Below are 70,589 nucleotides of genomic sequence, written 5' to 3' on the forward strand. Positions count from 1 at the left end.
TGGTCTGTGCTTGTGTTAAATGCACTGAGAGCTAATAAAAACTGTCTTGGATTAGAAATAGGACTCTTTATTCAGCATTCCAAATGGAAACACTGAGATGACTGAACAGTTCATTTAGCATTTTGATTTCATTCAGAAACATTGTTTCCATTGCATGCATTTATGAACTGGCAGAAACCTCCATCCCAGGATTGTACAACAGCATTTTCTTTGCTGTTTCGTCCATGCCAGCCAAAATGATCTCATAAATGCAAATATCCACAATATAGAGTGGAAGTGGAAGCTTCATCATTTGGGGTGTGCTTGGCTGCCTCATGACCTGCTCCCCACCATGCTGGGATCCCTGATGTATTCCATGCAGTTGGTAGAGAGCTAAGGCAATTTTCTTGAATTTAATCTAGAACTACAATTTAATTTTGCATAAATGCAGCTTTCTAGCACTATTTTTAAATCTTTTTTTTTTTTATTTTTATTGTAGCATTACTTCTGCTTGCAGCCACTGAACACCCCTGCACTGAAAGCCTTTGCCATGTTTTTGAAAATCACCCCATTCTCAGGGCTCAGTTAAATCTTCCCAACACAGCACTTTGCTCATTATCATCCTACTTCTTAAACATTCCCTCCCTCCCCGCCCTTTGTTATCTTCCCACGTGGAACACACCTGTAGGACTCCTAAGATAGAAAAGCAAAGTAAACAACCTCGGTGCTCCGTGACTGCGCTCCCAGGGTACAGCATGTGCAGCACTCCCAGAGCTGACAGCTGACAGCACTCATTTTGGACACTTTTGCTGATAAGGACGACTGAGTTTGGGCATTTCCTCAAAAACTCCACGTCCCATTAATAAGCACCTGAGAGGAATAACTGGTCTGGCAATAACCCTGACACCCCACTCCTCAACTTCTTGAAGTACAGACTGCAGAGAAGCGTGTAGTTATCCCATCAGGAGCACAGGAATGCTCTGCTTGGATACCTTTCTGGCTTAACAGAGTGAAGCTTTTCATCCTGAAGCAGCACCTGCCATCAGAAGGTGTTGGGAGGTTGCAACACATTTCAGGCATGTGGTTTAATCTATAAAGGTCTCACATATATATAAAATTAGTTCACGTTTTTAACCACTTCAGGGGCAGACATTTTGTGTTTCCATGACATAATTGCTATTAAAAGGTAGGAGTTGGAATGGTAACCCCTTCTTTTATGTCCTCTATATCTCCTTAGGCCTTCACATGAAAGGAACTTTGAGCCCAGAGTGATCAGAAAATTCCAAAAGCAAGATGTATGCAGAGCTTGAAAATGGCATTCAACAACACCAGTATGAAAAACCTACACGAAAAAAAAAACTTTTTCCATTACAATTCCTGTCTGTGGACATATTACTACACTGATGTGAAGTTTGTATCACTGGAGATAAGTCTATAGTACAAAAAATAAAATAAAATAATGGAACAACTCCTAAGAAACAGAGAAGGCAGTGGGTAACAATGAAGTATTTCATTGGGTGGCAAAGACATGAGGTCCACAAAATTTTACTCTTTGATCTTCCTGTGTATCCAATCCAGACTCTAGGTTATAAGGAACATAAATGGTGAAAGGATATGCCAAAGACAGTTAGGAGAAACATAAGGCAGAAATAGTTTATCCAAGGTCACTCATGAACTCAGTGGCAGTCAGGAATAACCTGGACATTTTTCACATCACAAGTTGTTGACACAACTACAACAAGCACTGAAGATAAAATTCTAAATATTAACCTGAATTCTGAAATTCTGGTCTTTGAAGATTTTTAAATTCCTGATGATATTGTTATTTTTGGAACCCTTCTGTGTACCATTGCTAAGGAATGAGAAGTATCTGGTAATATAAACCTCAGCTCTGATCAAAGGGCCAGATTACCATGTAAATTTGTGTGTCCCATTTACATCCTCTGTTATTCAAAGCACAGTACTGAGATGGGAGGGACCTGCTGTACTAAGATAAAGATGCTGAGAATTTAGAGACCCAGGAGCTGGTACAGTTCCATTTCCAGCACCTTTTCCATTAACTCTAATGGGTTGAAATCTGCTGCATTTTTACAATGGATTTTTATACAAATAAGGAATCCATGACTGACCAAGGGTGAGGGTGATGGGAGCAGCTTGCCCTGGGAGGTGTCTGGGGGGTCTCCAGCCATAGAAACAGTCAACTGGACACGACTCTGAGCAAACTTCTCTTCCTTGGTACCAGCTCTGAGCTGGGGAGTTGGACTAGATGACATCCAGATGTCCCTTCCAGCCACAAATACTCTGTGATTCTGTGATTCCTTCATTAAAAAAAAAAAATCCCAAACTTCTAACCAAGCCACTTCTGCTGATGTTACAGCAATTAAGTAATAAGAAGACTGGGAAACCACAAACACAAAGCAAATATGTAGGTCTTTTCACTACAAGTAGACTCATGATGTCATGAAAGTAAGAGATTTCTGTTGGTGTAGATTGTAGGGTTTCAGGTACCTATCCCTTCAAATAAGCCCTGCTTTTTCAGATTTCAGGTACTTATCCCTCAACCCAACCTGGCTCTTCCAAACACATTTTTCTTTGGACACATTTTTGTGATAAGGTCATTTTTTTCATTGTCCTTGTCCATCCTCAGTGTCCCTTCAAATGGGCTCTGTCTTTACTCAAGAGGGACGTTTTCCCAACATTTTTCCCAACATCCCAATTTTGTAAACCAATATATGTTTTACTACATCCCAAAAGTTACAAACACACACCTGCTCACAGCACAAAGCTTGTAGGGGCTCACTTCTTAACTGAGCTGACTTCCTCGACATTCCTTATACCTAATCTGTGCACACAGGGCTGCAAAGTCAGAAGACTTTTCCCTTCTTAATTAAAATAATCAGTGCAGTCCTTGACAAACCAATTCATCTAATAAACAAAGCGTTTCTTTTTTCAATGTTCAGTTTTCTAAGGACAAACCCTCAGTATGCAGAGTTTACCTTTGACTCCTGAAGCAGCAGGAGGAGTTGTAATACATACAGGCTCAAAGACAGGAACTGTTCCATATCTCATTTATCATCTCATTATCAATGACATTTACATTTTTCAGTAGAGGCTGTTAAAGCAGGACACAGATAATTAGGTGCTTTGGCTGTTTGTAGGACCTGCCCAGTTAATTTTTGTACAGTTTGTTTGAGCACATAAGTATGTGAGGCTCATGTGGGTATAAGAAATGAATGTTCCACTGAATGCTCAAGGAAGGAAAGAATTCTAGTTTGGGTGAGAGAAGGTGAAACCAGGACACAGCGACAGAATCCAGGGTGGAGAAACTAAATTGCTTCTGATGTGTCTGCTTGGGCTCTACCTGGGTCCTTGCAGGGCAGGGGGACACTGATCCAGCTCACTTGACTGTACTGCTGTAGAATTCCTGGGAGACTGGATGAAATGATGGTTAATCCTGACTAAAGGTGCCTAAAGATAAGTTTCTGACAAAAGGCACATATAGAATAGTTTATCAATCAGAACAAGTCCAAAGCTCTGTCTCTTTACACTGAGGCCCCCTTACATCATTTCATTTCTGTAGAAGCCTCTCTTGCAGCATGAATTAATTGCTCCTTTTTTCGCTGCGGTGACACATGAAAGGGAATCTTCCTGGATGATGCTGTTGTAGGTAATTCAGCACTCTTGGAAATGAGTGCTAACTGAAGTTTTACATCTCTCCCTCCAGGAGTTTTCTCTAGTGCTGGTTAGCTTACCTGTTGCTCTGCTTAAGGCTCAACTTGCTTACAAGTGACACCACAGAGCACTCACCAGGCAGCCATCAATAAGCCTGACATAAGACACAATCTTTTGAACATGCCAGCCTTAACTTCCATGGGGACTTTGCAAATTTTATAGGACGTGCATTGGAAAACCAGGAATAATGGTCCGTACTCACACTTGTAAAGACTTTGTCAAACTCAGAGTGAGCAGCACAACAGTAAGTAAAGCTATGATTATCTTTTACAAAGAGACAATGTAGAGTTAATGAAAACTCAAGCAGCTATCTCTCTGGAAACATGTTGCAAACACTTGTATTTCTTCTTTTCCCAGCTCTGCATTCTCTGAAGGACATTATAATTTATTGTCTCAAGCCATATTTGGTATTTAGTGCCTGAAGAAGCTTGTGAAAAAAATCTGTTTGTTACACGAAAAAGAAAACATGTTGTGGTTTCACCTCAATTTCTTTCCTTCTCCCCCACTTCTAAAGAGAAGAGACAATTTTAAGAAGCAAGAAAAGTAAACAAATAAGATAGAAAAAATATACAAACACAAATACAAACAAAAGCAACTCATAAGTTAGGAAAAAAATGGAACTTGTGCCTGGGGTAAAGCATGTAAAAAGTGGTGATTTATTCAAGGGTAGAATTTTGGCATTTTTCTTTAGCTTCAAGTAAATAAATAAGACAAAGAAAAGTCTTTTTCATTTGATTGTTGTGCAGTGCCCGGGGCTATGTACATTGGACACTGTTTGCAACTGTTTTCATTTAGGGATGAGTGAAGTGGTTCAATTAAAACATGAGCAGTTCTGAACCTTTGCTGAGAATAAAACAGGGTATTTCTGGGAAGGTTCAAGGAAGAGCAGTTAATTGTCATTATTCACCTCTTTGTACTCATGTGCTGTCACACTGTCTGGATTCAGAAGTGCCACCATATAAGCCAGTCCTATTATATTAACTCTGCTGATCAAACCAGTCTGAATTGGTTGGGCTAGCAGCACGGAAATTTGGGGGAACTAAACCAAATAAAACTCGAAATTTTGAGGTCCACCCATTACAAAATTCTCACACCCACTGCTGCGACCTTTACTTCTGTGGGAAAAATAGGAGCTGTTGCAACTTCTAAGGAGAGGGCCCTGGAGCATTAAAGCCTTAGGCTGGGTCTGCACCAGGGCCCCTGTGGAGGTGAGAGGTGTGAAGGGGTGCATGGGAAGTGCTTGGAGAAACCCAGAAGGTAGGAACAAAGCAGCAAATCAGCACTTGGCTGGTGAGAGCTGTTTTTCTCTGGAAGGACAGTTGTGTTATACTCCCTTTCACTGCACTGCTGCAGCACGAGGTCCCAGCGCTGGCACAGTTACTCTCAAATGCTTTGGCTCCGTGGCTGAGCAGGATTTCTTTCCCAGGAAAGGCCTCATATTGGAGGCATCAGCAAGAGCCACCTCACTGCTCTGAAGCCAAGTATTTCTGTGAGCTACAATCAGTGGGACGCTCTCCCCTGCTCCAGACCCAGCTCTGACAGCTGTTTCCCAAACATGTTCATCACATCCCTGTCCACTCACACGCAGCTGAAAAAAACCCCTCAAAGCTACAATGTCAAAACTTCAAAAATCACAGCCCTGCTAACAGACAGAAGTGACTGCAAGCCCTCCTGTGGATCCCAACCTCCCCAGCCCAACGAGTTCTTCTGGTTCCACTCAACATGACCTGAGAGATTGGCTGCTCACCGGCTGACACCCCGAGTGCTGTTATGGGTGTGAGACATCCCACCCACATCTGTCACAGATCATACAACCTGGCATATGTTCACTGCCAGTGTCCTCTGAGAGGGTCTGCTGAACCATTTTGCTTTGTTTGCCGCTGGTTTCTTCAGAAAAGGGTGGAAGCCACTGCTGCTGCTCCTGTTATACCTATTTCATACAGGAAGCATGCATTGGCCTGGGCTGTTTGCTCCTCCAGTCTTTGTTCCCAATCCAATTCTGCACTAAACTTTGCTTATTTGAAAGGTCAAGAGACTACTTCCCTTCCAACTGTACTGAAGAGAATTGTCTCAGAGCCTGCATCATGTGCATGTGAGGAGATCACCTCTGAAAGAGCTCTTGTCCTCAGCTGTTTGTGGTGCACCACTCAGAGGACACACAGTTCCATCCACGAGAGCTGGAGGTGAACTGTGATGGTAAAGGGATATAAAGATATCTGATAATCATGCTGGGGCAAGAAAGTAAAAACATTCATGGCAGTCCCACTTCATAATTCCCAAAATAAAATGCAGAAGGAAATGGAATCACCACCTCCTTGAGGGACTGGGTGTCATTCTTGCTATTTTCATTATTATGTTTTTATCATCCTAATTAGAAAAAAAGGATGACAACATATCTTCTTCCTACATAAGATGTCCAAACATGACTAAGAAGATGGACGCTGAAGAGCATAGCTGTGATTTTTAGAGGCTTGTAGTTAAACTCAGACCTTTTCAGCTCATTGCTGCAAAAGCTTGTGTATGTCCTGAACTCTAGTAGGAATAATCCCCCTGATTCCAGAAGCATGGCCCGAGTGAGAGGTGAGATGTACGTAAATATGCATTGGGCCTTAATTAGTGAATTTAGCCACTTATGCAGAACAATGATTTTTGTGTATCTTTGGATTTATCTGGCATGGAAAACATATTTGTCACTTTACACAATACTCAGGAAGTCACGCTTTTACTAAGATGCATTAATCCTTTGAAAGAGAACGTCAACACGTCCAAGAATCCAGGTATCTTTCTACAGCAGGCTATTGTACATCATCTGGATGCCAAAATACTTATAACTGTTGTAATCACTTCCTACAAGGGGAAGATTTAAGAGTGTGCCTTTATTTTCATGCAAGAGCAGCAGCAATAAGCAAGATTCATTTAGAAGTAGATTTTAATCTGGATTACAGTAAAATTTAACTATGAAACAGTAAAACATTTAAAACATCTGAGTGCACAGATTTGTTAGCTTTGTACTGTTCTTCTCTGTATCTTACAAAAGAACCCTGAGCAGTACTAGAAGCCCTTTATTCAACAGTTCCTGGTTTTACACATCAGAAGGGCCCAGCTGGGATGTTACGCCACATCATTCATCTGTGTATCTTCCACATGTGGATTCCCTCATTCCTTATAAATTCAAGAGCAAACTGTTCTCCTGCCAAACCTGTGCAGTAGCTGACTTCTGTCAGTGCTCTAAACCCACATTTTGTGGGTGCTCTAAATCCCATTTACTCTTTCTGTTGGAGAATTCTGGGTGATGGAACTGAAGGTAAAAGCAGGTACAGCATCATCATAGAAAGGTTATTCCTTCCATGTAAAGTTTGGCATTAGAAAGGACATGGAAACTGACTGCAATAACTAAAACTTCATACAATAGATGTTGGTGAACTCAGACTTGAATTCTAATTTTGATCCCTCATTTTTGCAGATGTACAGGTAACAGAAGTGGATTGCCATCCATAGTAAAGGATATTATTTTTAAAAGAAATGCGTACTGCAGGAGCTCACGGGAATATTTATAATTTGGAATTTGTGGTCTGTTTCAGTTCCTGAACACTAGATAATAATTGTTCCAGGCCCAGGGTTCTTCCACTTACTGTATTTAGAATTTAGCAGCCACTCCGCATTGAATCACATCTTTCTTCCCTCATGGTTCTCCTCCTTATAACCAGTTCTGAACCTGAAGTTTATCACAACATTTTTCCCAAGTTGTTCTACATATTGTGAATCCTCTCTGAAACTCCTTGTAGTTCCATTAAGAAACACTGATAATGTACCTTAGCCAGCTGACTGAATATTACACGCAGATTCCTGGCTCTGAAAGAGGCAACTACAATGTGAATTGAAAAATCCATTCATTCATTCAGTCCTTCCCAGCAGCATTCCTTGGCCTGGAGCCAGATACCATTTGACGTCACGGCTCTAACCAGGAACATAATGTGCTGGCACTGGGACAGAAGTTTTTTACTATGGAAAAAACCAGCAACAAGTAGAAACTTATCACAGGAGCTGGGAAGAGTTAAGAGAAAAGGGGCTGAGGGCAAATCAGCAGAAAATTAAATGGCCTACGTCAGGCCTAATATTTTGGCTTTGCTTTTCTGCACAGCCTCTTCTTGAGTTGCTACTCCAGAGTACCAATCTTACTAACACTAACAGCACACAGCCAAAAGATGTCCTTAAATACTTAGCACCTCCCATTCTGCTCTTCGCAGTACTTGCTGAAATATTACAAAAGATCCATTTTTTCTTATTTTTTTCTTTAAATTATTTGAAGTAAGATAATCCAAGGATATGTTTGTCTGCAGTAGATAGTTTTGTATGAAAAAAAGCCCCATTCTGTTTATTTGAGTTAAATATTAAACAGGTCTTTAAGTAGAGATTGAAAAACTATCCTGCAAGTCTCTTTGTGAGCCACAGTTCAAAGACCAGCAAGTTTCCAAAATACTACTAAGCACAGAAATAAGATAATAATAAACAAATATAGAAAAGACTAGGAAATATTTGAATAGCAACAACTGAAATGGGTGTTGATGATATGATTTTAAAACGCCAGAGTGACAACCACCAAACTGTAAAGGTTCCCCAGCGTGGCACCCCTGGATCTTGAGGGTCTGTGAGAGCTGTCAGAATCTTCCACAGAATTGCACAGGATGGATAATTAGCCGAGCAGGCCCAAAGGCTGATGAGCTGTAAAGTGGAACTGGGCCCTTCAGGAGAATTTCAAGAGCTCCAAAGCCTTAACTGCAAGATTCTTTAGAGAGCTTCAGTCACTGACACCCACAGTTGTACCATTCCAGCCACTGACTTGTAGAGGCTTATAGGAGAAATTTCCTGAACTGTCTATAAATCTTATGATAGTCCAACATGGAATTAAGTTTGGAAAAAAAAATTATATGCCAGTAATTTAAAATTTAATCCTCAGGCAAATCTTCTGAGGATGTCCATCTCCTTCCTGTTCGTTGGAGTTCTTGGGCTCTTCCCAGGAAAGGCTGAGTTTCAATTACACTGGAATTTGAGGCTGCTCAGCAAACACCACCAGACTCTGTATTTCAGTGCCTCTTCAAGGGCTGTTCCTGTTCAATTCTAACAGGAAGGACATCTTGGGAAATGAACTGTGCACTTCCTCCTGTGGTTTGAAGCTGAATAGGATCATGGACAGTACATGGCAAGTACATTCCAGAAACCAATTACACCAATTTCTTTCGGTCTGGGTCATGACCATCAGACTCACAGCATTAGTAACTGGAGTGTCCAAATCCCTGTTCAGCTCCGTATACCCAGTCCTTAGGGATATATGAAGTGGAAAAACTTCACAAACATTGTGTTTTGTCGAAATCTGGAACTACTTAGGCTGAAATGAGACAAATCTGGACAATAGCATATCCACTCTGCATGGAAAAAATGCCCTGCCTGAAGTCCAGATATCTCTTCCATGGAGAGCTTCAACTGGGCTGCCAGGGTCTAATCAATCTCTCATATCCTCCTCCCTCAGTGTCCCTGTAACCTGCTAAAATTAACAATATAGGCATATTAATTATGCCAACTGATACAACTGAATACTGCTGAAATACCATCCTGTCTTGGGACAGTGTCTACAGTGAGCTATAAGCTACACCTGCCCACACCTATACATGGATTCACTGAAGTGAATTTTCAGCCAGTCCCATTATCACTGAGAAATACATTCAGCAGTGTTAATTTGAGTTCAGACCCCACACACCTAGCTGGGCACTCCTGCTGCACCTAAATAACAGTCAGACCATGTTAGAGGCACTCTCATGCTGTAGATTTGCACCTTCTCTGAGCACAGGCAAACAGAAAATACACCCTGTGGAGCAACCAGCAGGTGAGCTCTTCCAGCGCTCAGCTGTTCAGTGCCTCGCTCCTCTGGTGTTCTCCCCCGTTACCACAGAGCTCAGCACATCTCCTCATGTAAAAAAAAAAAAAATACTTCCTATCAAATTTACATTATTTCATAATGACAAAATTAAAGGTAGTTGGGAAACACAATTTCCTCATCTCGTAACAGTGAAACCATAATTGTAACATTATTTTTCCATCCCCTTTGTAAGTTGTTCTTATTGACTGCTCTTAGTTTGAGCAATAAAGAATGTTTTCTAAGTAGCCACAGATTTATCTCTTCATTTGTAATAGATACTCTGCTAGCTTCACATCTCATTGAGCCACTTCTGTTTGACCAAAGCTTCATTACTGAGCATTTACCACAGTGTGGCCAACAGCAACTGCCCTCACACTGACATATCCATCCTCCTCCATCCTTTTGCATTGATAACAACTGCTTCACAAGAGGGGGGGGAAAAAAATTAATAATTCACTAAACTTAGTCAGTTCAACATTTCCCACAATTCTCTGGACTTTTAAGCTCTAATGCAAAATTTTGATCTCACCTCAGCTGGATTTTGCCTGCCAGCAGTTTGGATTTTCTCTAATCCCGAAAAAAACTGCTCTATTGCAAAAACAATTGGTTGGGTGTTGCTTGTGAAATCATTAATTTGACAAGTTCCATGATATTTTGAATAACATATTTAATGGATTTCCTCTTGTTCATTATTTACTTGGGATCAATGGCTTATGTGCAGAATGTGCAAACCTAAACACAAACAAGCCTCGGCCATCTTATTGTCCAAACACACATTTTCTGGTTTTGGGTGTGCACAGCCCCACCTATTCCAAGCAAGGAGACAGTGCCAGAATTCCAAGCCATTAGGTGGGTCACGCATCCCATGGCACTGTTCATCTGGGGAACACATGCAAGACAAGCAGGATATGCACAGACCCCAAAGAGGAAGAGTGAAACCAAGACGCACAGTAAGATTACAAAAAGGCTAAAAGTCATTGTGTTGAACTGCTGTTTAAACTACTTATGGCCAGGTAGGAATATATATCTGAGAAAAATCCTGAAGTATCAACATTTACTGTGTTCCAGTCTGGAACACAATGCAGACCTTCCAAATCCTTTCCCAGAGAACAGGAGAACAAAACTCTCTTACAGGCAGACAAATTTCAAACAGCCATTTATTTAGGACACTTCTCTGAGACTTCTCAGTTTTCCAAAATGGGAGAGACTCTCGCATCCTCTTACTTTAACTAGAAATTTGCAGCACTTCAAACTATGCTCTGGCAGCAGAGATTTTTCACCTCATAAAACAAGATGTTCTAATATTTGAAAATCCTTTGCTTGAGCAAAAATGAAGTCCTTTGTTCCATCTTAAAGTTCCTTGTAAAAACAAAAAAAAACCCACCAAAAAAACCCAACCGAAAAAAAAGCTAAAATGACCCTGAAACCAACTGTAAAATAGTTACCCTAAAATTCTCTTTAAAAAGTCAATATTTGATCCGATTTTGATGCTCTGAAAGTCAGGCACAGTCAAACAAAAACATTTCAAAAGGAACTTTGTTTGTTTGCCCCACTTCTGGAGTTCTTGACAGTCCTATTGGAACAAATTAATTACTGTTGTAAGAAAATAACTGTCAAAGTCTCCTAACCTCAGTTTCATTTCCATCAAAATCAGCAGCCAACTGCTGCAAATGAGAGTACAATATGGGGGCAGAGAATCAGAAAATCTGAATTTATTATCAAGAAGAGAGGTGAAAATTCATATTCCTGGTGCACAATCAACATGAGAGCTAAGTGGGCAGGCAGCTGTCCTTCCTTAATCCCCTGGCAGCACAAGGGGCAGCATCCTTGGAATACAGCTCAAGGCATTCAGCTCTAAATCCCCACCTTTTCCTATTTCATGTACAGGCAGTTAGAGCTGAGCATGTATTTGGAATGTGAGATGTACCTGCAATTAGGAAAACTGCATGCTCTTCAATTCCATCATGTAACAGCACAGACTGACAGAAACAAAAAGGAACTACTTGCCTTTAAGTGATAAAAATCCCCTCCGTAGTAAAAACAAACCCGAAGAGTATTTATAATACATTTATAAACAATAACGTGAGCAAAGGCCTTCATAGTGTTTATACTGAATGCCTTTATCTTAGAAGCAACTCCTCATTTTACTGAGAAATTACCAGAGCTTCTGCTTCAAGAGTTGTTCTTGATATTCATAAATTTTCTTTTATGCTGGAAGAAATTAATATATTTCACAGAATCACAGAATATGCCGATTTTGAAGGGACCCACAAGGATCACTGAGCCCAACTTTCAGCCCTGCACAGGACCATTCCCAAGAAAATCTGTAAGATTTTTATACACACACCCACATATAAAACAAAACTGACAGCCAGATCTTCACCAAATTTAACCTGCTCCACTGAAATTCTGTAAATTGACCCAAACATAGTTCTTAGACAACAATTTCTGCACTGATTTTCAACTTGTCAATAAACTAATTCTTTGCACGCCTGGCCACAGGTGCTATGTCAATCAAACCCTCGTGACCCCCAAGTGACAAAGGACATTTTCAGTTTTGGTTTTGGTCACCAAGTGGCCAGCTACCTCCCAGCTGTGGCATTTGGTTCCTCCTGTGGGCAGCTTGTTTGCTTAATTCAATGAACACGAGCCCAAAGTACACACCCGGTGGACCTAATGAAGAATTGTTTCCTTCCTCACCCTTTCAGTCACTTCCTTTGGGAAAACAGAATCCTGGTAACTAAAAAGAGCCAGACGGCAGATCTCCAAAAGGTAATAGACAATATTTTAAAGTCTGTTGAAATGTTTTACCCCTTAGTTCACAGCCATACTCAGAATTTCAGTACACAACACAAAGACTTTCCCCACAGTTATGCTGTGATTTTAAAAAGCCTGAACAGGACCCTGAATCTTTACACTTCAAACAAATTTCTGATGTGTCCACATCACACAGAGGACGCATCTATTTGTGAGACCCTGCACTTGTGACAGAGCCCTGGCACCCAAGCAGGAATGGTGCTGAGTCCTGGCACACCCATCTTTTAAATGTCTTAGTTAACAGCTTTTGAAAATGTTCTCCCAAGGTGGAGATGCGCCCACCTTCCTGCATGCTGAGCTGTAATTGCATGTGCAATTGGAGAGCTTCTCCTCCACCTGTGCCTGTTAAAAATGCTTTAAAGTATCACGAGATACTTTCACTTGACGAAGATGGAAAGTGAAACAACAAGCAACGCAGAATGTGTACTTCTAGATTAAATGTGCCTGTCTGTCCTGATGCAAGTTTTACTTCTGCTCCAGTGCACATTTAAAAGAAGCCATCAAGATAATTCAGACCTGTCTGATAGAAATTATCCTGCTGGGAACAGATCCCCCATGGATAAAGGTGGTTTGTGGTTTTTTTTAAGGACCTTGGATGCATATTAGTTTAGATTGTCACACAGACCTGCTCTCTGAGAGGTCGCTGTGACCCATTCATATTGATCTACAGGCAGATAGGAGCGAAATGTTGACATTTTGTAAGTGTTTCATGTTTTCACAGACAATATTTTTCATAGGAACCAGAATAAATTGGAGGCACAGAGCAGATAACTAATCTCTCAACCATCAGACAAATCTGCATGACAACAATATCAATGTACCTCTTCTCAGATGACAAGACGGGGGAAAGTTCACAAAATATTCCTGAAACCCCAAGGATTTAGTTGTGTCTGGACCAGCGTAACAGTGCACATCGTGAGGGTTTTGATTTGGTTTTATCTTTCAGGGAATTTTTATTTTAGTATTTTAAAATACCAACAGACAAAGATCCGAAAATTCAGTTTCTGTTTTATACATATCAGGAGGCATTTTTTTTTCAGGCTCTGTAGAATCAGATAACTGGCATGGAGTAATGAGACAGCTGTTCTGTAACTCATACTGACTATTGTTTCACCTACCTGGCAGGGCAGAGAGAACACTGGCCCCTGGACACAGGCCAGCAGCTCTCCACCACCACAGTTATGGATTGTGCAATTTCATTGTCATTTGAGAAAACACTGGATACTTCCAAGAGGACTTCAGAAGAGTCAATGTAGGTTAAACGATTCCCTCCCCAATCCCACCACCCTATCCATTCTCCACCCCGACGCCTCCTCCTGCACACGTACAAATTCTCCCTTCTGTTTATTTTTGGTTTTATACACTCTCGGCAAAAATTGACTTTGGCTGCTCTTCCTGAACCCTGAAGTGTTTGAGCAGATAAGATTCAGATAAAACGTTAGAAGAAAGTTTCATAGGTCCCTCTTTTCCTGGCAGGTGGTCACCAAGGCCAGCCATGCGCTGAGGTTTCTTTCTCCTGCAGCAGGATTTTTCTGACTTATCACCTTCCCAAACTAGGCCAGATTTGAATTTTTACCATATCTGACTTGGAAAAAATGTTTATATACAGTGCTGGGTAAATACAACGTGTAAATCTCCCTACTGTCACCCCAAATGTGGTGGTAGTTTCTCACGCAGTTTTATTGAGCCCTTGTTTGACTAAGGAAAAAGGAGTTGATCTGAGCTCCTCTTCCTTTATGGGAAATAAATAAAGAGTGATAAAACTCTCACACTGTAAAAGTACTGAGACGTTCCTCTGGAAATAACTCTTCTTTAGAGGACAATATGATAATAGTCATACTTGTTTCAAGGAAATACTGGTTAAAATGGATGAACTCTTATTTTCCTATCACTATGCTTTCCACTTAGAGGCTTACCTGAAACTAGAAGTTTTTCATTCTACTCACAGATAAAAAGAAATCCAGGCCATTCTTTCCACATCAGGCATTTGCTGTCACTACAGTGATCTTACTTATGATTGGCATGGATTTTGCCCCAAACATTAGGCTCTGCATTGAGCTGTGCTCAGTACAGTTTATTGTTCTTGTCAGGGCCATTACCAAGTTTGTGTGTCCCCAGGAGATGGCATATGGAAGCAGCTCCAAGCATAGTAGCAGTAATAACAATAATAATAATAATAATAATAATAATAATAATAATAATAATGATATTAATGTAGAACACAATTTACAGTGGATCACTGAAACTGTAGATTTAGCTGTGGTGTCTCAGGATGAAGTCTTTAGGGGCAATACCGGCTTATGGTACTGATATTTGTCTTCTGTTCTCTTCCTGCCCCAGCATTAACATGTTCTACTGTTCTAGAAAAATTGTTTATGTGCCACGTGGGTCACTACACCGGAGATCTGATCTCCCTTAAAACTGATCCAGAAGAAAACCCAGTTTTTTGCGGGGAGTGTTTTTTTGTTGTCAAAAACAACAGCTCTGTTTCCAAGTGCAGCTGCATAAATAGTCAGGCTGGTACAACTGCAGGGGTGGGATACCACAGAAACCAGCAGCAGGTGGCAAGGGAGGTCAGTATTGCTGCCACACACTCTGCCTTGGGATACACAGCCTCGAGTCTAGTCAGCAGTTCATAGGTATAATTCACTTTGCCCCAAGCTAAGTGTACTGGCAGCAAGGAATTCAGGACACACTGCAAAACCCCCTGGGAAACCCAGGGAAATTTGCAACTGGCCTGCTTGCACTACCTGCCATGCCACGCTCACAACTTTGGATGAACTATAGACATTCCCTTGAAAAATTGTGTCTTTAACTTGAGGGGAAAAACATTTATGCTTTCCAGACTACAGGTCTGCAGTCTTAATCACTCACCATCCTGCAGCCACGGGAAGCAGAGGTGAAGAAAATGCCAAACTCAGGTGGGCAGTAGCTGCTGAAAGGAAAAAGGATCATTTGAGGAAAGAGTTGCTGAAAACATTCCCTCATTAATCTAAAACACTGCATAAAGCATAAACCAGTGAGAGAAAGCCTTGGGGTAAAATACCCTATAATCACAAACATACTCACATGATTCCTGACAGTAGAGAATACACAACACCTGAGTCCCATGTGACAGAATCAACTGTATTTGGAAATCTTTATTTAGAAAACTAAGCAATCTGGCAAGATTTCAACACAGACTTCCTAAAAGCTAATGCTGCAAAACAAAAGCCAGCCCTGCAAGTGTAATTTTACTTGATTATCACATTAGCCATAAAAAAAAGAAAGTCTGTTCGTTGCTGCTTGACCTAAAATTCTTTGAAGAGTAAAATTCAGGCTGTGATTATCATGAGCAGGAAGGACTGGAGTGCCATCCAACGGTGAGACAGTCTTTAGCAGCTTTGACTTAAGGATTTCTCCCTCTACCTGCTCCTGCCACAGCATGACATTAAACCTCCTGTAAAACCATGAAGACTGAAAAAGGTCCACCAGCAGAAGGTGCAGAGGCACACACATACACTACCCACTTCCCCCAGGGCACATCATCACCCATGGCTGAAATGTCCATGCACAGGTAACAGGTATATCCCTTCCTTCCTTTGCACATACAGGTACAACAGATGATTTCCTAATGTTAATTTAGTGCCAAAAAATTTATTCTTCCTCTCCGTTAACATAGGCAGCAGAATTTGGGTATCCTGGTCCTGCTAACAGCATTCAGGTTATCCCATCCCATCCCATCCCATCCCATTCCAGGACTTCTGCTTCCTAATAGCTACAGGACAAGCCTGGCAGCTGACAGAGCAGTCACATATCCTGCCTCTCCACAGTGTGGTTTGTCTATCTGCAACTTTCTTCGTGGAGTTCCTTTGAAGTGCAGAAGATGAAGAGAGGATAGGAAATGTATGATTGAGTTGTGACAAACACCTGCCTTTTTTATGAAGTGGAAATAGGTAACAAGATCTGACCCTTTCCTTTGGATTCTCATTTTCTTTTCCAGTGCCAGGTCAGAATGGATAATTTGACAACAAAAAACTCTGAATCACGCTACACTGGGATGAAAAAGCAATGTGCCTCAAGTTACACAGGTTGGAATTATTTTGGGGAGGGACTGCCTTTCTTGGTAAAGTGCAAGAAGAGTTGTGTCCTGAGACCATGGAACGTTTTCATTTACCTAATCCTCCATTATTATGAGGATCTAAGTCACCAGTAATACTTTTAATCTCTTCTGTGGTTTTTTTTTTCATGCAATACTTTGCAGATTTTGCAACTTCTAGCATTTTGAAAGGTAGATCATAAATTTCACAGAGGCTGTTAGGAAATATTTTGCTTCTCTGCATCTGTGTGGAGGCACCATTTGAGGATTAAATATGTTAAAGGGTTGAACATGTTTGTAGGGCACAGGTGTCTGATCCAAGTGGCCCCTTTCAGCCCATATTCTTGACTGGAATATATTTAAGACCTTTGATTCTACTGGGACAGGCATCCAAAAGCGCAGAGCCTGTCAAGTCCCACTCAGCATTAGTGTAAATGGGTATTGCCCCTTTTGGCTTCATCTGGAATTCTAAATCCAGAGATTAATCTACCCTCTTTTCATTGCAAGCCAGGACTGGAAATATCATGAAAACAGACCTTCTCATAACAATTCCTATTACCTACGCTATTCTATCCCAGTCATCACTGGACTGTGTTGTAAGATGTTTTTTTTCCATTTGTACTTGTTTATAATAAAAAGGAAATACTTTAGAAGTCACTTTCAAAACAAGCCAAACTGTGCCAGGGTCAATTTTCCCTGCAGAAGCATTTTAAACTGAAATATTTTGCCAGTGGGAAAATACACCTTCACAATGAGGGATGGAAAGAAATGGTGTAAAAACTTAAATGGTTCAACTCTTCATAACTCTCCACTGACAGTTATAGCAGTTTTAAGACTCTGTACTGAAGGAAAATAAAACAGAACTTTAATTAATCCTGAATTAAATGGATCAAGGATGGTCTTTTCATCCTGCTTTCAAGCAGAGCCTAATTTGGGCAGGAACAGTCTGTGCCTGACAATATCCACGCATGATCCTATAGCATTGCTGCCACGATACTTTTGTGCTAAATATTTTTCATAAAGTGAAAAGTGATTTCCATGGCTTCCACACAGGAGACATCGATTGCTCTAGGACCAGTTTGGGAGCCGAGGAATGAGAACTTTCGACCTGTGGCAGCGAACCTGCAGCCTCCTGCAAGTACATCTGCCCACAGGTTAGACGCCTCAGCTACTCAGATCCTAAATTTCTGCCTCGTCCCCGGAGAATCAGAGGCACTGCAAGGAATCATGCAGGATTGGGATATAATTATCACTACAGAAAACAGGTGGTGTCGAAGAGGGAGACGTTTGACAGCATGAGCAGCTCTGCCCCTACCCACCTGCCTGCAGCAACGCAGCCTCGGGAGGCACCGACGGCGAGCACGGTGTGGGTGTTCCCTCAGCTCCACACAGCACTCACGATGGAGGAGTGACACCAAGCGGCTCCTCTCAACGCTGCGGACGTTCCGTGCTGCTCCAGGTGATGTTCTGTCTGGGCTCTCTTCGCCAGAGCTCCTCGGTGGGCAGGCAAAGCGGCTCCGGTGAGCGGAGAGGGACCCGCTCAGCCCTCACAAACCACCAGGGACCCCTCCAGCCCTCACACACCCTGATGGACCCTCACGGAGGACCCCTCCAGCCCCCACACTGAGGGACCCCCTCAGCCCTCACACATCCTGACGGACCCCTCAGCCCCCACACTGAGGGGCCCCCTCAGCCCCCACACGCCCTGAAGGTACCACATGCATGATGTCCCCCTCCAATCTGCTGAACCCCAGCCTAGTGTTCAGCCCAGTCTGATCTCCAAGGTGTTGCATCTCCTCTTCATTGCTCTTATCTACCCTCACCTCCCACCTCAGGCTTGATCCCGCTGAATCCCACTACCAGAACGTCCCAGTTGTGCTCCCCTCAAGGATGCTGCTGCTCTCCTGCTGATCAAGCAACGAAAGGTCCAGCAAAGCAGGTCACCCCCATGCTGGCCCCTTCCCCAGCCATCCATGAATACCCCAATTCCCTCTCTAGGACTGGATCTCTGAAGATTGTGGGCACACGATTACACCCGAGTGTGTCCACGAAGCTGGGGAAGGGTCTAGATGGTAAGTCCTGCGAGGAGTGTCTGAGGGGGCTGGAGGGGCTCAGCCTGGAGAAAAGGAGGCTCAGGGGGGACCTTCTCACTCTCCCCAAATCCCTGACAGGAGGGGGGAGCAGGGGGGGTCGGGCTCTGCTCCAAGGGAACAAGGGACAGGATGAGAGGAAACGGCCTCAAGCTGCACCAGGGGGGGTTCAGGTTGGACATCAGGAGGAATTTCTTCCTGGAAAGGGTGTTCAGGTATTGGAAGGGGCTGCCCAGAGAGGTGGTGGAGTGTCCTGGAGGACATCCTGGAGGTGTGCAAGGAACACCTGGACATGGCACTCAGTGCTCTGGGCTGGGTGACAAGGTTAGACTCGGTGATCCTGGAGGTCTTTTCCAACCTCAGTGATTTTGGGATTCTGGGACTTGACATATATTGGTATCTAACTGCATATTGTGAGGGTCTCAGTTTTTTAGCCCTGGATGTCATTGCATGTAAAAGCAAAGCCAGACTTCCACAGCATATGCAGCAATTCGCAGTGCTTTTTCCGACATGGGAGTCACAATGCGTGTCACTGCTGCAAATGGTTTCTAACTTCTCTTATACAAACATATATATGTAAAAGTAAATATTTATAATGTAGTCTATCCCCTCTAAAATTTCCAGTTGTTTAATAAAATCATTCATTGAACCAGACTGACACATTTAAAGTGTTACCAGTCACAGGTATTGCCCCTGTGATGGACAGAAATTTATGAAGAATGTAAGGTGCACTCTGATTTTCTGGGTTACTCTGTGAAATCTGTGATATTCAGCTGAGTATCAATTTATTTGGGGCAATATCAGTTTTTCTCATTCAAGGCATTTTTTTCTGTGACAAGAGTACACACTGAGCAGAATGTATTGCTGATGAATCATCGACTGAAAAACCTGTATTGATTTTATCTATCAAGTCCAGTCAGGTGACAAAAGCATAAAAGATTGTGTGTTAGTTTCCTTTATATGATGCAGTAATTCAGTTCCATTTAACTGTAGCATCACAACTCTGACCTCTTCTATGTAGGATCAGGTTTATGCTTGCACAGAAAGTGGCCATCCACAGGAACTCCTCTTTGGTGACATGAGAAGGAGCCATCTCTCGGTGTGGAATCACTGAAACACAGCAAGACTCGCCGTGTACGTTCATAATTTGTGACCCTGAAATGACAGGGAAAGGAAAAAGCAGCAAAGTGGTTTAAATTCGTGTCAGCAACACTGACGCACCTGATATGTTGGAAACTCCACCATGCTGTGCTTAGGGCTTTTAGAATTGAATTCTCTCATGAAAAGTGTCGATACTACAAATCCACTTTCACCACCTTATTTTGGGTCAGCATTCCTGCTGCAGTGTGGCATTAACTGTGTGCTCCAAAAGGCAGTTCCAAACAGCCGTGGAACAAACAGAAGCTGTCTGACATAAGGAGTAAAATTCCTCGCTTTGGAAACAAATTATGCTCTACCATCGTACTTGGATAACTATGTCCATATGATTGGAACATCTGGACTTGAAATTCAGGATTAAGGACATTGGCTCTCTGAGATGTGTAGGCTACATTCACTGGGAAATAAATGCCCTTATGAAAAAGATGGGGTAGAATGACACATTTGCCTCCTGGGATAGAACTATAGCACCTGGATATTAATGGTCATTTCAGAATAAGAATCCAAGAGGCAAGGATAGGCGATCAAATGCCAACAGAGCTTGTGGCATTCCTTTCAATTAAAGGGTATGGGCCAACAGGCAGAAATACATTTCATTCTGCAGACTGTGTAAGAGCGAAAAATCTCTCCATCTGACTGCAGCAAGAGAGAATGTCTTCCAATCTCACGTGGAGTCCCACCCAAGCGCTCTGCACCGCCAGGTCAGGCACTGCCCGTTCCCTGACGGCCCTTCCTCTGCAACCAAACGGCCGCAGGAGAACTTGGAAAGAATCCCGACCCTCCTGCCGCCTCTTGAACACACGACTCGAGCCCTTCCCCACGGCTCAGACACCAGAGGGGGGGCCCGGCCTGGGGCCCGAATGGCTCCGATCCGCTACGTCCTCGCCGCCGCCTCCAACCTGCGGCCCATCGTCCGGGCCGGGCCCGCCCCACCCGGGGCTCGGGGGCGGCGCTGGGGCTCCGGGGGAAAGGCGCTGCTGCCGGAGCCCCCCGGCCCGCGGGGCGGGCGCTGCTCCGGCCCCACCGCCCCGGACGTCGCGTCGGCGGGGCGGGTGCGCAGTTCCGGCGGCGGAGCGAGGGCGGGGGCCGGGCAGAGCCGCCGCGGCCTCGGCAGCAGCTGCAGCCGGAGCTGCCGGAGCGGCGCGGGGGGCCAGGCCCCCGCCATGGAGATCGAGAAGGAGTTCCAGCGGCTCGACCAGGCCGCCAGCTGGGCCGCCATCTACCAGGTGAGGGGCAGCGCCCGGCCGGCCGGCTCTGCCCCGCGCCGAGCGGGAGCGCTCCCGCACGCTCTGCCCGGTGCCACCGGTGCTGCCCCGGCCCCGGGGGCTGGCCCTGCCCTGCCCTGCCCTGCCCTGCCCTGCCCAGCCCGGCAGGGACCCTGCCCCGCTCAGCCCTCGCCGGGGGGCACGGGAGGCCCCTCCGTTCCCCTCGGGAGCGCCCCTGCCCCGCGGGCACTGCCCCGCTCCCCGGGACCCCCGGCCGGGCGGGCAGCGCGGGCAGCGCGGGGCGGGAGCGGGAGGAGCTGCCCCGGCCGGATCCTCGGCCGTGATACGGGCTCGTCCAGGCGCCACTGGGAGTCCAGCACGGACATCAGTCCTCAGCAGCCTCTTCAAACTGCGCCTTCCGAGCCGCGGGGGAGGGAGCCTGTCGGATTTGCCTTTTGTTTTGGAACAGAAAAGCGGTGATGGGCAGCATCGCATGCACCGAGCTTTGCAGTCACCTTAATCGTAGAACAGAGCCTAAAACAGCATGTTGGTAGCACTCGTGCAATGAGCTGGTACTGTTTTTTTGTTATGTCTTTTATTGCATGTAGATTTTTCGTGACATTTTAAAACACCTGCATAGCAAAAGTGAACGCTTTGCAGGGTTTTTTGGCTGCTAGGTCCAGTTTCACATACACAAGCCACAGAAATTAGTGCTTTTATCTTTAAAAGTTCTTCACCTGTTTATCTAAAATGAAGTTTAAGAGAAGGTGAAGTATATGAATGGCTGGGCGGATGTGTTCAGTCAGATTGGGCAGCATTATTGAAACATCCATTTGAATGTTTAGGCTGGTATATTGCATAAATTAATGAGTTGAAGTTCACATTTGCAACAAAGAAGTTGAGCTGTGCTTTCTTTCAGTATGAATTTCTCTGGCGATAGACCTCTAAAAGAAGGAGTGAAGTTGTATAAAAGTGAAATAAATGGACTCGCATTTCAAAATCGCAGCAGGCAAGTTTTAACCGTAATGGCTTGCAGGATGAACGTCTTCAGCTGTTTGACATTTAGAGAATAAGCATGAAATGTTGAGCATGCTTTTCAGAAGGTCCCTTTTTTATGTTTCCTTCCCTGCAGAGTGTCTGTGCTTTGCTGACTGTATCAGTTGAAAGTCATGTGGATATATGACGTTATGTTTTTGCTGAACTGTTCTGGACGATTTGGTGTGTTGCAGGCTTAGTACTCAGGAAATGATTTTGAGTGATAGAGCTTTGTAATGCAATAGGTCTAATTCTACAGGTACAATTTAATTACAGAAGTGAAGTATCTAAAGAGAATGAGGGAATGGCCCATTTTCAATGAAGGATCAGCATTCAGTGATATTTTTGTCCTACTCTCTTTGAATGATGTGACTCAGTAGCTTGCCTAAAGTGTGGCACAGCATGAGCTTTGGTTCAGGATTGAAATTCAATTAAAAAAAATAAAAGGACTAAAGTGATTCTTTGATTTGCATCCAACTATTGATATGTACAGTGGGTGGGGTTTTTACTTTTTTTTTTCCCCTAACATCGATTAGTAAATATGTGCATCTATGTCATGAAATTCAGTTTCTCAGCTGTATCCTGCTTTTAAATCAGCTGTTGAAAATGACATCTTGGCAGGTCATGTACATCTGGAAGAACAATGTGCTTCTCTATAATCTGTGCTTTTGACATCTGGGCTGTGACATTAACAAAGCAGTTTTCCTACAAATACCAGGCTTTGCCTGAAAAATGCAGTAAGTAGAATAATGTACGTTGTTGGTGCAGAAAAAAAAGCCTTCCCCCCAAGTTCATTGTACCACAGGTTTCTGGTAGCTGGTGTTACGATTGTAGCTGCTGAAATCCAGAAATGTTCACCACTAATCCAAGTGAACATAATGCAATTTGCCAACAGGCCCTTCTTCTTGCTCTTGGCTAAATCTGTTATCTAGAGATACAGAGCTGCACAGCGTCTGGAGGAGGAGTTAGGAATACTACAGGGAGGTGAAGCTAATTAAAGGTATGGCTACAAGGGGACTTGTCCGGGTGCCACGTGACTTAGAAGGGTTAAAATTGTCCAGGCTGCTTTTTTTCTTGGATGAGCGGAAGCTGTGTTCGGCTGTGATAGTACAGTTGTGACAGAATAAAATTTAGATTACTTTTTTTTTTTTTTTTTTTTTCCCCAGCAGAAATAATCACAGGATGGGGACACAGACATTTCAAAATTAAGACCTCGTGTGGGTGATTTTGTGAGGGCGTGACTTGGGTACCACATATGTCGTGGAACATTCTCCACTACAACTGGTCAGAACAGGGTGAACACTGATGAAGTTCTTTGAGTTTTGTTGGTTTTGATTTTAGTTTTGGGGTGGGGTTTTTTTGTTTGTTTTTTAATACCCATTCTTGTCCCTTTATTTTCTTCTAGATTTACTTGCTACAAGAACTGTGAGCCATGAGATCCTGTGAGGGTTGTTCAGGGATCTAAGTGATAAAAAGAACTGCTCAGGCTCTGGCTGTTGCTTGTATTTTAGAGAAACATACTTAGAAGATAACTAATAAGACGTGACCTAAGCATAAGAAAGGCCCATTCAAATTCAAATCCTTTCCTATAAAACAGTAAGTTAAAGGAACGTGATTAAACGTGAGCTCTGCCGTGTCCTCACTGTGCTAAAGGTGTGCAACAGAAAACAAATGCTTAAGGGTAAGTGAATGATACATATCCTGCATAAATATCATTAGAACTATCTATTGGAATGAAAAGCATTCACTCTGGAGATGTCACAACAAAAAACCCGTAGCCCAAAGCTAAGAAAAACACAGTTTAGGCTTGCTGTTAGAGCAGGTGAGAAAAAGGTAGATATTTGTCCAGAATATCAAAGCGACATTTGATTTTCATTTACTCACTGTGAGTGCAATGCCACATTTTCACAGTAATTTTATATGCAGAAGTCTTTTGGAACTTTAGGAGGCATTTTAGTTTCTAACTTCTCACACAGCGTGATAGAACGAGATATTATCTTAAAAACACAACCCTCTAATACAGGTAGGGTTGCTTCTTGTGTTTATATAAACTGAGTATGTTGACTTTAGTATGTTGGCCAGTGAGATTAATGTTGATGTGCTTATCAGGAACAGTAAAAATACCTCGGAATTATATACCATTCAACTGGGATTCCATGCACTATGGACAGAGGCAGAGCTGACATTTGGGGACAGCTCATGCAGAGTTTTCCATATGAAGGTGGCAAAATGAAACTAAATGGTGCACTCTTTTCTAATTTTTATAGTTAGTAGAATATAAAGTAAGAAAGAACTGGGCATAGTCTTAATTTTCAAATGTATCTGTAAGTGAGTATCCTGAAAACAACTAACTATGCTGCTGTGAACTCTGGAAAGCTGAAGTGTAGTTAAGAGTTGGGTTTGAGCCCTGTAAGAGGCACATAATTGTTCTAAGTTTATTAATTTTTGAGGGTATTTTAAATATTAATGTGATTGTCAGTTTTTCCAACCCCCTCTCCAGGCTAAACTAAAATACTCCACATTATGAAAATGAATAAGCTTTACTCAGATGATGGGAGGAAGATAGAATGGTATTGTGGACATTTGGATCTCTCTCTGTGAAGAGAGAAAAGGCGTGGGAAGTTTTTCACGTATTTACTGTCTCTGGGAAATATTTGTAGAATATGTAGATAGGTTTTGATGCTGAAAGTAAACTGTGAAATGGTTGACCCTGTAGGTTTGTAGTAGTGTGGTTGTGTTGTGTATTTAAAGTCAGTGAACAGGAAGTCCTACAAGTGTTTTCGGTTTAGGAGCTGCAGGAGGGTTCAGATGTTGTGCTGCTGCATTTGGGTTACTGCTTTGCTCTGGTGCTGAGCAGCAGATAAACTGAGGCATGAGCATGACTTATTATAAATGCATCTTTGGGCTTTATTCTGCCAGTTCTTGCTGCTGCAGAGTGCAGGTCTCTGCATGCAGTGCCTTGCCACTGCCTAATTCGTGCTCTGTTGATTCATCCGAGGCTTAGTGTAATTGGCTCCGGTTATGGAAAACTGGTTTACAACTGAGAGTTGCAGGGAGTCTCTTTTCCTTCAGTAAGCTAGACATATTCCATGTTTTTCAGGCTGTGCAGCCACTGAATCTTGATACATGTGTGGAGGGGCAAACAGGGATGGAGTAGCAGAGTCTCCATGGCTCCCAGAGTCATTATCCTCCCCTGAAAACCAGAGTTTCTGTTGAATCGCTGGTCATGGTACATTTTGTGCTGTTAAAACTGGTTCAGAGAACTGTTACATTCTTCCTAGTGACTTTTTCAGGTCAAGATCAATTGTGTCTACTGCTGGCAAATGTGACTTTGGGAGAGTCCTCTTATGTGGAGCTCCTGAGCTGCTTAGTTTTGCTTGGTTTTCAGAATCTGAAATCTAAGTACTTGAACCCAAATCTTCTGTGATAGCATGCTGAAAGTAGAACACAGAAAAATGTTTTGGTTACCATTTGCTAAAAACCTAGGAACGGTACAACGTGCACACAGTGCTCCACTTGCTCCTGAGCATATTCAGAAGGGTTCTGTGGCGTTGGTGTGTTCTTCCACATGGTACTTACTCCTTCTTCTCTGGGTGCTCGAAGGATAGATGTATAGAAGAAAACTTAAGGAGAAAGCAGTGTTGGCCACATGCCAAATACCCTTAAATTCAAATAGAAATAGCCCTTGTAAGGAGAGAATAAAATGTGGTAGTGGTAGACCCAAGCATTTTTGAAACTAAAATAACTCTCTAAATATTCTGGGTAGGTTTGAAATAACGGTTCATCCTATGGTTAACTAAACATTAAAATGAAATCTTTTCTTGTAATACTTTGCAGATGGACTTTCTCCAAGGGTTCTCTTTAGCTGAGGCTTTGTAAGCTGTGGTTTACACTGAAATTTCACTGCTACTTTCTTGTAAACATGAGAATTATCAGGTTTTAGATCAGCGTCACTACTTATCTGTTTGGATTGTGAATTTAGCCTCATTATGTACCTGAGGATACTAAGTGATTCCTTAACATTGAGAATTCATGTGTGATTCAAAGTGGACATCTTTGATGTAAAAGAAAATTAAGGAGGTAAGAGTTTGTGAAAAACAAAACCTGTAAGACAAAGTACAAGCCTGAAGTCATGTCATCTCTTGTGTTCCACTGATTGTGAGATTGGGGGGGGCTGTTTCAGCCACCAGATAATGCCCCTGAATTTGTTTTCCCATAGTTAAATGAACTAATTTTTCCTTCAGTCTCCACATACGCAAAATGATATTTATATTCAGTGAAGTGGTAGAGAGCTTGTTGGTTTTTTTTTAACTTTCACGCCCTTTTGTAACACAGAGGGGAAGAAACAAAAGACTTGCATTTAGTATCAGTATTCTGTGACTAATAATGTACTAAGGAGTTTTATAGTAGGGCTTGGGGGGTTGTATGTTTGGGGTTTTTTTAGGTACTTGCACATGAGTGTGACAGAAAGTTCAGCTCCTGTAATGCTTCAGACAATTCAGCATCATAGGAGGTTTTTTTCCTTGCAATTCTGTTATTCCCTATTCAGGCAAAGGCCTGTTGTCCAGCATGGAAAGGATAAGTTCCCTGCATAGGGGGAAAGTTTCTCAAAATGTGACTTGAGTAGGAGGCTTATTAACAACAAATGGATAAATGTTTGAAAATCTAATATTGTGCCATAAACCTACCAAATTAGAAAAATAAACAAAACCAAACAAACCCCAGCCCCTTAACTGGAGTGGTTAGAATGTTCCCAATGATTTCATATTAAAGTTTACTTAATTCTGCTTATTTTTGTGATGCTGATTTGGAAAAAGGACAGCACGACCTGAAACACAAAACATCAGAACCTTGCCTAGGGCTTGGTGTCGTCTTCAGTGCTGATGTGAAGCGCTGTCAGTCTTCAGGCATTTTACAGAATTGCATACATTTAAAACTTCGTTATTTTTAAAATATTAGACTGGACTAAAATTATCAGACTAGAATGTTTGTGTCTGCACCTCTGTGGAAGTCTGCACAGCATCAGTGTCAGAGGAAAGCAGCTCTAGTGAGAGTTTTTCTCAAAGAAGTGAGTTTGTGAAAACGCAGAAACCACCTCTCTGCAACGTTCATAATTAATACAGACTGGGTCTGCTCTCTAAGCTTGGCTGTGTACACCACTTACCACTGAGGGTTTCGGGGGGTTATTTTAGTCGTTGGTCAGCTTGTTTTGTGTTGATTTGCACAAGAAGTGTTTTTTTCACTCGAGTGCCAGCAGACGTGCCCTTGCTGGTTTGACTGGGAGAGGCACTTTGATAGAGCATCCAAGTGCCTTTGTGTGTTCACTCTGTAGATGATGTCGTACAAAAGCCAATTCCTTTTCCCCCAAACCCTGTGCATTTAGCTGTACTTTTTCTCTCACCCACGCTCGGTACGGCTAAGATTCAACAGCTTGCCTGTCATATTGTACTGAGGAAAAGTGATAAAAGTGATTCTTGGAAATTCATGTGATTCTGCTAGTAGTGATAGCTGATCTGCTTTCAAATTGAGTTTGTGCCTTCTGCATTTAAGAAAAAAGGTTCATAGAATAGCAGTGAAAAATCTGAGGTCGTTGTTGGGAAGGAAAATAAGCTGGCATAATATGGAACTTTTGGAAATGTTTTTAATGAATTTTTTTTCTCGTTTTTAATTCTGTACGTTCTCTTCTCGTGTGCTTTCATGTTGGACAATACTTTATCCTAGAATATGGGCTGATAACCCAGTAATTTAGGTTTCCATAAGTTACTTGGTTTTGCATTCGTGAATAGTGGAGTAATAAGTTAGTAAAGGGCAGCTACTGGAGAGAGCAACATCAACCAGCTTACTTGAGAAGTCTGTGGTTTAACTCGTAGCTAGAGTCTGTATGTTTTTAAACTCAAAATATTTATCATCAACACCAAGTCAGATGTGATTGCTTCCAAATTGTGTGTTATGTATTTTTCTCCAGTGACTTTTGTTTTTAGCATATACTCTCCTCCTGTCTGCTACCAGTCCTTGTTGGCATGATAAATTACACTGTCCTTTTAAGCAGAATTCTTTCGGTGTCACTGATACTGAACACGTACCTTATTTAGTTGCTGATTTGTTAGTCTCTGGAATGACAAAATACTTGGACGGTCCCACCTCCTAGTTGGGTGTATCTTTCATGGAAGAAATAAAAAGACCTTTCTGTTGCATCCAGCATTAATCTCACATTGAATTTACTTAAATAACACTGATACCTACGTTAAAGGTCTATTCCCATTGTTAGGAACTCGGTCTTGATTCCTGCTTTGTACGTGGGATGTCTTGTTTCCTTCTGTTAGGAGTTCCATTGTTGTCTCAGCTCTTGGTTGTTGTGGATGCTTTGGGAACGTGGTTTGAGGGATCAAAAGTCACCTGCAGCGCTGAGGGTGAAGAGATCAGCCACGAAGATCATTTACCCGTTTCACTGACTGTGAAGAGATGGTTGAATCAGATTTGTATCGTTTGGTGCTTTTTCTTCTCCTTAGAAGCAAGTTGAAGCAGTTTGTCCATCAGTAGACACAGAAAAATAAGAAAACTTTGGTGCTTTACCAGGGGTGAGTGTGGAGCTGGGCAGATCCCGCTGCAGGCAGAGGAGATTCTCCCCTCACTGTACTTAATGTACTAAAATAGTATTACATAGTACTGTTTTTAACTTAAAATAACTGTTCTATTTGTGGTCTTTCAGGTGCTTTTTCTTGTTTCTGAAGCTCCTAGAATTTTATGCTTTTTATGTGAAGTACTTGATTCGTGGAGTACTTGATGCTATGAGCCATCCTACAAAAGACACTCTGTTTCTCAGATTCTTTATTTTTATTTTAAACAAGTGTTCTCCACATAAAGAGGAATGTTCTCATAACCTTCTTCCCTTGTGCACATTTGAATGAGAATTGCTTGTTTATATCATTTCTGATCCCACAGTAACAGGTTACAGTAGCATAAACAGTGTGACCTTTTAATGTGATGGCAGGAAGTAAAATGTGAAATCTATTTTAAAAATGCATCTTTGACTAAGGAAGAGTATACTTCCTTTTTCTGACAGGAAAAATAACCCCTACTAGTTCAGAAGATCTCGATTCCATTATACTGTGTGGGGCCTATTTTTTTCCACTGTCTTCTGTACAGTCATTGCAGCTGCTGGACGCAGGACTAAACCTCTGCCATCCTTGTGTGGAATTGTCTGTCCTTGCTTGGCATTTGCACAGTCATCAATGACTAAAGGTGGGGGCTACAGGAAAAACACAACTGACATGAGCAAGAGGGTTCAGTAAGAGGAACTTCTTTTGGAAAGAAGGAAAGGGTGGGTCATTGGAGCAAGAACAGGAAAAAAACTACGTAGCTTCTTAAACAGCTAGAATACATACTGACCCATTTGACAAAATTTCTGGGTATTCCAGAAGTGGATAAATAATGGGGAGTTTTTATCCAGTAAAGAAAGGAGGAGTGGACAGCCACCCAACTCTAGAAAATGTTATTGTTTGCTTCCTTAAGAGTTTAATTAAATTGGAAAGCAATTAAATTGGAAAGCAATATTGTCACTTGTTTTCTAAACTTGGGACAGTGGAGAATTTTCACAGTAAGCTGTAGTTTCTCTTAGAACTGTAGGTTGTCATGAACAAGAATCGTGTTTCAGCCTGTACGTGTTTTCATGCCCAGTACTGAAACCTTCTCAGAACTGGCCTGATGTGTTTCAGGACCAGAGCAGATCTGCCCCTGTGCTGTTTCAAAGCTCGTGTAGGAAAGGCGTGAAGGGCAGTGAGTGCTGTGAACCAGCAGACCCGTTCTTTGATCCTTGCTGGTTGGGAGCGCCCCAAACACGCAGTGTTGGGGTTGGCAGTGATGTTTGGCAGTGAGTGCTGTTACCTCGCTGGCTCATTAATGATTTCCCTTCAGGTAGCAGTTGCTTTCTGTATCTCCCTGATTACTGACACACCTAAACACACAGAGATAAAGCGGGAGGGAGCGTGTGGCAGCGTGGCCAGGGTTGGGAGCAGACAGCAGAGGCACAGACAGGTGGTGAGCTTGGGTAGTGTTGGCTTGGGGAAAGGGAAGGTGTGAGCAGCCCAAGGGACAAACCCTGTAGTGCTCTGTTGTCCTCTGGAGAAGGGCTCAGGAACGGGTACTCCCAGGTTCTGGAGCCACTTTCTTCTGTGTCCACCTGACTCATCTTGTTTTCACTAGAAGTGAAAGATTGGAACAGGAGGTTGAAAATACGTGAAATCTTTACAGCTGCTAAGTTCCTGGATTTATTAGCCGACATGAGAGCATTAGTGGAGAGGTCTAATCTTACCAGTCTTTTTTAAGGTTGTCAGGAAGCAGACAGAGCAGAAAGGCTTCATGAAAACGACTGACTTATGTCTTATTTGTCATTGATTTCATGTTTATAATTTGTGTGAAGCTGACCATCAGGAGCCCCTGTTGGAGCCAAGCCTGTCAGGCAAGGCTTTGCTTGGTGCCCCATAGTCCAGTGCTCAGGAGACTTCTCTGTGACTGACTGGCAGCAGGAAATTCCTTGTTTGCCATTGTTCTGCTCTCTACCACATGAAATAAGGATTTGGGGTGGTAAAACTGTCCTGTGCTTACTATCTTTTAAGAATAGATAAATAAGGTAATGTTGCTACCCTTAGTTAGGAGCAGACACTCATTTATTGTTTTCATGTAATAATATCTACATCTTTAGGGATTTCTTGTGCACAAATCTTTGCTAACAATGTGTTCTGCATATAAATCTCTCAATACACAAAAGTCTGTCTTGGGATACTTAGAGAAAAAAAATTCAATCTTCTGGTAAAAATGTTTTGCCCACAGCACTCTTGATGTAAAAGGAGGCACTTGTGTGTGATTCTGATAATTGATAACATTATTTGTGGACCAGTGCTGGGAAGCCTTTAGTGCTAACTGTCTTTGAGGGGTGGGGAATGGAAAGAGATGTGGTAAGTATGAAGGTTTTTCTTGAAGATGTTTGGAATTTATTGCACTTTATACGTTTTGGTTTTTTTTTTTTTTGTAAGTGTTCCAGATCTGTGCTAAGACTGCAAATGAGGGTTTGAGGTAGACACCAAGTTACAAAGCATGTTTAGTCGAGACTGATAAGTGGCTCCGGCTGGCAGGAAGTGGAGCACGATGAGCAAGAGCCTGGTGGAGCCGTGGGGTGTGGTGGGTTCGGGCAGCGCTGTCTGGGCTGGGAAGGGGGAGTGGAGGAAGCAATGGGAGCTGTGCCTTTCCACAGAGGCTGCTGTCACTGTCAGAGGTAGAAGTTATTATGGTTGCTTGGCTTTGCTAAATCAATTGGTGTTCTCAGATTTAATTATTTTAAACTAGCAGGATGAGTAGATGCATTAAGTGGCAAAACTGTTTATCTCATCTGAACCATGCAGGTTACTTTCACTCAGCAGTCTGGTTCATTAGCATGGGGAGGATTAACCAGCCCTTTGAAGGCCTGGCTCGTCGAGTTCTGCAGTCTTTTTCATGTGCTGGGGTGCACAGTGCTAATCTGTCCTGCATTAGGATGTCTGTGAACGCTTATCTTGATTATGTGATGTGCCTGTTAACACTGACATTTGTTTTTTAAACTCTCAGTTGCTTTCAGATGAGAAGATGTCCTGCACAGCTGGAGGTGAAAGCTCTCTCTCACTGCAATGACAGTTTAAGCAACCTCTAGTAACAGGATTGGTTCTGTCAGTGTCTTACAGGATTGCTTTGCAACTTGGAGAACCAGTAAAATACTGAATACATTCCAGCATGGAAGGTCTGGCTGGTTTGGATTAAGGGAGGGATTGTGTCTTTCTGCTGGAAGCTCTCAGGCCTGTTGGCATGAGGTAGATTTTCCCACATATTGTCTTTCCTGAAGATATACTTCTGTTCACCTTTCCTGTGTGAGGAACTGTGCTTATGACAAGTAAAATGCAGTATTGGTATCCACTGCAACTGAAGACTTAATGTGCATTTTTATTTTACTGTGTGGAGGGCTGTCAGTAAAGAGAAGTGCTCAAAACTGATCTCAGAACTGAGTAGCTTAACTCCTCTGGATGTCAGTAAACAGTACATCTCTCCTGTAAGTATTTAGGGGTTAAGTTTCTCTTTCCAAAAAAGTATTGACTTTTCTCTCTTATCCTTAGAACAGTTTACTACTCTGGAAGTAGTTGCATAAACATTCTGCTTTTAAGAGCAACTTCTTTTAAAGCTTGGTGTAGAACAGAGGTGTCCAACCATTCCATCCTGGAGTATGTGGGAGCTGGACAATCTGTTCTGCCCCTCTCATCAACCAGCATGGCCTGTGCAGCCCTTACATGTCATGACAGTCACATAAGTCAGGTAACAACACGTGTGGGCTTGTGTTTGTGGGGTGAGGAGATGGTGTCAGTGTTTGATTTTCCCCCAAAACTGGATTTGGGCCACAGATTGTGAGCTGAACATCTCAGGTTCAGAGCACTGTAAGGTTTAATATTAACCTAGCTTGCTTTCCTAAACACATATTAGACAGTCATGTGAAAAACCGGGAGTATCCCAATTCTGCTTTATCTAACATCTGTTTTCAGCAGTACTGTTTGTTCTCAGCAGGTTTTTGTGTGCATTGCAGTAGCTTGGCAACCTGTAGGTGAATTCAGTGTGCTTTTAATCATCACTACAATTTTCCTTTCCAAATTTGAATATTCTAAGTACAGTGAATTGGGCATCTGTGATTATAACAGCAACTGCCACGTTAAACAGATCCCAACTGAAACAAGCAGCTTATGCAAATCTGTAATCCAGCGAGTTTCTTCAAATTTCAGTCCAAACGTCTTTCTTAAGAAAAGATACTTATAACTTCTTCCTGGGAATGGTAGTTAAGCAGTTAGAGCTACTTAAAGTTCCCAAATAGGGATTTGGGCAGTCTGCTGAAAAACAAAGCCACTAAAAGCATGACTGTTTGCTGGTTCTGCTGTAGGAGCAAAGCTTGAGTTTGACCTTTCCCTGCATGCAGAGGCATGAACATGGATTGTGCAATCCTGTTAATTGTGCATTCTCTTTAAACTCTTGGCATCTCGTTAGGTTAGAAATGATAAAAAGCTTTTGGTAACAGTGTAATGGGCATGCTTTGGCAGAACGAAGCTGTAGTTCCATTGCTTGTGTACTTACTGGTGTCCAGCATGGGGAAATATCCTTTTGCCATAGATTAGAACTTGCTGGAATTTCGTATTACACCCTAATCTGTAGGGAACAAACAGAATGCAGGAGGGAACCTCACTTACCTGGGAGGGAGCTGGTGCCTGTCTCACACACGGTTCATCATTTTCAGTGAACGGGCGTTCTTGATGCTAAAAAAATCCAGTTTCCCCCCTGACACTTCTGACTTGAAATCTGCATCTCAAGAAAGCCAGTAAAGCAAAGTACAGTACAAATGTCTTCAAGGAAATGAAGTTCACCACTGAATAAGATATGGATACCTTTTTTTTTTTTAATAGGTAATGTGGAGTTCACAACTTCCTATTAAACAATTCCAGCCACTTCCTTGCTCGTGTGTTTTAGTACTTCCTTTACATATGAGCTCATAACTTGCAGAATTTTGATGGAATCAGTAGAAAGTTGGAAATGTGGCTGTTGCCTGCCCCATAGTATTCTATAAATACAAAAATAATACTGATGTGGTCTGAACATGTGCCCCATTGTAGTCATAATGTGATCTTATTCCCTTAACATTGTCAAATGCAAAGACAAATTTAATTTAGCTTTTAGATTACTGGAGATTAAATAATAATTAGTAGTAAAGATTACTGGATGAACAAAACCATTCCTGAAAATCTGTGTGTACTGAATAGACCCACTTCATGCATAAATTTGTTGCTTTAAAAAAAAAAATCAGTTTAATTTTAACACAGCATATGGCAAGCTGGTGTCTAAAACTGCTTGAACTGACTGTACTTTCTAAAGGCATATGTAACTTCCTAAACTCCAGATAAGTATTAAGTCTTAGAAAAACTATTTTAATTCCTATTTGCTTCTGTGAACACCAATAGCTTGTTTATTCTGTCATCTAACATTAGATAAGATCTGAGTTTAGTTTTAGTCAGTGGTGGAGGTAGAAGACGAGGCTTGCAAGCTTGCTCTGTGTCCATAAAATCCTGCTTTCACGATGGTGAGAGACTTTCAGACCAACTCAAATCAAGAAAATAAAAATGAGGCAAACTCCAGAAGTTCCGATTCCTAAGTGAGAATCCTTTTGTTTCTGGTTTTGTGTCATCACGGAAAATAGACCATTGACAATTATCTGGAAGTGCCTTTGTATTTGGGAAGAGTTTCTCACCAAAACCACCAGGGGAATGCAGGATTCCCAGGCCTGGCTCCCTGTCCCCTTCCAGTGACAGTTCTTTTTTCTGTAGTGCTGTTGGTGGGGTAGGGGAGCTGTCTATAGCTTTGTTCCCTTGCCTCGAGGGACCAGGGGAGACAAAAGCATTCCTGCCAGAGCCTAAAAAAATGGCTCAGAGAAACGGCCTCCCTTCTGCGAGGAGAAATCCAAAGTTGTTCCAACACAGCTGCCAGGGCTGCAGCGAGGGGGTTGGATTCCTGAAATGGGAGTGAGGAACATTGGCTCCTAAGTTAGAAACCTAATGAGTTCGAGCATCCCAGATGAAAACTAATCTGCCTGGAGAGCACAAGTAGCAGCATCACGGCAACCAAGAGGTGTCTTCTGCCTGTCTTCAGGGAGGGAATTCCTTAACTGGAGTGTTTGCACCACTCCCGAGTGGCTGTTCAGAAAGAGAGCAAATCGAAATCGCTGGCCTGTCTCCTCCTCATTGAAACCCTTCAATGTTTTAGCAGTTCAAGTAGACGTAAATGTTTATTTTGGAATGTAGTGCCAACAACAACAACCAACTTGACATTCGGGTATTCAGAGGACAATAACAGTGATGTGAAAAATGTGTGGTATTTTCCTTTGTGAGCCCTGGAAGTATATTTTTGCAGCTCTGAGTCTCTAATGAGCCAGGGGTTATGTGTGTGCACATTCTCACACTCAGCCCATCTTTTCGCTTTGCATGCAAATGCTGATGTGTTAATAGCATAACAAAACGAATTGATGATAAATCTCAGAGTGTCTCCCGCTTTCCCTATTACTCATTGCATTGACTGTGGTTTTAGGAGGTGTTAAGAGGTGCCAAGTCAAGTTATTGAATTTGTAAAGAGCTTGATAAGTAAATACAAGAAGAAGTTTGAAGCTCTGACAACAGATTTTGTCTTTTCAGGCACATTTAGTGCTGTAAGGCCTCTCTGACAGGGGTGAAGTTTTTGCTTTGGTCAGATTGTGTCCATGTAGCCACCTGTCATTCCACCTACATTTCCAGCAGCCACCAAAATTTCTGAGGTCCTACTATTTCCTGTTTTCAAGTAGGAATGTAAACTTCCTTGGTCTTCATTACTGATGGCCACTTTCATGTGCACAATGGCACCATTCAGGAGAGGTGTCTGTTTTCTTCTGTTGGAACCTCATCTCTGACAGAAAGCAGTGCTGCAGAACAGGCTGAAAAGTGTAAGAAGCATCATCCTGTTTGCTAAATCCAGGGTTAAAATCCATGTGATCTTATTCGGGGAATTGTCCTGGTGCGAAATGTATGGATATAAAATAAAACTAAGAAAAAAAATCCAACCTCACCACTAGGAGACTGTTTAAGAAACCTTTTATTTGACCTGTTAGGATTGCCTCGAGGATTAGAACTAGAAAGTGCCTCAGATCTTGACAAATAATTTTTTTTATCTCTACTGGATGAGCAAAATGATGGATTTAGGAGTGATGATGACTTTGTAGTAGCTGGCAGTTTTCCCACATCGTGGGTATTGCTCAGGTCTTGTGTATTTTGTAGGTACTGTGCCTGTCCCCAGGGCTGCATCCTGGCTTTACTCTTAACTAAAATCCCTGATGCTCCATGGATGCTCCCTAATTAGTTTCAATTAGGGACAAAAGGGAAGGCTAATAAGTTGGTGAGGTTGTGTTCTCAGCGTGTTTGTGGTTGGTGTTTTGGGAGTGCTTTAAACCACCTTCAACTCCTTTCCCAGGACAGGCCTCTGGTTTAGCAGTGGGCTCATACCCTGTGCTGGCAACCCCTGCACTGTGGCTTTCCCTGGGGAAGGAACATGACCTGTGTATCATCCCATTTGGAATGTCTGGGGAATCACCCTTTGTTTGGAAGCTCTGGATTGTGTTGTGCTTTCATGGATAATTTCATAACACAGCAGGAAAGTGGCTGTGGGAGCTTTGGATGGGCCTTGTCGTGGTGGAGCTGCATGTGTACCCTTAGAGCAGGGCCTTGCTGGAATGGTGTGCTCATGCTGAATTTGGTTTTCTCTGGTACCTGCTGTTTCTGGTGTGTGCTGGGCAATTAGATCTCTATCTCACATATCGTATCTTAATTTGAAAATGACCTTGACAAAATGAAGATCATTGGGGAACTGCAGCCTGCCCTTCTCTCCTCTGGTATTTTAACAAGTCCTACCTGTTACTGATGAGCAGGTGTCACTGTCCGTAGGGAATACTGGACTTGTCTAGTGGTCTGTTAATGTGACCAGTATTTGTAAGATACAGTTAGTAATCTAGATGTGTTTAACTCATGTCATCTACAAAAGGATTAAAAATAATGCTGTGGTAGCTCTGCAGTTGTTTGAGTTTAAACTGCTGCTAAGACAACTGCTCAAATGTTGGCCTTTCTTTTTTAAAAAATAAATCTAACATTTGCAATCTTATTTTGTTTCTCTAAAGTGTTTGCCCTGAGCGAAATGACTGCGGTGTTTGTCTGCTGAGCTGCTAAAGTGCTGTGCTGTTTGTTTGGTTTTTAGTCAACATACTTTCCAGGAAAAGGTGAAAGGACACAAACACCACAGACAAATTTCGGTTGCAGCTCAGTGCATGTGAAGTGTATAATCTGAAGTGAAGTTTCTTTTTAAAAACCTCACTGGAGGCTCAGTAGGAAGAGTCAAACTTGAGCTCCTCAAATGCACAGGGCTGGTTGCTTTCAAATTCATTTGTGATGTTACTTCTCGAGCCCACAGAGCTCTACTCTGTGCTTGAATGCTCTTGGCAGTTGCTGTAGTTCTGTACAGTTCATTAGATGAGCCTGTTAATTGTCTTCCCAACTCATTTAAGGGGTCTTAAGCCGTGACAGTAGATCCAATACTAAACAGCTGCCTGGAATCTCTGTAGGCAGAAGATGATGATGTCCTTCTCTGTCAGTACAATACCTAGTTCTCAAGTGGCCTTTTGAATTTCTTGTTGACTGTAGGAATAATAACACCAGATATTCTGAGAGTTTATATTCTTTTAGTTGCATGCCCAGGCAAGTGGAAGAGCAGGATGTGTTCAGATTTAAAAGCCTTAGAGCAGACACATGCATTGGGGTCAAAAATGGGAGAGAAGGAAAAAGAATCTGTAAAGATCCATCCAACTTTTACCTGGTAAGACCTTGAGTCTGTTGCCTGGTGAGGAAGCAAGTCTTACATTTGATTATCTTATCTATTAATCAAAATAGTTCATTTATCCTTAAGATTCAATAGTGGTAATGGATTATGCGAGCATTTATGGCATTAGTACAGTCTTGCTTTCTTAACATTAACTGAGGTTATTAACACTAGCTCTGAAAGAGAGTAGAGGACTCTGAGTGACTATAAATAAAATTATTCTATGTTTCTATTTCATCTGCAGTGTTTTCAAGTGCATCTCTTGTCCTTTCTTTCCAGTTTGAAACATGTCATTTGCAGCTTGTCTAACTCTAGAAAACACCTTGGTTATACTTTTCTTTTTTTTACAGAGCTACCACCACCAAAAATAAAACCAACAAAACCCAAGGCTTTGCAGGCTTCAGGGAGGACAAAAAGACATACGAACTGTAAATACCAGAAGGTAAGGGAGGAATGAGAAAAGCTTCTTCTCACACCCTTCCATAGCAAAATCTGATCGGGTTTGGCCTCCCTGAAGCCTGCAAAGCCTTGGGTTTTGTTGGTTTTTTTTGGTGGTGGTAGCTCTGTAAAAGCTGTAATCCTCTTAGATGGCTTCTGAGATGTCAGAATGAAAATATTAGGTAACTAGGAAAGCAGGACTCTGTTTATAACCACAGTTGTCGGTCTGTGAAGCCTGGAATACCCTACAGGCCAGGAATGACACGTTTTTAAACTCACACAAAACCTATGCTGCGAACAAATTAAGGTCTGAATTTGCTAAGCAGGCTGAATTCCATTAGGAGTTATGTGGATATCTGGGCTGTCAGATGAACCAGTCTGTTTGAGAGGAGGTTAAACCAAAACTCTTTGTGTAGAGACCTGTAATGTTTGGGCAAATCAAGATCTGGATCTCATCTCCGTGGTTATTTTTCTTCTTAGAGAAGAAGAGTAACTGAGTTAGAACCTCTTGACACTTTAATGAGAGTGTGGTTTATTTCCTGGCACTGACTTTGTTTGATGAGACAGATAGCAAAGCTTTTCTTTTGCACAGCAGCTGTCAAGAAAAAAGCCATTTTGTCTTCTCAAAAGTCTATCCTTCCAGTAACGTCCAAGACGCACTCCTGGAGCAGATTGACTATCTGGGAGGAAGAATAGGAATGGATGTGAAGAAGAAGAAGGGAACTTGGGTTGTTTTCTTACACTGACGCTCCATTCAGTTGTTTCCTGTTTTGGCAGTAAGTACATGGCTACAAAACAGCAGAAGTTGAGTGTTCCTGCCAGCAGCTCTGAACTTCTTCTGTTATGGGTCATAAATTTCAAGGACAAACTGTATTTTGAACTTACTGATATTTGAGAAGTTTCATGTAATTCTTTAACCTGATACTAGAGTTTCCCTGGCTCTGCTGCAACCCTCAGAAAAAATCAGAATTGAGAAATCAGTTTTCACTCGTTGCAGATGACGTTGGAGCAATACAAGAATCTGAGCAGCTGAGCTGTGAAGAATTGCTTTATTCAGCAGTGTCTTCCTTCTGGTAACGTGCAAAATAAATGTGCTGTTAAAATTTGGAAGTGACACGAGTCCGTGTCTCTCCCCCTTCTGGAAGCACAAGCCCAAGGTGTAAGTAGGGTTCAGGTGCAGGTGTTTAATTGAGCATTTACAGCATTCATCTATCTACCACGATAAGGTGGGTACAATAAAGCACTGCAGGGTTTACTTTCATAAATCTCTGCAGTTGGGCATGTTGAAACTAGTCAGTGGTGAGAGACAAATCTGTAAAACCTGCTAGCTGGGATGACCATGGGCCTAGGAGAAATGCTCTGCCACGTGTGGATATGATTTAATATCACAGTCATGCCCAGTTTACATTCTCCTGGGGGGTTATTTCCGTGCCTCCAACCAGCTGACCGGTGTCACAAACTCTACGTGGCCACATTGCTGCAGCCCGTTCAGATTGCCCCTGGAGTGCTGAATTAGCAAGGGGCTTTCTAGGAAAACTGTGGTGCAAGTGTGTGACTTGTTTATTTATTTACTTACTTGAACCTGGCGTAATAGTGTTGTTGAACTTTAAACAAGCCTGTCCCTTCCTCTCTCCGTGCTGTTTGACTTCAGGAAGAAGCTTGGCATACCAGGCAACTGGTTTCTTATTTTTCACGGAGATTAATAAACAAAAAAAAGGTGTTTTACTTGAGAGCAAAACTAGGAGACCAGATAAAATGCTTTTGAGGAGTATTAAAATCCACATTTATTTCACTTATGTCACTAAAATTCTGCAGCTGCTTAAGATTAATGATGTGTGGTGCAGCTGTCTGTTCATTTATCTGATCTTTGGATTACCTTCTTCTTACCTACAAGTTACATCCTCATTTCTTGTTCTTGCCCAAATACCCCGATGTAAAGCTTAATGTAGGATAAGAAATCAAATCTTCCTTGTCAAAGCAGGTTACTCGAGCAGTTGATCTTTGTGTCCTTTACATCTTGGCAAGGCTCCCTTGCTGGGGAGTCAGTTCGCTGCTTTTCAGGGACTGCTTCCTAACATGCTGAATCTGAAGACCTGTTCCCGTTTGTGGGTGTTTATTGTGGATCCCTTGGTACTGCTTGTTTTTTTTCTTGGGGTCTTCTCCGCAGGCATTTGCCACCTCATTGAATCGTTGAGGTGTTTCCATTCTGAAATCAGTCAGTAGTGACATCTCAGGAAAAAGCACCTTTCACTTGATTTTATTGTAACTTGGGTTTACTCCTCCACCTTTTACAGAAGCCTCATCATTTTTTTCAGTGCCAGCTTTAAGAGGAAGCCTTTTTTTTTTTTTTTAAGCTTTTAAGCTAAAATTACTTCTTTATTTAAGTCTTTTTATACTTGTGAATTGCTTTCCTTAGTGTGACTGCCTGAAGTAGATGGATTGGGTGCACTTCTGTGGCCCCTGATAAGATCTTGGCAATTGTTGCTTCCCGAAGGAACAGAGCTGTTAAAATAACAATATATTGTTATCTCTTAGTCTGAGCTACTCCAGAGTTTATGGTGCAATTAAATGGTGTGATCAAATTGAGCCCTGCTGCGAGGCTCCTGGGGAGGCTGACTGATGAAGCTGAAGGCCTTGAGACTGCACCTTTAGTTCCTCTTCTGGAAATACTGATATGCAAATCCACACAAGGTTGCAGTGTGTGTGAATGACCGCCCTTGCATCCCTTTCTGTGCTGCGGGAATTGTGAGGTGATGGGCCAAGTGGAACCCATTGGTGCAGCTGAGATGGATGTCACTGAAGAACTTCTTATTCCAGTCACCATTGCAAATTAACAGCTACAGGAACTTCCCATTTGAAGAGCAGGGCTGCAGCAGACTTCCTCTTTCACCCCTGAAGAGTTTGGGGCACTTGCACGGGGTACAGGACTAAAAGCCAGGAGATGAGTGGTGTGGAGTGACTCATGCTCCAAACCCGAAGCATTTGACTTGGGAAAACTGACTTCAGTTCTAGCCCTTCCTCTTTAAAGTTTTATGTTTCGTGACCTTTGAAATGAAATGTCGAGCTTCCTTTTTAACAGGCAGGATCTCTGCAGTGTGACTTGGTGTGATTCAAGATTTGTAACTTTATCAACCCCTGCTTTTTCATCCACTGCCTTCAGTTCTGATGGCATCGCTGCCTCCAAGTTCCTCAAAGCATAATAATTCCTCATAGTGTAGGAATTCCTCATGCCATAATAATCCCGTGCTGGGGATGATTCTGCTTCCTCCAGCACAGAAATCCCGTGGTGCTGTTAGGAACATACTCTGAGCCTGCCCAAACCCCAGTGAGTACCAGTAGTTATGTGACTCCAGCAGGACCCAGGGCCAGAAGTTTTTGACAAGCAAACCTTTAACGTGGCCACAGGACAGTGGAGTAACTTGGCACGGGGTTGTTTCTCTCCAATAATTTTCTCCGTTGAAGGCCATCTGATTTTCACTGAAGTCAACTCTGTATCCTGGAAGTGATCTGGGATGATAAATTCTTTTGATCACTTCAGATGTTCTAGCAACTGCTGTAGCCAAAAAAAACCAAACCCAAACCAACAACCAAAACCCCAAACCACTTTTATCCCATGTTGCTGAGCAGATTATGCCCCATGTTTTCAGCATGGATTTGAGCGCTGAGCTCCAGAAATACATGCCCTCCAGGATATTCTATTTTATCATGATCATTACACTCAGAAATGAAGTGCTCTGTGCTGGTTGGGTTTTTCACACAAGGCAACAGCTTGCCTGTTGCCATATCTGGGTCTCTCATTTTATTCCCATCCCACCCCCACCCCGTGTTTTTTCCTGTTTGTTGAAACATGCTCCAGAAATATATTGCCCTTTTTAAATTTTCTCTTGAAAGCACATCTTTCTTTTCATTTTCTCTGTGCCTGTGGGAGTTATGCATCTCCTAGAACTCCCTTATTCTTTCAGGACCTTTAGGCATCGTTTCATCTTGAAAAAGATCTAATATTTACTGGAGAGGTAACAGCCAGCTCTCTATTCCCTGGACAATAAATTACAGCTTCAATTCCTTAAATACTTTGATGTAGGTGTTTGAATCTGTGAAACTCTCAGGGACTGGGAGGAGATTCTATGTGCCCATACATGTGCATGCCTAAGTATAATATTTTTATATTAGAATGTCTTTGTATAATTCCATTTGGGTAAGGAAACATTTGTTCCATTTCTGTTTTTTAAAAGAGGGGACAGTTCTTTTTAAATTTGTTAATGCCGTGAAAGGAAACAGTGTACATTAGTGCTGCTGCTAATTTAGCCCAGTATTTACAGAAAAATGCCTAAGGGATTTTGGTTTGGTTTGCATTTTGCTGATTTTATAATATGAATCCTGAGTTGTGGGGTAGTTGTGCTGGTTTGGGGCTGTGTTTTTTTTGTTGTTTTGTTTTTTTTTTTTAGCATTTAAAAAAAATAACACGTGTAGGCTCTGTGGGAAATGTGGTCAGAGATCTAGAAAACCATTTTTCCTTTTTCCCTGGTCTTGTCTTGTGTTAATCCTGTGCAGTCATGACAGAAGAATAATCCCCTGTAAAATACAAAGCCCCCAACCTGGTGTCAGAGACAAATTTATGAAAACACCCATTTTAGCTGCCTCATGTTTGAGATATTAGACTGTGGCAGTGCAGATCATGTTCTCCAGACTGCATTCCTCACAAGCAGAAATACTGGCAGCCATGTGTTAGGTTATAAAAAGCTGGCAGCTGATGTCAGGGCTTATTTCAGTGAGGAGCTGTTTTGGAATACTGTACTAATTTTGGGCAGGTTTATGTAAATTAGAACTCCTCTCAACATGTAGCATTCAGTGTACATCGATACATACCTGAATAATGCAGCAGAATAGATAAGCAGGTAATGTGCTGCAGCAGATAACCCATTTTAGGATAATCTTTGGCATTCTACATGATTCTCTGTGCAGAACTGTGTTTACACAGTGTTTATGTGCAATGGGAAGCTCTGTTTCAACAAATTGGGATTAATGTCCAAGGATGGCAGAATTCTTTTTATTTTAACTTCTGAAATTGCCTCAGATAGCTGAGCTACCACATGCATCTGAAGAAACCCAGCTGAAAGAATCCCGGGTGTATGGTTGAGATGATACGTGTGTTTTAGCTGAGCGTGTGAGTTGGATACAAATAACTTTGGCCATTTGCAGCTTTGTGACATCTTGCTCATAACTCCAGATAAAGGTGCAAGTGATCTTAGACAAATCACCACTCCATGTTTGATGCCAAGGGGGGCAGGCAAGATGTTTTTTTTTTCATCACAGTGAATGTTTTCATTGCTGCTGAGTCAGAAGCACAATTGATATTTTGACTGATGGCTGCAAACAAGTGTCTGTTAAATGTTCTGCTTCGTTATTATGCAAACTCACAATATTTTAACACAGAAATGTTACTGTTGTATTCTGATGCATTTCAACTCCATTCTTAATTTGAAGCCTGAAATGTTCTCTGGCCAGAGCTCCCACACGTGAGGATGTGAAATCACACGGGTATTTGTCTTAAAATAGCAAATGGTATGAAATTTGATGGAGTCAGATCTAACACTTTATTTTTTTGTTTCAGGACATCAGGCATGAAGCCAGTGATTTTCCATGTAAAGTGGCCAAACATCCCAGAAACAAAAATAGAAATAGGTACAGAGATGTCAGCCCCTGTAAGTACACTTTCTTTTCCATTGTTTGTAACAAACTGTTGACCTCTAATGACTTCTGACACTTAAATGTTCTTTTTAAGGACAAGAATCCGTTAGGTGGATAAGCATCCAAGACAATTCTCTGTGTCAATGTATTTATTTGTGGGATAGATGTCACAGGATGCCATTATATCCATAGGATTATACTAAAGCAACATAGAGTCTGTATTTGTGGGCAGAAAACTGAAGAAAGAAACTCGTTTTACCTCTGAATTCTTCTGCTGGAGAGGAAGGGTGGCATTGCTGCGGTTGCAGGGCTGGTTTGTGCTTCAGTGTGTTCACTCCTGCTGGTCAGCACAGATGGCAGCACTGCCCCTCGTGGGAGCTGGGCAGCAGTCTTGCATAAAACATGACTGCTAGAGAGAAATCTAAGTTAATGAGCTGATGGAAACAGAGAAGGGGATTGGAGGCACCCTCTGTCCTTGGCCACCGTGTTCCTGTGGGTCAGAGAACTTCTGTACTTGGTGCTTAAAAGTTCCTGAAGCCTTTGGGGCATTCAACCAGAACAGTAATGTTGCACATTGTTTTACTGAGCAGTTCTAATATCTGGGGTCGTGAGTAAGAAATGGTTCCCTTTTTTTTGCCTTTAGATAAAACTGCTTCCAGTCTGTTTGGCTTTCTTGCAAAATGTGGGAATCCTTGAGCAAGCTGAGTTTGAGTGTTTAAGCTGCAAGAGATAAGCAGTTGTGTAATTCTGTGTATTTAAAACCAGTAACTCGGTAACTGTACAAATAGGTCAGTGTGGTCTGGTTTGCAGATTACTGTGGGGATTATTTCAGATGCAAATGCTTCATTCTCGAAGTGTGTTCTTGGAAGGTGAAGAGCAGCCTGTGTGTTCCCTCCTCTGCTGTGGTGCTGTTCCAGCAGTACCCACTCTGTATTTCCAGAGTTACAAGCCCAGGGAGCACCTGAACTACCTGGGATTATCAAACCCTTTTCGTTCTTCAGGACAACTCAGTTTTTTTGACCCTAACATTCTTACAGGGTTGTGCATGGATTCTGCTGTGTTGCCTATACATTAACCAGTGTTTTCTAATTATGCTGCAGTTGATCACAGTCGAATTAAGCTAAACCAAGGTGACAATGACTATATCAATGCTAGTTTGATAAAAATGGAAGAGGCCCAGAGGAGCTACATTCTCACCCAGGTAATTGCTGGCAGTGGTTAATAAAAATCATGTGGTGGCTGGAGTTTTTCCATGGGTTTTGTTTATTTTCTTTGTTGTAAAGTCATTTAAGTGCATATAAACATCTGTGTGTGGATAAACATGCACAGAGAGGAAAGCCATGACATACAGACTTTAGTGATGGGAATGTGGGGGCAGGAGGGCAGTGGCTGCTTTTCCCTGGATCTGTGAATTCCACCTCTATCTATTCAACAAATTTAAAAATACCCAGATACCCTGTAGCCTTACTCTGAGAGCCAGCAACTGTGCCAGGATTCTTGTTTGTCCTATATATTCCTTGGAGACTGTTCTGATCTCTGGTCTTGACTATTTTTTTTTTTATCCCTTCCTCCCACACTTTAGATAAAGGTAGACTGGGATTAATGTTTTCAAGTGACAGCTCTTCCTTCCTGTTTGTGGAGGGTAAAGATAAATCTCCTGAGGAAGGAATGGCCAGTCCAGTTTCAGTGTGGAAATGGTTCTTTGCACACAGCTCTTACTGCACCAGGACACAGGGAGGTTGATCACAGGGGTGAACTGGGATGTGGGATAGTTGAATGTGCAGCTGACTGGTACAAGTTCTCTGTTCTGATCTGGAATTTATTGGCTTTGAATGGCTTTATTTGAATCTGAGGACCCTGGCCTGCTGTTCTGTTGGAGCAAAGGGGGATGGACAGCAAATATGAGGCACAGTAATGCTGGTTTGTGTTGCCCAAAATTCAGAACAGTAGCTTTGGAGTAGAAAATAGCCAAGAAACGTAGCACAAACAGGAAGTTTTAAGGAAATCTGCTTTGTGAAATAGATAGTACTCTTTAAAAGGAGTTATCACTTCGTTCAGTCCCAGAGCAGATCCATGAAGATTCTGGAAAACCGTGTCATTTGTTGCTGATCTGGCATCATTTCAGCGTTTTGAGTGTTTATCCCTTCAGTCAGGTGATTTTCAAGTATCATGAATAAGGTTGCAGAGTAGTTAATTCTGCTCTTAGTCAGTCAGTGAGGTTTTATTTCCCCATGACCTTTGTATACCTTTCCTAAGAAAATGCAGCATTTTTCACTCCCAGTTCTGTTCTCACAAATGAGACTCCATCTCTCTTCCTCTTCTGTGTGTGGGGAAAAGGTGAACCGTGCTTTCATGGGAAGATTCATAACATGGAACTTAGAGCTGCCTCACTGCATGTTTTTGCAGTTTTAAATGAGAAGTTGCTTGTTACTTGTCTAAACCTATGGCCCAGCGCAGTAACTGTTACTGGGGAACAGTGCACTGACAGTTACAGAAAATAATGCTTATTTCTGGGGATTCTGTCTCTGCAGGGACCTTTGCCAAATACTTGTGGTCACTTTTGGGAGATGGTTTGGGAACAGAAAAGCCGTGGTGTTGTCATGTTGAACAGAGTGATGGAAAAGGGATCCGTAAGTACTTACCCAGCTCTAGCTCGGCGCTCGTCACATGGTTTTGGTTTAATAACAAACCCAACTAAAACCAACCCAGAGAACAGGGCCAGATGACTCTCAAGTAATTTCATCTAAGCAGTTATGCCTAGAATTGAATACTTGGGCAAACTGACGTTATTTTAAGTAATTTACCATCAGAGAAATAGAAAGTGTAGTCAGTATAAAGACATTTGGAGGAGGAGTAGTGAGCATGTTGGGTATCCACCAGTGATAACTGGGTGGTACATGCTTTTGCATCATCAGGAAAAAATTCCCAATTATCAGGAAAATTCTTGGGCAGTGAGTTGTGTTCCAATAAACTGCAGTCTTAATTTTTAAGCGTTTTGCTGTTCTTTGTAGTACAAGTGTAATTTAATCTTCAGAAGAGATGCAGTAACCATATTTTTCAATATTTCCTTCCTTTCCAAGCATTCCTGCTCTTTCTCAGCACATTCTCAGTTTTGAACAAAACAAATTCCTGTGATCCCTTGGGCTGCTTCCACTGCTCAGCAAACAGCGCTGGGAGCCTCTCAGTGGAGCCCAACAAAATACTGTTTGCAGACACATTTGTGGAGAAATCAGACCCAAAACCAATTGCTGTGTCCTTAATACAAAACCAAACAAAAGTGCAGAGAATTAGAAGTGCATTCTATACCCCAGTAGACACAGTGCTTCCCTTCTCTTTGGTTGGCTCACTTAAGGCCCTGGCATGCAGCAGTCTTTGCAAAACTTATCTCTCTGGGAGACTTTTTGATAAGAAAATTGAAATTCAGTCAGAAGTAGGTAATGGGAATGTTTGCTGAACACAGGGAGTTTTGTTTGCCACTTCACCTTTAAACTGTGCCTTGTAAAATCAAAATGGTCTCAGTGCTATTTTTATTTTTTGTGGTGAGTGGATGGAGTAACCCAAAATCTCGTCTGATGTTACCCCTGGAAATTAGCAATGTGGTCATTTCCTTATATGTAGGTTATTCATAGAATTCATAATACTTTTCACAGTGTATTCTGCTCTTGTTAACATCTGTCTCTTCTTTTGAAACTTTGAATCTTTGACGTGACAGTAATACAATGCAGAGTAGGCTTAAAATTCACATTTTGGCAGACTGCTATGAGAGCTTTTGTACTTAGTTATTAGATTTTTGTTTGGTTTTTTTGACACAAGCTAAAATAAATAATGACTTTGGAGATTTTGATTAGATTTCCCAGTTTCACACTCTTTCAGCTTTCAGGTACTTATCCTCAGTCCTTTGGTGTTTTCGTGAGTTTAGAGTCAAGCTCAAAATAATTTGACTCTTGCAAAAGTGGAGATGTGGTTCTGCAACATAAAGGAAGACTGATACTCTTCACATTGTAATTTCTGGTCCTTATAATAGAAGCAGATGAAGAAATTGTCTTGTAAGAAAAGGTTGTATTTAAGGATGTTTCTTCCTTACCTCTGACACAGACATAAATGACATTTGCATGGCTCCTGTTTGTTTTTTAGATAAAGTGTGCACAGTACTGGCCACGGAAGGAGGAGAAAGAAATGTTTTTTGAAGACACAAACTTGAAACTCACATTGATATCTGAAGATATAAAATCCTATTACACAGTACGACAGCTGGAGTTGGAAAACACGACCGTAAGTACAGGATCTCATCCAGTCCCATCCTTGGCCCTCTCAGGGGAGGGATCCACCTCCTCAGCAGCAGGGGCTTGGAGAAGATGGTCAGGAATTGTACTGAATTTGGTGATTCTGCATGAACCTCAATTTGTGTGCTGTGGAAAGGAAACTCTCAGATAATTTATTTAACATACCTGGGGAAACTCAAAGCCTTTCCGTGTCTCAGCCATACACTGAGCAACACAGACTTTCGAGCTGTACTGAAAAAACTAAACCATCTTGTAAAGAAGTGCATTTACCTACCCAATTTCCTGTGCCCCAAAAGGAGACCTTAGCAACAAGAGATAATTATTTGTAGTTTCTTGACTGTGCAGCTTCAAAAGCTCCCTCAGACTGGTGGCGGCGACTTTTAGTCAGCAGTCCCCAACACTCCTGACTCGTTTATCCGCTCTAAAAGGCTTCCCAAATGCTGTTTTTGCAGACCCAGGAAACTCGGGAGATTCTGCACTTTCACTACACCACATGGCCTGACTTTGGTGTCCCCGAGTCCCCGGCCTCGTTCCTCAACTTCCTGTTCAAGGTGCGGGAGTCGGGCTCGCTGAGCCCCGAGCACGGCCCGGTCGTGGTTCACTGCAGCGCCGGCATCGGCAGGTCCGGCACCTTCTGCCTGGTGGACACGTGTCTGCTCCTGGTAAGGCTGCCTTCCCATGGGCTGGTTCTGCCCACCCAGAGGTGTTTTGGGGGATGGTTTGAGCCTTGCAAGATCTGTGGCAGGGCCTGGGAAATGTCGTCGCCGCGATTCCCGTTATTTCACTCGTGCTGTTTTGGGAGCGTTTTCCAAGGCAGACCTCATTCCTGAGTAGCCATTTGGGGTCTGGGGAAAAGAACTCCCTAGTTTTCAGAGTGATTCACAAAGACAAGGCTTTGCCTTTGTGGTTAAGAGAAAACCACACTAGATGTCTGCTAAGTCATAGCGTGAACTGTCCTGAAACAATGGGAAGTCCATCTGATGAGTTTGCTTTTACAGAGTCACCTGCGCTTGTGGGCAGGAGGAAATTGTCTTGACTCACCCATAAAGCTGGAGTTCTCTTGGCTTTGTTCTGTCACTGTGTGAGAACAATAGAAAGCCAAGAGAGGCCTAGGCTAAAATGTCACCAAAAATAAAAAAGGGGGAAAAGGACAACATTTTGGAGTCCCGTTGGTTTCCCCTCAGTCTTTTTGGAGATCCAATAAAAAGCTGCTCCTACCAGTTTGCTGTGAGTTGATTAACTGTGTAATGTGGAGGGCAGTGTGAATGTCACCAGAACATAAAAAGCGTGTTTCGTATTTTTCAGATGGACAAACGGAAAGATCCTTCCTCTGTGGATGTCAAGCAGGTCCTCCTGGAAATGAGGAAGTACAGGATGGGCCTCATCCAGACTGCAGACCAGCTCCGCTTCTCCTACTTGGCTGTGATTGAAGGGGCAAAATTCATCATGGGAGATGCTTCAGTGCAAGTGAGTGCTGTGGGCAGCTCAGCCAAAGGAGGAGCTGCAGCTCCATGGGAACTGCAGCCAAGTGTGTGGGATGGACAGGAGAGAAAGAACCTCCAAGCTTGGTGCTTGTTTCAGCTTCAATACGTGTTTACATTATGGGATTCTTCAATACAGTGCTTTACAACCTGGCACAACCAAAAGTGTTGTATTTTAAAACCTTCCAACAGTACCTAACAGGTGCCTCGTGTGCTTTCCAGCACAGTGACCAGGGTGTTGCTGCTGCATCAGCTCATCTGACATTTCAGATAATAAAAGTTTGCTAATATGCCAGAAGTCTAAGTATTATGATTAAATTAATCAGGTTTTTTGTGGTAAGCAAAATTCCAGCAAAACAGATTCTGTTTTGTGCTATTTAAGTTTTCCAGAAGTAGATTGGAATCTCTTACATTTGTATCTGATGTGTTCAGTGTAGTAGATTTAGCTTTGTTTTGGAGTTCTTGTGTCTGGTTTCTCTTTTTTATTCTATGCAAATGAAGAGCCACTCTAAGAATCAGTTAAAAGGTAGAGCATAAAGATTCTGCCATGGTACCAAATTTAGAGTTAGAGTAACTTACAAAGAGGAGAGCAGAGCTTAACAGGGCTTGTCCTTCCCTGAAGGAGCAGTGGAAAGAGCTCTCCAACGAGGACCTGGACCCCCCACCTGAGCACACCCCCCCACCCCCCCGGCCACCGAAGAGAACCTCGGAGATGCACAACGGGAGGATGCACGAACACACGGAGTTCTTCCCCAAACACCCCAGAGCAGAGGAGGAGATCAGAGGCTCAGTGAGCACCGGGGAAGAGACGGTTCCAGACGGCAGAGCTCGTTCACCTGCACCGCTGAGCACAGACAGGTAATTCAGGGCTTTTCCCGCTGGGAAATGTCCCGGGATCTCTGTCCGCTTCCTGTTTGTGTGGAGGACATTTACACATAAACAGCGCTTCATACAGCAGGGCCTGGACAGAGCGAGGCAGTGTAAGAGGAGGAGTAGTAATTTCAACCCAAAATTCTCTCAGTCAAGGTCTCACACTCATGATCATTGAACTTCCCCGAAGTCTGGGACCTCTTCTGGCACCCTACCAGTGACAGCTAATGGGTGTGTGGCTCTGGGAACTGGAGATCAGTGAGAGGTTCCCATAGTCTTAAATCTACAGAGCTGGGAGGCTGCAACCAGGAGCTGAGCCTGGGAAGTCTCCCTCCAAGTTCTGCTGCAGGCAAGGAGGTGAAATGGAAGTGTTTCCCTGCCCAAAAGAAACCGTGTTTTTGATCTGGATTTTTCTTTATTCGTTGGGGAGCTTCTGAAAGGAAAATACTCAAATTCCAAACAATCTTTACTAAAAAGAAAGGAAGTCTTGGAAAGAGAAACACACACAAGTGGAGGCTTAGCAGTGAAAGAAGGAAGTATTACATTGGTAGCACCTCCCTCTTTCTTTCTTTGGTGGCAACATAGTTCTGTTAGCAGAACATTTGCCTGGTGTATGAGATACCTGGTGATGATTTCCATACCCACTGAAGGTATGGATTTAAAACTGGTGTCTTGTATCTTCTCATTAGTGGGATAAATCTGAATTTCTCAGTGAATAAATAATTTCTTAGAAATTACTATTTACACAGTTTAGTGTAAATGAACATCAGACATGTCCAGCTCCAGAGAGCTCAGAGATCAGATTGATATTATAGTCCCTTATGAGAGGATGGAGCTGAATCCTGCTCTGGAACTGCCCGTCTTCATTGGTTGGAGGTGCTTGGACTGAACATCGGCCTTTTCCCTTGCTCGAGTCCAGTCCTACCCTGTGCCAGGGTTCAGGAGGGCTCCATGGCCAATCCAGTGAGGAATATTTGTATCCATCCAGTACTGAATGTTGATTTCTTTGTCTTTAAGCACTAGTCAAGACACTGAAATTCGGAGGAGAACTGTTGGTGAAAATCCACGCCTCTCGCCCCACAAAGAGGAGTCGAAGTCGGAGAACTCGGACGAGGAGGACGAGAACATGGTGACAACGTGGAAGCCATTTCTGGTGAACATCTGCATGTTCACTTTCCTCACAGCAGGAGCTTATCTCTGCTACAGGGTGTGTTTCCACTGATGGCTGTTCCAGCGGGATGGACCGGCGGGGAACACGCCCGGTCGGGGTTTGTGGGAGCTCCTGTGAGAGGGAGCAGTGCAGGCAGGGGAGCCTTGTCTCAGAGCAGGTAGATTTAGGGTGAAAGGCCAGAACTTTGGGTAGGGCTTAAAGAGAGAATTGATGCACTAGGGTTTTATCCAGCCCTGTGGTCCCAAGAACATAATATTCTAATCTCAGGGCCTTAAAATATTCAGGAGTAAGCAGAGAAAATGCCAAATAGTTGGTTTCCTTTTTTTTTTCTTGGTTGTTTTTTTTTTTTACTAAATAATAGAATTACAACACATTGTTGTTTTTAGCCTTTTTTAAAAAGCCAGTTCATTTTCTTTTGTTTCAGAAAAAGTAGGCACAAGTGAAACTTGCTTGTACTCTCCAAGTGTTGTAACCAAATACATGACTTACATTGACGAGTTCCCAAAAAAGAAAAAGAAACCCACATACCTGAAGAATGTAAACCTTTGGAAGGGGAGGGGTGTTTGTGGTTGGTTTTTTGTTTCTTTTTTTTTTTTTTTTTTAAACTTGCTTCATCATTAAAGACTGAGTTGTGGGCAGTGCCTGTGGTATTGATATATTTAATCTTGGCGTAACTGTTCTTAAAGAGCTGATTGTTTTACTTGTGTTGTTAGAACCAGGCTTCTGCATTTGCTCAGGGTATCCCAACACGTCCAGCTCTTGGATTTTTTTTCCTTTTTTTTTTTTTTTTTTTTTTTTTTTTTTTTTTTTTTTTTTTTTTTTTTTTTTTTTTTTTTTTTTTTTTTTTTTTTTTTTTTTTTTTTTTTTTTTTTTTATTCCTTTACTAAGTGTATCTCCTCATTGACTTTTGTTGCACTCTACTTGCACATATGGCTCTTTACATTGCACCATCCTTTCTAAAGCTGTTTTTACTTTTATATTCTGGGTTAGGAGAGGTTGAAGGGAGGGAGAGAGAAACAGGAAGGGAAATTCAACCAAACCACGTCCACCAGCACTCTGCCATGGAAGGACCAGTTCTTAAACCTCATCATTTGGAATGTAAAATGCAGTTTCACTCTCCGTGTGCTCCCTCAGGACCAGCGATGCTTCCCGCCAGGGGGGAGGCCCCGGGGGCGCTGCAGGCACCGGGGCGGGAGAGCATTTGGTAAATCCAGAGCAATGCAGGCTGTGGCAGCTTCCTTGAGACACAGACAGTTCACCAGGGGCCGGGGTGGGCTGTGAACGTGTCGGTTTATGATGCAAGTGTTTGCGTGTTCTGCTTTGTGCAAAGCCAAGATGAAAGTCCTGGCTCGAGGGGGTGGGTCCTGCAGCCAGGCTGGGCCCAGCACTGGCCCCGCTGTGGGCCTGGCCCGGGGCTCCAGGGTGTAAAGTGCTTGTAAATAAGGATTTGGGGGTGTGGGTAGGACTGGGACTGGAAGGCAGCATTGCACTGAGCAGCCAATGCTGTTCCTCTCGGTAGTACCAAATGACTCATAGTTGAAACAATAATAGCAAAGAGTTCTTTGCTTGTGTTGCGGAGCAGAGGGCAGGAGCAAACTCACTGCTGAGCGCTGTCGTGACTGAGCTGCCCCAGGACAGCTGATCTGCAGCGCTGTTACTGATCTGCTCGTTTTATTTCTCAAGTCTCTCTAGATTTAGAGCACTTAAGCACCCCCTCAGTGCAGCCCTTGCTGTGGAGGAGCCCGAGGGAGCCCTCTCCGCTCAGTATTTATTTTTGCCAAGCTGGCTGTAGGTGTAGCTCTTCCTTCAGTGGGTGAGTAGGTGAAGGGGGTAAGGGGGGGTTGGAGTTATTTCTATTTTGTGTTTGGTTAAGCTTGCATCAAGGGCTTCTCAAGAGTACAATAATAAATCCTCAGGTAGTACTGGGAGTCAATCCTTTTTACCTGTGAGACTGTTGGTCAGACCAGTACTTGAAAGGAGGAATGTTGTAATCAGTCAATATTTAGTTATATTATTGGAAACAGGAAAAATGAGTATAGAAAAATGGTAATATATAATGGCTCATCTGTGTATTTAAGATACATTATGTGATTGCTTTGTCCCCACTGTTCTCTCCAGCACGGGCAGGGTCCTGCCCTGAGGCACCATTTGTACCCCTTTGTATTAAACTGCATGTGAAGTCTCCGGTGTCCCGATGAAACACCACCTGCTTGAAAGGTGAAAGAACTTATATTTCTGCTTCCTGATGTGCCCAAATGATATTTGCATGACCTGATCCTTAGTGGCTGTGGTTCAGAGGGTGTTGCTGAAAGTCTCCTCGTTCAGCGATGGCCTGTCGGGTGTTTATCGGACAATATGTACTCGCCTAATCCTTGGCATGACTTCCCGTGGGATCCCGTGTGCCCGGTGGTAGCATGTTCCTTTCAGCTGAGTGAGTGTAGTACAGACATTCCAGAGTTTAACCAGCCCTATCCACACCTCCCCTGGACTGGGGGCAGCAGTGGCACCTTTGGAAAGACAGGAATCAAACCCCCCCTCTCTGCACATGTTCCCAAGAGAGAATATTTTAAGGTTTTGGTATGGCAGGAAAACAAAGGCCCCTTCCTTTGATTCCACGTTAATTCAATTGTAAATGATGCTACCAAGAGAAAGCTCCCACAGGTCACAGACAAGCTCTGAGCATCCCCCTTTCTGCCTGTTCCTTCCCTCTGTTCCAGCTCCAGCTCTTCCCCTGTCCCGGGACACGCAGTGACTGCTCCCCAGGCCCCTGAGGTGTGGATAAGGCTTGGAATACTGAACTGTTCCCATTTTGTTTTGCTGTCCTGTACTGTCTGTGGTAGTTGGGGGGTGTAAATACCGTGGGGGTGTTGGGTAACCTGTTCTTGGAAATGGACAAACATCCATGTTAGACTCGGTAGGACGTTAGTGAGCTGCTCTGCTATCTGCCTTAAGCAAATATTTACTCATCAGGTCTTTCTTTTTTTACAGATTGCCATAGAATAAACTTTTATAAAAAAAAAATTTAAAACTCAACAAAAAAGCTGAATGTTTTGGTATAATACAGTTTCAGGTATCTTGTCTTTTGTGTAAGCCGCTGCTGGGCCTCCCAGGTTAGAGTACAACTGTACAGTTTTTCAATCTCCCATACAAGTTTTCAGTTCTCATTTTAGTTGTTACAATAAAATTCTTTTTTTAAAGAACTTTGATGGGTGTCTTATTGCTTTGGGGCTGGAGCCACAGGGTCCTGATTGACCCACATGCACGAGGGGCAGGAGGGGAACATTGTGGGGGTTGTAGAGGAAAGTGATTGAAATGTTATTGTAAGAACTTACTGTAGGCAGAGTAAGAGATGAGATGAGTCCCCTGTGTCTCTCCCTGACCCTTCCAGCTCCCTGCTCTTATCTTCCACATTAAACAGTTCCATTTTAACTCCAAGGGTCCAAGCCTGACCTGTCCCAGGCAGGACAGGGATCAAGCCCAGTGCCCTGTGCCTGTCCCCAGGCCTGCCAGCACAGCACCACCAAACACTCACAGGAACTTGTCTCAGAGGTTTATTAGAACTTCAGAAAACAGTATGAAATCCAACAAATAAATACTGAATAGAAAAGTTTTATACACATATTTATATATATAAATATGTACACACAAGCCCAACCCTTTCAAGTATTGTACCTAAGGCCAGGTTTCTCTCCACAGCCACCCTGCCCTGCCAGCCAGGGGCTGAGGAAGGGCCTGACAACAGGTGGATGATTATGAGAAGTCTTGATCTACGACTAAACTCCAAATTTAAAACCAACCCAAACCTGTCCCTCCCTCAGTCAGACTGCACCTGGCAAACCCAACAGAGACCCTCCTGCTGAGCACACACACTCCTCACACAGCCCCTGTCAGTCCCTGCTGGAACGTGGCCTAAGCTGCAACCATGCTGAAGACTTGGGAAGTAACAAGTTTTCCTTCTGAACCCACTGAGCAATTCTGCTGGATCTGTTCTGCTGGCAGGGCAGGTGGTGTAGAAGGCTGTTGTTTGCTGGCTTACAGAGGGACTGTTGGAGGGTGATCATTTCTCCTTCAGGAAATGCCAAATCAATAAAACACTTCATGGGAAAATAGATCGTACTGGATTTACAGCTAATTCCAGCAAGATGGAGATTTTAGCTCCCACTGACAACCTGGTTCCACATTCCAAGAGATCCCAGTTTTCAGTCATCCAGGCACTTGGTATTTGATCACGTGCTGAGGGACAGTGAGAAAAGGTGTTCCAGCCTGACCTGTGGAGACTGCAAACCCTGCCCTTTGGAAATGAGCCTGTCCTGGGGCAGGATGCAGGATGGATGGAGCAGGGACGGCCAAACCCACCCCTGGGGCACCCGTGTGGACAGTGGGATTCAGCTCTCCCCTTGCACTCCTAAAACACGGTGATCTCAATCTCGGCCTCGTGCTGTGCAGTTTCCCTCAGCTCACAGCAGATCCTGTCCATTGTCTCGAAGGCTTGGCGGCCCTTCTCCCCTGTGAGAAAACAAAGAGCCTGTGCTGAGGGAGAGACACAAACACCTGAGGAATGGGATCCTCTGGAAACACTTCCATTGTGACCTTGTTTGGGACTAACAAGGACTCCCAGCAGTGGCAAACACGGCCCTAAAGCGAAGGGTTTTCCAAAACCTGCTGGAAGCCACCATGGAAAATCAGGCCTCCTGTCAGTACTTCCACATGAGTAACAGTTTGGAGCATCACAGCTGGAAAACGTGCTGTGCACGTGAGCCTGAGTGTTTCTGGGAAGCCAGTCTGGAGATCCCCAGAACTAAGCATGGATCAAAGTGGCTTTTGGGAGAACAGAACAGGGATACAGTTCTCCAGCATCACTTCCAGCATCTTTGGTCCTTATCTGCCACCTTTTCAAAAGGTTCAGTTGTTCCTAAAGCACTTTATCCTGGAGAATTTCCTTGGTCTGGTTCTATAAACCTCAACAGGAGGGCCCCTGGTTGGTACCTGTGATAGAAAGTTTGCCTCCATGGTATGAAACACCTGTCCATGAGGTATTTCCACTGTCCTGGATGTGTTCAGGCTGCACCTGAGGCCCCTCCTGGTCCTGCACTATTTCACATCACTTTTTCAGACCATTTGAAAGCCTTACCAAAGGACAGCGTTGTTTCCCTGGCTGCATTCCTGACTTCCTCTGTCTCAGACTGGCACAGCTGGGCAACCTGCTCAATGCTCTCCACAGCCTGTGGGAGAAAGGAAACATTGGCCTCAGCAGCCCCTCAGCAGTTTGGTGGGTGTTTTTCACAAGGCAAACACAGGCACACAAACTCCCATCTCCTCCAGTACCAGGACCTTTCTCTTGTCCCCCAGCACATCAGCTTGCAGTTACATTCCCTGACATGTTCTCACCTCTGTCACCTCCTTCTCTCCTGTTTTAGGGCCTGAGAAAGTGTAAAAGTCCCAGGGTACAGGTCCCTGCTGCAGGACCATTAAATCAGCATCACCCAACCAGGGCTTCACTGAAAGGGTTAATCCCAGTTGTTGCTTTGCAAATTGAATTTAAGGGTTAAGACTCTGATTTCCTATTGTGTGACTGGATATCACAGGAGTCCAAACACATCCCCTGTGTCCTCGTGCTGTGCCTGCCACATCAAACTAGATGCCCACAGCTCCCTCTCCTGATGCCTTTGGAATAACGGCATTAATGGTTTGGAACTTTAGCAGCCAAAGAATTGAGGAATTCCAAAGAGCAGGAAGCTGCTCAAGTGACCCCTACCAGCTTTAAAATCCCTGCCAGACTCACTTGCGCATCCATGACTGGCCAGAGGTGCCCAGCAGAGCTGTGAGCGCTTACCCTGAGGTTCTTAAGAGCCAAACACGCAGCTTGCTGAAGTCTCACATCACAGTCAGATAAAGCGTCAGTGTAAAACAACACGGCCTGGATGGGAAAAGGAAGGTAAAAAGGAACACCTTGAGTGTAATCAAGCAACCAAAGCAGACTGAAGGGAGCAGCCCTGCCCATCTGAGAAGGACGGAGACAAATCCCCCGAGCACTGCTGTGGTTTGGGGGCCAGTTCAGAGCTAAACCGAGGGCAGGGGGAGCAGTGCCATTCCGGGCTGAAACCATCGCGGTGATCTCAGCATCCCGGGAAAGCCGGGGGGGGGCTGCAGCGCTCACCTTGGCCCGGAGGCTCCTGCTGGTGGCGGCGCGGCACAGGCAGGACGTGGCCGCTTTGCTCACCCGGTGGTTCTCGTCCAGCTGCAGCTCCCCGAGCAGCCGCAGCGTCTGCGGGAGCGGCTGCAGCTTGTTCAGCCGCTTCCCCTTCAGCTTCTTCAGCGTCTTCAGCCTCCCGGGGCACTGCAGCTCCTCGATCAGCATCACTGCGAGGGAAGTGCTCGGCCTCACTCACCCGCAAACCAAGACATTTTCAAGGAACTCCTCCCTGCTCCAGTCCCCTCTAGCCACGAGCAGTGATTCCCAGGGCCAGCGAGGAAGCCAAGCGTGGGCAGGAAGCGAACCGGGACAGCTGCCCCTTTGCCCATCCTGTCTTCTCTCCCTGCCATTGTTCCATTTCCTCCCGTGCCCAGGCTGGGGCAGCAGAGCAGCCGATCTGTGCCAGCCCCGAGTGCGTCCAGGACAACACCCAGAGCAGCTCCCACAGCCCCGGGCATCAGGGCAAGAGCCCAGCCCACAATAAGGAACAGGATCAAGCAAAGTGCCCGTAAACAGCCCTGGAAAATCTCACTGTACAGGACAAAGAAAACCCTCTCTCTTTTAAAAACTAAGAAATCAGGCAGTGGATTTACCCTTTCAATTTGAAGAATATTCCAGGTGTTTTTCACTGACTAGGAATGCTCAAGTTTTAGCCCCCCTCCAGATGAGTCATCTGCATCAACATAAGCCTAAAGATGCAGCCAATATAAAGACTATTTTTAAAATAATTCTTTTCTAACACAGAGTAGGTTTTCAAGTACTTTCACATGTTGGACAAGACTCCAGTGAGGCTCTGGCTACCTCAGGCTAGAAAGTGCACGTTAGTAACCTCTGCAATTTTATTGCTATTTTCTGTGTCTGATTCCAGCTGCAATAGACACCCAAAGCCCCAGACTTTACTCAGTCCTTGGATCCAGCTGTAGATTCCTCTTGACTCTGCTTCTGCTTTGACTTCAGAATATCCCTGAACCCACTTTTCAGGGCACTTAAGATAAAACCATCCTTCACACCTGGTTTGTTTGTACATGGTCAGACATGGGAGTCAAGCACATCTTTCCTGTTCTGATTAAAATCGCATGGTCACAAGGGCAATTGAAATGGAAGCAAGTTGTTCGTGCACTGGTTGGGGTGTTTCCTGCTCTGGAATTGTATTTTGAGTGGGAACCTGGAGGGTAGGCCTGAAGGAGGAGCCAAACACTGCCATTACCTTCCTTGGCAAGTTTTCCCAAGTGTTTCTCCAGGCTGGCAATGTGGTGCTTCTCCAGGTAGCTGTAAAACTGGAATAAAGTAACTGGTTCTGTTTGGAGGTTCGGAGTGGGGAGCAACCCATCACAGGTGAGGATCTGCTCCAGCAGCCTCTGCAGAACTGGAGGGAACACGGACAAGGACAAATGAGAAAACAGCAGGTTAATTTGTTGGAAGCTGCTGAGAACAAGTAAGAGGTTTGGGTTGGGGTTTTTTTTAACGCACAAGGACAATCTTTAGCACTGCAGTGAAATGCAGTCTGAGTGACCTTGTGCTCCAGTGGTACCTGCTTCCAGCTGCCTGGGGTACTTCTCCTTCACTCGGAGCATCATGGTGTATTTCAGGGCATGACGGAACCTTTCTGCTGAAGCCAACAAGACGCTGCCAGGCTCTGCAAGGTCACTCCAGATCTTCAGGTAGTTCTTCTTCTTCTTAGTCTTCTGAATAACTGAAACCCCACATTTGAAGAAGTCCATGAGCTCCAGCAGACTTTGGATTTCACATGAGAAATTAGGCACCAGATGGATTATCTAGACATGGGTCAGCATTAACTTGGATTTGTTCAAAATGGGGCATTTCCTGCCAAAATGCTAAAACCTGCAAGCACTGATCTCACCAAGCTTAGGCTGAGCTCCCAAACTGTCATCAGCAGCTCTTCTGCCCCTTATTGTTCATTTCGTCCCAGCATGTGAGTCCAGAAGAACTCTCTGTGAGTTTAAGTGGCTGCCCTTCTATCAGCCAAAGATGTGCCACTGCCAGGTGTTAGAGATCCTGCCTCATGTTCCTTCCTCAGGGCTCTCTCTCGTCAAACACTTCACTTGAAGCTGTGGTTTCTCACTACCCTCTGGACCCTTCATTCCTCACTCTTCTCTACAGAGAGACTGAACTCCTGCATTTACCACTCCCACACCTCCCCTGTCACACTGTGCCAAAGGCCCTTTGGAGCTCTGCTGCAGGGAGCTGGTTATTCTCGCATCCTCCGGGATAAAAATCTGTCAGCAAATACTTCCAACTAAAATCTGCATTCTTGCTGCTGTATTTACCAAGATGAGAACAAAAGCCTTCCAAGTCTCCCATTGTGCTTTATCATTTTGTCAGCAGTGTAGTATTTAGAGGAGTTTAGTATTGGAAAGGCCTGAGGTGGGAAGTTTGACTGCAAACCCCATCATCTACAACATCCCTGTTTAAGACATCCCAGTTCAGCTACTCTTTGAGACAAACTTCTCCAAATCTTTTCCTACCTTGCAGAAAAAAGTCCAAAGCAAACCACGAGCCTTGTTTTCTCTAAGAATCCAGATATAAGAGCTGGTTTAATTATGTGAATGTTTGCAAGGAATTTAGAATGAAACCCTGATGTGTCAGGGGAAGCCGGAGCAGGCACATCAAGGGTGCACCTCTCCCATCTCTGGCTTGCCTTGGAATAATGCAGCTACTCACTTTCTTCAACAGACATATCCAGGACATCCCCCAGCACTCGGGTCTGCTCCGATACTTCTTCTAAAATGCTCTCCTGGACGACCTGGGCTACGTTTGGTGACCTCAGTTTCTGAAATGCAACATTTTGTATCTCAGCAGCTGAAACAAGGGCAGTATCAAGCTCAAGATAAACCAGGATTTCTTTCTTGGAATCAAACTTCTAAGAGCAGTGAGAAAACATCAGCTGCTCTGAGAAGGGCCCTCTGCCATCACAGCATGGCTAATGGTAGTATCAGTTTTTCATTCATTCAAAAATTGATCACCCCTGCATTTGCATTTGCAGCCTGCTTAGGGCACAAAGTACTTAGGGCACAGCAAAACCCAGAGGCTGAAGAAAGGCAACAGAATTTTATATGACACCTTCTGTGTAGACACATGAAGACGCTGCAGTTTTTGGACTCCATTTCCATTCTGAGTCTTTCTGCTTTTATAAAACAGCTGCGAAATCCCTTCTGTCCATAATCAGAATCAACAATGACATCCAGTGCCCTGGGAATCCCCAGGCTGTTCAGTACCTGCAGAAGACCCTTGCACAGCTTCAGGTGAGTTATCAACAGCGTGTCTAAATTGTCATCACCAGTAGTGACATCTTGAGTTTCTGGTCTCGTGTCACATCTCAGGGACTTCAGTGTGTTGTCATTGTATGTGCTGTTGAGATGAGGGGAAAAAAAGAGTTACAACTCTCCTCACTAAATAAAAATGAAGATGTGCAGTCTCAACAGGAGCCTTCAAAGCAAGTTGCAAAAGTACAAACCGGGTGGCATCAAACAAAACAGCATTTTTTAAATTTGCTTTTATAACCTTCTTAAAAACACGAGGACATGTTTGTGTGCTGTGCTCTGAGCTGTTACTCAGCCAAGTGTTCCTGGGATCAGCCCCCTCAGCCCTGCCCCTGTCCCCAAATCCCCACAGCACTTACCTGACACTGGCTGTCCTTACGCTCCCAAACAGCGAGAGCTCGTCAGCGCTGCAGTCGGCATTTAGGAAGTCAAAGCTTTCCAGGACTGTCTCCACCATTAAACTCTCCATTGATGAGTGTTTGTGATGAAGTGGCTTTTGCTGTTGATGGAGTGGAAGGAAAAATGCTGTTATTTGTACTATCAAGCCGTTTTGCAGGAGTTCTTTGTTGGTTTTGAAATCATTCTCAATAATAAATTAATTTGCTTTTCTGATTTTATTCTTAGCACATCAGTTTGATGAACTGATGCAGTCACCTCGGGCTATACCAAAATTTAAAAATATCAATAAAGACTAGAAGCAAGCCCAGATGCTGAGGCTCTGACACAGTTCAGGCTCAGCTTAGCCCAGACTGGTTTCCAGTTGGACTGCACTGGTTATTTCTTTGCCAGCCGTTGCTCAGTGCCCAGCACTGGGAGCTGCTTTTCCTGAGTCCTGCCTGACCTCTGGTGGCCAAACTCCTTTTGGGAACGTGCCATTGTTGCATGATGAAATCAAATCAGCCACAGGGTCACAGAACATCTTCAGATTTGGGGGTAACAGAGGAAGCTGCACCATATCCCAGGGGTAAAAAATTCCCATACCTTTAATTTATCCCTCAAAGATGAAACCTGGTATTCCAGTTTCTCCAGCTGGGCTTGCCCCACATCATGTGATTTCAGCAAATTCAACACTTCTTGGAGAGTCTTGTCAATAGACTTTGTATGCCCATCCAGTCTCAGGTCACCTGCAGCATTCCAGCTTTTCTGGCTGCTGTCCTCCTGCTCTGCCAGGCGGCGAGTCCTGGGCTGGCTCAAAGAATCCCTCCGGCCCTTGTGACGAGTCAGAAAACTGGACGGGTTACTTGGAAATCCATCCCCACATGGAGTCTTCTTCAGGATATCCAGAGTTGTATGATCTGGGAGAGGGTGCTGGTGCTCTTCTGCACCAGTCTCTTGAATAATCACCAATGGCCTGTGGTCGAGAGCTGGAGTTGTACTCCTGGATTCTGCCCCTTTCTGGTCCTCAGAGCTGAACGAGTCTCCCTCGCTGGTCTCCGCAGGATTGTGAGCTTTGCTTCTCCCATGATCATCAAAATCACAGGCAGCCAAGTAGCTCAGGATGCTGGGGGGCTGGGCTTCATCACTTGCATCCCCCTGGTTCTGCCTCAGCTGCAAAAGAGACTGCAGCAAAGAGATCCATGGGTGAGCGTGGACACAACCTGAGATCCCACCCAGGAGATACGATTCTGATCCCTGTTGTTGGAAACATGCACCCAAATCCATCAAAGTACAGGGGGCCAGGCCAGCATGATTGGACAAAAAACTACTGAAACCAATTTGTAAGAGCCCCTGGATGAACAGAGGAGCAGCAGTAACCACGTGGTTGATATTTCAGCTGAGAGTTACTAAGGCAGCTCAAAACCTGTTTTTGGGTTAAATGAATGGGGGTTAAAAGAAAAACATAACAAAGCCCCAAACTGCAAAGGCCCAGGGTGCTATGCTTTCACACTTCTGAGTGTGCTCCTGAACAGTCTAATCTAACCCAAAATCAAGCCCTAGGTCTGTGCTTTGCATCCTGCTTTCCTCAGGTACTCACCAGGTAGTATTTCTCTCTGAAGCTGGGGGTGTTTGGGGGGGTCCAGTTGTATAACGAGCTCTTCCTGCTACCCACAGAAAACTTGGCAGTGCTTCCAGGTGACAAAAACAGGTTCTCTGTGTCAAAGGGGCTGCAGCAGAAAACAAAGGCCCAAGTGTCAGTGAGAGCAGAAAGCACAGAGGTGTTCAGCTGCAGGAACAGCTGGGAGGATTTGAACTGTGACATTCAGTCAACACCACAGTGAATAAAAGGAAACAGAAACCGGCCCTCTGACCAGTACCTTTGCTCCAGCAGAGAAAGAGGTAGGCAAGAAGGTATTTTACACAGAATTCTCAACACCCTTTAGACAGAGACCTGTGCCAGAGTCTTTGGAAGAGTCCAATGTTCCAAGAGGCTGAAGTGCTCCCTGCCCTCCTGCAGAGCCTGCACAGCCACTGGTGCTGCCCACCCAGCACAGCCTGTGTGTGACAGGCACTGGGCACTGCGGGACAGGCACCACTCCAGGCAGGAAGGAAACAGAACACATGTAATAAAGGAAAACTGCCAATTTCCCTCCTGCAGAGCACACAGCACCTGGAAAAGCCAATAAAACCCCCTCATTATCCTTCACTTACTAATAAATGACTGGTTGGCAGACGAAGCTGTGCAGGGCTCCAGGGCAGTTCTGTGGGTCACACCGGCGTGGATGAGGCCACTTACAGCCCCAGAGGGTACTGGCTGAGGGCTGCAAGAGCTCGACAAGTCCTGCTCTAAAGAGTTCCCAATTACCTTCTGCATGACAGCCATTAATTTCCCAACTCCTTTGCAAAGGAAACTCGGACAAACTGTGTCCCCAAATGCAACCCAGCTACCCAGGACAGGGAAAACATATTTCAAGTTCAGCAAAGCAAGTTTGTTTTTCCTACGTGTTACTTTTGTTCCCCACTGATATGCCTTGTGGCACCAAAAGAAAGTTTGTTTTTCCACTTCAGGAATGGCATTTTGAAAAAAATGTTCACAACAAATCTGCAATGGGAACATGAAGACCAAACAGCAGGATGAAGTCAGCTGCACTCAGCTGTACCTTGCAGAAGATCCAGAAGGTGATGAGAACAAATCAATTGCAGGGAAAAGAATTTCTGCTCTCTGGCAAAAGCTGAAAAGCAGAGCTCCCACTCTCTCTAGCTGCTCGTGTTGCTCAGGGACAGCTCTCCCCAGCACCCTGCAGCTCTGCTCCTCAGCACAGAGTGACACTCTGAGCTCCCCTAGCACAGGTTAATTGGCTGAATTAACCAGTGTCACCCAGCTGGGGTCCCTCACACAGCCCAGTCCCAACCACCACCGTCTGCACTGACTCACTGGGAAGAAATAAATCGGGTTTCTGACAGCCAGAGCCTTTTCCCCAAAGCCTGCTGTGTTTGCTGATGAAAGCAAATTACTCCTACCCGTGGCATTTCTTAGCAAAAGTCACAGGGATCCATTCCTCACATTTTTCACTATTAGCTTTTAATATAGCACTGCAGTAATGCAAAATGACACTTCTGGGAAAGGAACAACAACAACAAACTAAATCTGTTTCCCCTCTTTGACAATTCCTGGAACCCTCCAGCAAAACGCAGCTCTTCAGCTGCCTCCAGACAAGGACACACTCCCAGTCCCTGCAGGGAACAACTGAGAGCAGAGGGGAAAGAAAGAATGGAGTCTGCTCTGAAACTTCTATTATCTCTTGGCTCTAAGCTCTTTGGGCACGATCCATCATCTTCTTCCCCATTTCTACAGCAAACAAACCATCATACTGGGACGGATCTATGAATCCATCTCTCCCAGCATTTTGACACTGACAGAATCCAGTAGGGGATATTCCAGGGGAAAACATAGGAAATGAGTCAAATAGAGTGGGCTTTCCCCAGACACATGCCCGGGTTTGAGGCAATCCATGGCTGGGATCTGTCACGCACCAGACTTTGCAAGCAGACTAGTGCCTTTAATTCTCACTGGCTTTTCCTTAGTTTGTCTAGAGGCTTCCTGAAATCATTGACACAAACCCTCTGTACAGGTAAAAGTGTGCAGAAATGTCATTATTTAACTTGAAACTGTGGAGCAAGTACTTTGCTGCAGTGGGTGGGGGGTGTCTGTGGCTAATCAGATCCTGTCCCTATTCCCCCCATTCCTGTGCCTGCACAGGATTATCCACAGACACCTTTTCAAGGCTGAAAAATTCTATTAGGAAAAAAAAAAAATCAAAGCGGCCCACCTGAGTTCTGCCCGCCCTGAGCATGAATTCCCAGGGAGATGTTACTTTGTCACACCCACCAAACCTGTGGAGGGATGGAATACTTGAGATTTCTATAATTTACCTCCCCCTGCTGCACTTTCTGTTGGGTGAGTAAGGAGGACACAGCCTGGTTTATGCCCTCAGAGGAGCAGGAGTGATGAGAGAGAGCTTAAGAGCAGAACTCAGTCCAGACCTCAACCCCAGAGGATCTGCCTTCCTTTCTCCCACTGTGCCCTAAGCAATCCCTTTCTGTCTCTGGATTAAATACCACTAGACCAGAAGGGCTCTGGGTGGGTAGACCTGCCTGAATTCCAGTGTTCAGCCTGTGAATCCAGACTTACATTAACACAAAAAAAGCACCAACTTTAGTCAACTGACTGGCCTCACTGTTAATCATGAGATTTCTCTTGCCACCATCAAACCCAGGTGAAAATGCCCATGCAATTTAACAGTGAGAAGGATGTTAGCAGGTGTTTCACCTCCCCCTTATAGCATAGCAAGCAGTTTCCAGGTTAGTACAGTTTATCACAGCCCCAGGCCGTGAGTGCACAGGGATGCACTGAGGGATCACTGCCTAAAGATACTGCAGGAGTAACTACATGTCACCTAAGCTTTCACCTATAAGAGCAGGACTGGCAGCAGATGCACATCCAAAAATAGAAACCAGACTTTCATTTTTAATTCTCTCTTCAGGTTTTCTCTCACTCCAGGAGTAAGCCAGGCCAGCACAGCCCAAAGCAGGCAGAGGCACCAGGGCAGTTCTGACTGGATGGTGCCCTTGGATCCCAGCACAGGGTGCTGCTGAAGTTCTGAAAGCAAAATACAGCTTTCTCTTTGTCCTGCATGTGAGACACAGAATTCAGACTGGTGTTTAGGTTGGCAAAAAACCCAAAGTCTTTTGCCAAACTGGCCAACAAAGCTGTTCTGCAATGGCCCCAAGCTCATTCACACTCCTCATGGCACGATCTATAAAGGAGCTGAAGGCACTTTTGTTTGAGCCCAGAAGACTGAAGACCTATTTAAAAGAAAATATACATTTAGAAGCGGAAGAGGGAGATCTGCATTTGGATTCCTCACAAAGCAGGTCTAGACTGAAAGCTTGTGCCTCAGAGAAGTTTGGGCAAATCAGATGGATTTGTTTAGTTATTCTTAAATCAAAGGGAAAAGCAGCTGTTATTTTGAGTGCTCTATCTTTGAAAACAGAAACACCCTGAGTTATCACCACAAAACTTCTCTTTTCTGTAAACAACTCCAGCAAACAGGCCTGTCAGAGGAGAGGCCAGCTCTGCACAGAAGTGCTCTGAAGGATCCACTTGGTGGGATACCAAAGCATTTCACAAAATTCAAACACAGCAGAGACGCACAGCCAGGGTTTTCTTATGCGCTGAACAATTCCAAGTGGGGATTAACTCCCAAAGAAAATGAGTCACGACAAACCCTGCTCCCAGCTCAGCTGTTGCCAACTCCAGGGGCTGGGATTGTTGTCCCAAATACCACAGACCTGCTGCTTTTGCCAGCCCAGAGCTGCACGCTGAGCTATCAGACACCACAGCCATGGAGGGTCAACAGCATCGGGATTGGACTTTTCCAGAAAGTTCTGCCACAAATGTAATTTGCTTTGGAGGTTTCAGGCTGTTATGAGGAACTATCCAATATCCCAGAATAGGGACAGGCTTTGCTCCTAAAGTCCTTTTGCAAGAACAGGTTGTGTGCATAATTAATTACGGAAGCTACTGACAGAGAGCGAAGGAAGTGAGCAGATCCAGCAGCAGTGAGCAAAGGGGCTGTCAGATGCCATTGGTGTGGGTTAATAACAAGAGAGTAGAAGGGATTTCTTCTGAGCACCTCACCAAAACAAAGCACATCCTGTCAGATCTCGGGAGGAAAAAGCACCATAAACAAGTGCAGCCAAAGGCTGCTGGGTGAGTTCATTTCTCGTTGACTCTAAGCAATCTGTGTGTTGGAAAATCGTTTTCAGGTGCTGTGGGCAAGCCACATTTTTCAGCCCAGTTGCAGGTACAAAGCAGTAAATGTCAAGAACCACAGCATGCACAAGAGACACTCAGAAAACTGTGTGTTGATCAATAAAGCTTTTCTTTCCCCAGCCCCAGAAATGGAACCTGAAAGCTGTTTCTGCTTTTCCTGGAGAGTGCCAGGATCCCAGGTCAAAGTGGCTCTTTCAAGAGGGTCCTTATAACAGAGGAGTGTTCAAAGGCCTCCTGGCCACGGAGGGCTGGGAAGAATCAAGGGCTGCAGTAGCCACACACAGAGGTACAAGAGATCAGCACCCACTGTTTAACTGGGCACTTCACTAAGGGGGCTACACTTAATCCCTGGACAACAGTAAATGGAAACAGGTTAAAAAGCCTTGATTTGTTGCAGATGGGCCTTTCAGTGCAGAACAACAGTCCCATAAAGCACAAACAACAGTACTACCTCAAAAACCTTGGTGAGTCTGGACTGAAGAATAAGTTTCACTGCGGCATCCACAACAGTGAGAATTTGCTTTTAATAACATCAGTAATCCACAACAATAATCAACTTACAGATTTAAATTATAAAACAGTTTAATAAATCACAGGCACCATGACAGTGCTCAGCTATTTTAAAATCTGTAACCAAGCTTCCCTGTAGTGCACAAACAGGCCTCGTATCCATAACTACTCACAGTGCAAATATGAAGGTGCCAAGTCTTTGGGAAAGCTTCATTTATAAAAAATTGTGATCTGGTCAGAGTGATTGCTCTAAAATTTCAACTACTTTTTTTTTTTTTTTTCATTTTGCCTACAAGCTGCTACTTCCAGTTCCATTTCATCATCTTCAAGATTATTTTTCATATTTTATAGATGCACAGATATTGCTTGGAGCTGGACTGAACGCTCACTGTGAAGAGGGGTGAGCTAAGTAAGGCTCACTGAGTCAGCCTAAGTCAGCTCCCATGGCTGTCCATGGTTTGGTGAGAGCAAAGAAAGATCTGAAAGGTCACAGAAACAGCTTGTGTCCTTTCCCCTGCCCTCCTGAGGACTGGTCCCACAGAGATCAGGCCCAGCAGCTGGGGTGGCTGTGAGGAAGCACAGGGCTGTCATCCATCTTGCACCTTGAATGGAGAGAGGACTGTGGGGGTGAATGCTGCTCACTGACATACTTAGCAGCCTTTGATCATTTCCAGTGTTTTCTAGCTTCTATTGGAAGCTATACTTACTTCCAGAGGACCTCCAGCTGCAGTTTGATGGTGCCCAGCTCAGTGATGTCCACGATGATTGCCTGAGGCTTGGTTGTAAAGAAGTTTATGCTGTCACATGTCACGACACCAACTAGAATAGTGGCCAGTCCTCTCAGCTCTGTCACCTGCAGAGACAGACAAACATATCCAGTCTCATCCTACCAGACAACCCTCAGTCACCCGCACGGCAAGGAGAACACCCCAGGCTCAGATCTGCTCTGAGACTCATAACAAACAAACCCCTGACACTCAGTCCTGGGCTCCTAACCAGCTGTGAGCTGATGTCCCCCCAGGAAACACCTCCCAGGGGGCTGGCACAGGGGACAGACAGAGCTGGACAGCACTTCACACAAGGGAACTTGGTGGACTATGGTTTTAAGAAAAAATAGTCTGTAATTCTTGCTCTGGTACTGGAGCTATTTCAGGACTAGACTACTTCAACTCTCAGTTGCCTAAAGGATCTGGAGGCACAACTGTCTGCAGCCACTGTGACCTTTCTGACTGTCCTGAGCTCAGCAGGACCAAAATCAAAACTTGGGTCATTCTTTCCTCCAGCTCTGCAGGTGGCTCCAGGTTTGCCATCAATGCAGTCACAGGCCTGTGTTTTTTCCAGGCTGGCACTTGGCTTCTTCAGCTACTTTTAAAAAAGCCAAACCTAAATCGAGTATTTGCTATAAAAACATACTTTCAGCTGAAGATCACATTGTTCTAGAAGTGCACGAAGCATCAGACTCAGCACAGAACTTTAGCACAAGCGCCTGAAGTCCACTTTGGAATTAGTTGCATGCCTGCATCTCTTTTAAGAGCTGAAGTCGTGCTGCTGGGCTCCTCTTGGAACACTCTTTGGCACTCATCAATTTTCTTTTCTGTTTTTTTAAACCTGCTATGTGTTTGCACTGGGCAAAGATCATTAAGCACAAAGTGGAAAGAGCAGGAGAGTGTGGAGGACATTCATCAGTAGACTTTCATAAGCTGACAAAAAGAGTAAAACTGTCATTGTCACAGAGAGTAACACAGGTTTTAACAGTCGTTATGGGAAAACAGGGATCTGAATTAGCTTCTCACCTGATCTTCATTGTGCAGTGACAGTAAAAAAGCACATTATAAGCACATTTCCAAAGGCAGTGCTGGCAAGATGCCAAAGAGTGTCTCCTGTGTAACCCAGTTCTTGCTGCCAGATAGGAGGAGAACACTGCAATAGCTGCTTTAACACAGCTGCCAAAGCCCCAGACCCTGCACTGGCACAGTTTCCCAGTAGGACAGGATCCAGCACAGCCTTCAGTGGCAGCTCCATTCAGGCTGACAGGAGTCATGCTGCACAGTCCAGCCCACTAGAGATGCCAGACTACAGTGGAAATGCTGCTTAAGGCCACTGCACCAGTCCCTTATTATTAAAGATGTGACCTGTTCTAAAAGAATGTCAGAACTCTAAACCCAGATTTAAAGCACAGCCAGTTTGCAGCAGCACATAAATGCCATTGGTTGTTCACAGATATGGAGCATCTCTGCAGTAAAACACAACAAAAGCACTCGATAAAGGGATGTTAAACCCCACATTCCAAACACACACAGGTGCAACGGTACATTTTTTATGCATTAATTTTTCTCTTCCAGTAGAGAACAGAACTGTTGGTACTACATACACATCTGGGTTTCCACCTCTAGACTTCACCCTAGAAAATCCCAGATATTGGTCTAGGACATTTAAAAAAAAAACAAAAAAACAACCAAACAAAAAACCCCAAACACAACCACATCTACCAGACTCCAGAATATGGGAAAGCAGATGCAGTAATGCAGTTACAAGTGCCAGCAGCAAAGGAAAACCAGAACTAGATGTCCCTTCACTAGACAGAACATGCATTAACCGCCATTTTTACACAGCTAGAAAAAGGCAAAAATATTTAAGAACTTTGAGAAACACTTGGTAGCTTAAGAGGTAAGAGGCAAGTGGCAGAAGATGTGTTGACCCACTGATTCCAATCCAACCATTATACACCACACCTTGATTTCAAACTTCTCATGGAGGTTGGGTATAAAAATCTTCTCCTCCTCATCCCATGTCTGGCTGTCATCGGTCTCGATCTTGCCTTTCAACCTCCATTTCTGGCGCCCCAGTCGCACAAACACCTGGAAACCACAGAGAACAAAGGATTTTGGGTCAACATATCCCAGAACACTCCCTGCATCCCTAGGCCTCCCACTGTTCCAGTCTGACAGGAGTGAAGCCACCCCTTTTGATCACCATGCACTTGGGAACTTGGATAAAGCTGGAAGATT

The 70,589-nt window shown here is 43.8% G+C and overlaps 2 protein-coding genes and 1 long non-coding RNA gene across 7 annotated transcripts in view; 1 reads left to right on the top strand and 2 right to left on the bottom strand.

The window, feature by feature from the left end:
* Positions 1 to 19,222: 19,222 nt before the first annotated feature.
* Positions 19,223 to 20,680, bottom strand: LOC114067279. Its single transcript, XR_003573367.1, has 3 exons — positions 20,449 to 20,680; positions 20,105 to 20,106; positions 19,223 to 19,765 (listed from the first exon to the last, which is right to left on the bottom strand). It is a non-coding gene; the product is annotated as an uncharacterized LOC114067279 (long non-coding RNA).
* A 150-nt stretch (positions 20,681 to 20,830) lies between these two features.
* Positions 20,831 to 52,165, top strand: PTPN1 (protein tyrosine phosphatase, non-receptor type 1). 2 transcript variants are annotated; one of them, XM_027902582.1, is made up of 9 exons: positions 20,831 to 20,994; positions 43,502 to 43,592; positions 44,679 to 44,779; positions 46,110 to 46,208; positions 47,713 to 47,850; positions 48,314 to 48,523; positions 49,167 to 49,328; positions 49,965 to 50,200; positions 51,230 to 52,165. In XM_027902582.1, the coding sequence occupies exons 1-9, from the start codon at positions 20,932 to 20,934 to the stop codon at positions 51,432 to 51,434; spliced, it is 1,305 nt and encodes a 434-aa protein (XP_027758383.1). In that variant the 5' UTR covers positions 20,831 to 20,931; the 3' UTR covers positions 51,435 to 52,165. The 2 variants fall into 2 exon arrangements, with proteins under 2 accessions (XP_027758383.1, XP_027758384.1); XM_027902583.1 differs by lacking the exon at positions 20,831 to 20,994 and adding an exon at positions 25,879 to 26,088.
* Positions 52,166 to 55,347: 3,182 nt separating this feature from the next.
* Positions 55,348 to 70,589, bottom strand: part of RIPOR3 (RIPOR family member 3) — a 49,933-nt gene continuing 34,691 nt past the window's right edge. For all 4 annotated transcript variants that reach the window (XM_027902606.1, XM_027902602.1, XM_027902603.1 and 1 more), the window contains 13 exons: positions 70,314 to 70,439; positions 68,289 to 68,434; positions 62,833 to 62,962; positions 61,839 to 62,417; positions 61,217 to 61,356; positions 60,813 to 60,945; positions 60,259 to 60,367; positions 59,108 to 59,269; positions 58,784 to 58,942; positions 57,541 to 57,743; positions 57,217 to 57,300; positions 56,515 to 56,605; positions 55,348 to 55,889 (listed from right to left, as the gene is read on the bottom strand). In XM_027902606.1, coding sequence (XP_027758407.1) covers positions 55,789 to 55,889; positions 56,515 to 56,605; positions 57,217 to 57,300; positions 57,541 to 57,743; positions 58,784 to 58,942; positions 59,108 to 59,269; positions 60,259 to 60,367; positions 60,813 to 60,945; positions 61,217 to 61,356; positions 61,839 to 62,417; positions 62,833 to 62,962; positions 68,289 to 68,434; positions 70,314 to 70,439 — 2,163 coding nt within the window. In that variant the 3' untranslated portion in view covers positions 55,348 to 55,788. The remainder of the gene's footprint in view (positions 55,890 to 56,514; positions 56,606 to 57,216; positions 57,301 to 57,540; positions 57,744 to 58,783; positions 58,943 to 59,107; positions 59,270 to 60,258; positions 60,368 to 60,812; positions 60,946 to 61,216; positions 61,357 to 61,838; positions 62,418 to 62,832; positions 62,963 to 68,288; positions 68,435 to 70,313; positions 70,440 to 70,589) is intronic.

Source organism: Empidonax traillii, unplaced genomic scaffold (genome assembly GCF_003031625.1).
Source record: "Empidonax traillii isolate 1590-97213 ecotype Southwest subspecies unplaced genomic scaffold, ASM303162v1 scaffold890:size686501, whole genome shotgun sequence".
In the NCBI taxonomy this organism is placed as follows: Eukaryota; Metazoa; Chordata; class Aves; order Passeriformes; family Tyrannidae; genus Empidonax; species Empidonax traillii.

Excerpts from the sequence above, each read along its gene's own strand:
- PTPN1 (XM_027902582.1), top strand. The coding sequence starts at position 20,932 with ATGGAGATCGAGAAGGAGTTCCAGCGGCTCGACCAGGCCGCCAGCTGG. Across the intron at positions 44,780-46,109 it reads GGAGCTACATTCTCACCCAG|GGACCTTTGCCAAATACTTG; the intron begins GTAATTGCTGGC and ends CTGTCTCTGCAG. Across the intron at positions 50,201-51,229 it reads GCACCGCTGAGCACAGACAG|CACTAGTCAAGACACTGAAA; the intron begins GTAATTCAGGGC and ends TTTGTCTTTAAG.